This window comes from Lygodium microphyllum, chromosome 8 (genome assembly GCF_053477565.2).
Source record: "Lygodium microphyllum isolate KBCC chromosome 8, Lygodium_microphyllum_v1.1.10, whole genome shotgun sequence".
Classification (NCBI taxonomy): Eukaryota; Viridiplantae; Streptophyta; class Polypodiopsida; order Schizaeales; family Lygodiaceae; genus Lygodium; species Lygodium microphyllum.
In genome coordinates, this window is record NC_141142.1 from 39,230,805 (window position 1) to 39,302,893 (window position 72,089).

Genomic DNA, 72,089 nt, shown 5'->3' on the forward strand with positions numbered 1-72,089 from the left:
CCCAATTAATAATCTAGGACTCTAGGAGACCCTAGAGTATTTGACAGGCAGATTGGAGGATAATCCTTCCACTAATCTCTTGCCTCTCAGAGACCTCCTAGGTGAGCACAAGTGGAAGTGGACTAAAGTTCACGACTTAAACTTGCTATACAATTGGGCTCTAGTCTCACCGACGAGAAAGAGGCTAGAAAGGACAACCTAGGAGACGACAAGCAGTCAAGGAGTGATGGTTCTGACAATGAATATGAGGATTATTCCTCCATCAGAGAAGAGCGAGGAGGAAATGGATATCGTGGAGTACGATACTGATGGAAGGGTGATAGAGCATATAAGAGCAGACTCTAGGCCCCCTGAGAAAGGAATGCATATGAGATCAATAGAGGAGTTATGAGATTGGATTGCAATCGCTCTTGATTGGAATGCATAGGGGCAGTGGATTATGAGCAGGCTAGAATTGCCCAACCACCAGTGGTACCTGTGTTTAGGACAGACGCACCTACTGAATTACGACCACCCCAGGAGACTCCCTCCTCCAGTGAGGGCTGTGAGTTCAACTCAGAGTCTGAAGTCAATACAGAGAGCGACCCTAAAATACCCATGACATCCAAAACCAAAGGCACCAGAGGGGACTTGTCGGTCCACCTAAGGCACAATCGACTAAAGGAGGAAAGAAAGAAACAAACAAAAGAGTGAGGCACAGAACGACAGAAGAAACCATAGGACCTACCCAAATGCTTCACCAAGTTCAAGGAGGGTGACAGAGTGGTGGTCCTGCTAAGAGCAAAGAGGCAAGGCCAGACCAGTAAGCCTATTGAAGGACCCACCAAGGTCAAGGAAGTCAACCTGGCAGGGGAAGGTGAGAAGCCTTGACCTTTATTCATAGGAGACGACTTGACCCAGGATGAGGAGGCTAGCCTTGTTGCTCTCCTACGAGAGTACATGGACGTGTTTGCTTGGTCTCTGGATGAACTTAAGGGAGTCGACCCCAAGGTTGTGACCCAAAACATCCCTATGGTCCCTAATGCTGTCCCTGTAAAACAACGCCCTTACCCCATGAATCCAAAGCATGCCCATGCAGTAAAAGAGGAGATTGATAAACTAATGAGAGCAAGATTCATCATGAAATAGAGCACACAGACTGGGTATCACCAATAGTGATCATTATGAAGAAAAACGAAAAGATCCGAGTGTGCGTCAACTACAAGAAAGTCAATGCCACTATGAAGAGAGATAACTACCCATTGCCATACACCGAGCACATGCTTGAGAGGGTGGCAGGTAAAGAAGCCTACAGTTTTCTGGATGGCTTCTCAGGCTACAATCAAGTGCGAGTACAGCCTGACGATAGGCACAAGACTGCCTTCTCTTTAGAGTGGGGGGTATTCGCCTACATCGTTATGCCCTTTGGGCTAATGAACGCGCCCGCAACCTTCCAACGCCTAATGTGCACGATCTTCAAAGACATGCTCAGATGCGAGCTAGGGTGTTTGTGGATGATCTATGTGTACACTCTAGATGGGTGGAACACTTAGAGAAACTACGAGCAGTCTTTGAGCGGTGTCGACTTTATAATCTCTTGTTGAACTCCCTGAAGTGCCAATTATGGGTGAAACATGGATGCATCCTAGGGCATGTGGTGTCCAAGAACGGCATCACCACTGATTTCTCGAAGATCAGGGCTATTGTCAACTTGCCACCACCCAACAATTATAAGGGTGTTTAGTGCTTCTTAGGTCACACAAGGTACTATCGGTGCTTTGTATTGAATTATGCACTAATTGCAAGACCATTGTACAAGCTACTAATTGTATTCGTGTGGACCAAAGAATGCCAACATGCTTATGAAGAATTGAAAAAGGCTCTTACCATCGCATCCATCTTATGAGCCCCAAATTGGACCAGAACTTTCCATGTGCACATAGATGCATCTAAGTTTGCCATTAGAGCTGTTCTGTGCCAACCTGGTGAACACAACCTTGATTACCTAGTGAGCTTTGCTAATAGGCAGCTCACTGACATGGAGATGAACTATTCCACTACGGAAAGGGAGGGGCTGGCTATGGTGTTTGCCATTAAGAAATTTAGACATTGTCTTTTGGCCACACCCTTCACCTTTCTTGTTGACTATCAAGCATTGCTCTATCATAAAGATGAAAGGATGACCGAAGGAGTGAACTCATACCACAATTTGCAAAGCTAAACAATCATCAAGAGGCATAGGGTAGAAGGGCCAATAGATTGCCACCTACCAAGAGGTGGAGTGTGAGTTATTGCCACCCCCTCAATGTGAAAAAAAAAAAGAAATCGGCATTTGATGCACTCATGTGAGTTATTGACACAAAAAAGCCTTCCATTGCATGAGATTGAGGAGCATTGCAAAAAATACAACAAGGATCCTAAAGAGTGGCAAGATCGGAACTCATATAAGCCAATCAGAGGACTCCAACCTTGTCAAGCTAACCACACAAAGGTACGCTCTACTACCACGCTTTTGGCCCTCGAATGCTCCTTTAAATTGGCATTCTTTTGGGTTTTGACAATCTATAGGCCCCCGTACCCTAAAGAGAAGATAAGGAGGAGCAAGTTTAGTCTGGAAGGAGTACCCTACCCTTTTTAAGGACGAAGGTCACCCCTTGAGAATATGGGGCATTGAATTGGGATGGCATGACTAAATGAATCCATTTTTTGTAGCTTATGGATGTCATTGCTATCATTTCTTGTTATTGTTTGGATTTTTCGTGGACTAGGCAAGGGATGTAACACTCGCTAGTAGTAGATCATGTCAGAATGGACACATTAGAGTAGCCTGCATCAAAATGGACAGGGCTACTAAATTATGACTACTAAGGTAAGGCTTTAATTTCCCATTGATGTGGATGAGGCATAAATTCACAACTTTGAGGTCACCATTAATGGATGTATTTTGCTAATGAGACGTCCTTCAAAGAGTAAGGATTGGCCCAACTCCTTTTTTAAAAATTCATAACAAAGGCCCTCCAATCCTAAACTTTAAGCGCGTTACTATTGGAGGGAAAAAACAAGCTACCACTATTCAATCAATATAGAAGGATCAACCATTCAAAATCAACTTGGGAAAAGGATCTACAATGTTAAGAAAGACAAAAAAAAAAAGGAAGGAGGCATGAGCTATTTGAGCAAGGCTAAGCTTATACTAGATATCATGTAGATATACACACCTTCCAGCTTCTATTTTCCAACTTTGTGATTATTCATTTCTCTGTATGAATTTTAATGTGTACGTACACTTTAGGTTTTTAGTCCATCTTTGTGATTATTCATTTCTCTTTAGATTTGAAATTTGATCGTATCACACTTGATAGTTAATCATTGGTCAAGTGACATCTACGAATCAAGTCACTTGGTAGTTGATAGGTAGTAGTTAATAGTTTTATCCCACCATGTAGTCAAGACTAGGAAATACAACCAAGGGATTACCTAAGATTCGTTGACCATCTTGAGATGCAAAGGCACAACTATGAAACCAAAGGAGGATTAAGGATAGGGTAACTCTAGTCTAAGATAGTTTATTTGCGATGCCATGGTAAATCAAGTGGTAAACAAAGAGAGACATTGAAGAAGGAAAGAATCTCAAGAGGGAGAAGCTAGAAATAATAAGAACTAGTAGGATGTTGAGGTTTAGAGGGCTAGAATGGGAGTAATGAAGAGCTACAAGAGAGGACTATCAAAAGTAATTCGAGGAGAAGCAATTGGAGACACTTTGAATGACTCTAGAGGAGTAGGCAAGAGGATCAAATATCATGTTGGGGGTAAAGGCGCCTCCACCTAGCCGCCCGTGTATTACTACACTGACAGTCACCAGTGTGCATTGGCGGGCGCCCCCGTCTCCGTCACTTTATTCTTTATTCTTTTAGTGACAGTTTGAATAAAGAAAGGCCCGGTCACACATTGTGACTGTTGGAGTTCCCATTTCTTGTCTCTCTCTTTCTTGTTCTTGCTCTCCCACCATAGCTCTTGCATGCAAGCTTTGATCCTTCTCACCTTTCAACTGGTATCAGAGCTTGGCTTCCCGACTCTTGAGCTTGGCTCGTGGCATTCTCATCTTCTCAACGACTCCCCACTCGCATTGGGTCTCCTTCCCAGCAGCCATAGCTCAATCTCTTGAGCTTTCGTCACTCCCCGGCTTCAAAAGCTTCTTCTCGGCCTATTGAGGCACCATCAGGGCATTGACATTGAGGTATTGCTTCATTATTTCATAGATTTATTTCAATCCACAGGTCTAGGTAAACAGGGTAGCCACCATTGAAGCTTCCAATCTTCACATCTCTTTGCCACTGATTGTGGGCTGCTAGAGGCTTGTTCCAAGGCCTCTTTGACCCATGTTTGAGCCCTCCAATCTCTCCAGACTTGCCACGTGGACCAACAGGAGCAGCAACATCATTGCACAAATCTACGCCTGATTCTGGACAGATCTCATTCAGCCACTTCAGCTCCAGCTTCAGCTTGTCATTAAGCAGTTGTTTGGGCTCCATTTCAGGCTTTTTGCACATGTATTGATGCTTGGCATTGATCCTTTGAGATTAGGCATTGGTTTGCTGGCTGAAAATAGTGTTTGAGGACTATTATAAACAGTCTACAGACATTTGATGCTAGTGCTACATTCACAGTTTATGCCTATGCTTGTTTGGGCATGACTACATAACCGGTTTGATGCCTATTGCATCCCGATTGATTGGGGGATTGAAGCTACATGTCATGCTATGATTTTGGCCTGATTGTGGGGCTAGAAATACACAGTTTATAACAGTAAATGCATACTGAATAGTCTTGGGCTGAAGCTATCTTTCATGCTTTGACATATGCCTATTGGTTCTAGGTGTATGTCTTGGGTTATGTTATGACGTATTGATCATCGAGGGACAACTTCGAGCTTGTCATTGGATCCGGATGCTTTTGGAAGCTTGAGCTTCTTTCAGCCCACACTTATTGACATCGGTCTATGCTTGACAGTGGTCAGTACTTTGACAGTTATATGCTCTTTCGGTACATGCTTACCCGACGCCTACGACTTGATGCATTTGTCTTGGCACAGTGTACCATGTACTTGTTGAGCTTTAGTGCTCTTTGAAGACTTGGCTTGGATTCTCATTTGCTATTCTAGAATTTTGTATTGGATGTTATTTTTTGGTTGTCAGAGATCTCTATTGGGATGTATGTCTTGCTCATGGATGCTACCTACAGTTGCTTTGTAGCCCTCATGCTCTTGGGATGCTATTGAGGCATTGTCTTGGTTACCTGTCTTTCGTACTTTGACTTGGTTTGGTTGAGCTGTTGAGATTTTTTATCCGCCTTTTGTGCCAGTGGGAGCATCTTGTATGCTTGACCGCCATTGAGCAAGAGCTTTATGCTATTTGAGCATTTTGCAGATACTTGAGACTTTGGGATCTCTTACACTTACATATTGCATGGTTCATGCACTGATATCTTGGAATTGCTTTTGACCTAAGCTTGGGCTTTGCACTCTTGTGAGCATACACCTACTGGTGTCAGGTCTTGTCAGTGTTATGTATACTTTGCCCTACTGTCCAGGGGGTATGCCTACTCACTGACGGATGCTTTGGTGACATGTTTGGGTGTTTGCTCAGGGTCTTGATGACTGTTTGGTGCTGATTTATGCCTGTTTATGGCTGGTCATGTCTTGGCTATCATTTATTGAATTGGTGCAGTGATTTGGTCAGCAATTGACTCTCACAGTATCCTGCTACAGCAAGCATATAACTCCAGACTGACATGGATTTTCCATGCTAAAATATTCTGAAATGATGGACTTTCACTAGTACTTGGTGGCCAACAGCTTTGATTACACTTTTCTCGCCATTTTCTCTCGATTTTGGTGATTTTTTTGTCATTTTCTGCAGTAAATAGCAAGCAGTTTTGAACTGTCTACAGTCTTCCAACCTGCATTATGGCGAGTTCGTCCACTGATCATGCTATTTTCAACATCACTAAGCTTGATGGTACGAATTACTCTTATTGAAAGAGCCAAATTTGGCAGGTGTTGGTGCAGAAATCGCAGATCAAACCATTGAGGTTGAGCAGGCAACCGCCTGCAACTATGCCAGATGAGGAATGGTTTGAGCTTGATGAGTTATGCAAGTCCACTATTGTATTATCTCTCATAGAACAGGTTCATTACAATGTATTTGAGGAAGAACAGAGTGCATGGAAGTTGTGGGATAAAATCAAGAATCTCTATGACAAGAAAAGTCGAGCGAGTCAGATGTATTGGGCTGAAGTAGCTTATGGATCTGCGTGCATGAAGGAGAATGTGACTGTGTCTGCTCACTTGAGCCAGTTCCATGCTATACTCAAGAACTTGACTTCGCAGGACATCACTTTTGCAGAGGATGTCACTCCTCTTTTCTTGCTTGGTACTCTTAATGAGTCATGGGATGTATTCCGCACTGCATTATGTGCCTCTACTGCTACCTTGAAATTATCTGATGTTGAGAGTGCTCTTTTGCTGGAAGAGGTTAACCATAAGAATTTGGATGCCTCTCGTCTGTCGCATGCTATGATAGTTAGAAGTAGCAATGATGGATATGGAAAGCATACCAATGGCAGTGGCTGTGGACGAGATTCTAAAAAATCTTGGTCCAAGTCTCATGGGAAGTCACATAGCAAATCCCGTGGCAGGAATGCAGATGTTACTTATCACCATTTTGGGAAAAAGGGCCATATTAGGCCACAATGCCATGAATTGCGCAATGAAAGGTGCAAAGATAAGGGAAAAGACAAAGTGCGGGATAAGTTTTTTGATCGTAGCATAGTGCCTGCAAAGTCCAGTGTTAAAATTGAAGAGATCAATGTTATGCAGCCTGATGATGTTGATGATGATTATATCCTTGCAGCTTCTTCTAGTGCTTCGCAAATGCCAGAGATACACTCTATGTATGCATAGTGTTGGCTCTTAGACTCAGGTGTGTCCTTTCACGTGACACCTTGCCGAGAGTGATTTCATTCATACCGTACTGTTTCGGGTTTTGTGCGCTTGGGTCATGACAGCTCTCCTGATATTGTGGGCATTGGTGATGTTAGGCTACAGTTTCCTTCTGGTAGCAGTTTTGTTATGCAGGATGTACGTCATGTACCTGCTTTGACATGCAGTCTCATGTCAACTCGACAGCTTGATGACACAGGTTATCATGTATCTTTTGGAGACTCTGTATGGAAGATCACTCGTGGCAGACTTATGATTGCGAGAGCTGCCAAGGCTGACAACCTCTATTCCTTGATTGTATCCGCTTCTTCCCTTGATCATGTTTTGTCTATGGGTTCTATCCCACATGTATCTCTTTGGCATGCCCATTTGGGCCATATGTCTTTGAAGGGAATGAAAATGTTTTCTGGTTTGCAGTACTTACCACCCCTTGATTATGCATGTTTTGATTCATGTGAGCATTGTCTTTATGGCAGGCAGACTAGGTCTACACATAAGAAGTCTGGTAGGCCACGCATGAGTGAGCCCTTGGCATTGGTACATTCGGATGTCTATGGGCCCATGCCTTGTCAGTCTATGGGTGGTGCAAAGTATTTTGTTACTTTCATAGATGATTTTTCACGAAAAGTTTGGGCTTATCCCATTAAGCTGAAATCCGATTTCTTGGCTATGTTTCAGAGATGGCTTGCATTGGTTGAGAACCAGTCTCGGTATAGGCTAAAATGCCTAAGGACAGATAATGGGGGTGAGTATGTCTCACGTGCTTTTGAGCAATTATGTGATGAGAGGGGTATTAAGCGTCAGTTCACCGCCCCCTACATCCCCCCCAAGAATGGTTTGGCTAAGCGGATGAATAGAACCATCTAGGAGCGTGTACGCAGTATGCTTAGCCATGCAGGCCTACCACAGAGCTTTTGGGCTGAGGCAATTAGTACAGCTGTGCATATCATAAACATATCACCTTCTAGTGGTTTGGATTTCTAGGTTGGAGAGGAGGTATGGACTGGAAAACCTCCCTCTTATGCGCATCTCCATGTCTTTGGATGTGAGGCATTTTGCCATGTGCCCAGGGACAAGAGAAGTAAGTTGGATCCTAAGAGTGTCAAATGCATTTTCCTTGGTTATGGGGATGCAAGCGAGATGGGTTATCATCTCTGGGATCCACAGGCATGGAAAGTCATCTGCAGTCATGATGTAGCCTTCCATGAAGACAAGATGCACAGGCAGCCTGAGAGAGTTGTTGAGATCCGCAATGCCATATTTCAGGAGGAGCCGAGAGCTCCCGCACAGCCAGTTGGACAGCCTACAGCTACAACAGATGCTCATGGTCAGGGTGTTGGACAGGCAGCTGGACAGACAGCAGAGCCTATCATGAGATGGTCTGCTAGAGACAGACGTCCACCTGATAGATTTCAGCCCTCGATGCATTATGTCTTGGTTACAGATGTAGGAGAGCCTTTCACTTATGATGAGACTATGCGCAGGGGTGACAGTCACTCTTGGGAGAGGGCTATGCAGTCTGAGATAGACTCCTTGCATAAGAATGAGACTTGGGATTTGGTTTCCTTGCCTAAGGGCAAGAATGCTTTGCCATGCAAGTGGGTGTACAAGTTGAAAAGTACCCCTGGACACCCCAAGCCGGCTTACAAGACTAGATTGGTAGCAAAGGGTTTTAAGCAGGAGCATGGTGTGGACTTTGATGAGGTCTTTTCTCATGTGGTTAAGATGACCACCCTGCGCTTAGTCTTGGCTTTGGTTGCTCATGGATTTATACCAGATGGATGTCAAGATGACTTTCTTACATGGGGACTTGCATGATGAGATTTATATGGAGTAGTCTAAGGGCTTTGCAGAACCTGGCAGGGAGCACCTATTGTGCAAATTGAAGAAAAATCTTTATGGCTTGAAGCAGGCACCTAGGGAGTGGTATCATAAGTTTGATGCCTTTATGCAGTCATAGGGCTACAGCAGAAGTGCTATGGATCCGTGTCTTTACACGAAGAAAGCCCGTGATGGTTCTTTATTGATTTTGGTACTCTATGTGGATGATATGCTAATAGCAGGGGAAAGCTCATGATGAGCTAGATGCTCTTAAGGCTCAACTCAAGAAGAGCTTTGAGATGAAAGATCTGGAACAACCCTCTTCTTGACGAGTTGCTCTAGCAACCCCCTTCTCGATCGAAAAAACGTTAAAGCAAATCACATAATCTCTCTCTCTCTCTCTCTCTCTCTCTCTCTCTCTCTCTCTCTCTCTCTCTCTCTCTCTCTCTCTCTCTCTCTCTCTCTCTCTCTCTCTCTCTCTCTCTCTCTCTCTCTCTCTCTCTCTCGTCTCGCTTTCTCCTTCTCTCATTCGTCTCTCTCTCCCCCTATTTTATATTTATATTTAGTAATTAATTAAAAATAATTAGTCATTAAATTATTAACTAAATAATAAATTAAGTAGTGTACATGTGTATGCGTCACTTTGTGTGTATATGTATGTATTTGTGCATTTCCCTTATCTTCATTTCTCATTGTGTGTGTGTGTGTGTGTGTGTGTGTGTCTCTCTCTCTCTCTCTCTCTCTCGTCATTAGAGAGAGAGAGAGATACATATCTAAATAAATTTTTGATGAGAGAGAAGACGAGAGGAAAGTTTTAAAATAATATTTAAGAGAGAGAAGAGATAGAAAATAATTACTAGTTAGGAAGATCAAATTATGTGTATATTTATGATATGTTTTAATATGAGACATAGTAGGTTGAGATTTTTTGAATGAATTATATTGAAATATTTGGACCTTATGAACAAAAAACAATTCTCTCTTTTGGCCATGGGACTTTTTTTCTCCTAACATAGAAAACTAATAATTAACATAAAATATAATGGCTATTGTCTTTTACATTGTGAATGTAGAAAAATAAAGACTTATCTAAGATTTTAAAAAGTTTTATACTATTGAAACTATAATCAAAATGTGACTTTTTAATCTAATTGTACTTAGGCCAAAAACTTTTAAATAGAGAAAGTTGATCTCAAGTTGGAGAGAGAGAGAGAGAGAGAGAGAGAGAGAGAGAGAGAATGTGTGTATGTTTTATATTTTGATAAAGGTCCAAAGTTATTAATGTAAGAGAAGTCCAAAGGTAGTATTGTAGTATTATAGGAGAGAGTTGCTATAATTGTTTTAAGCCTGTGTATAGTGGATGTACCTTTCTCTCGAGGCCTGGCTCTCTAGAGCACGTCGCGGCATGGGGCCGTAGTGCGTGTCACTTGGGCATGGTTAGGTGGATCGCGGCTTCCACCCGGAATAGGTAAGCGGGGATGGTGAGTGCATTTAGTGAGAGTGAGAGGGATTGGGTAGTCTTTTTGTGGGGTGAGAGGTGAGTGGGGTGTTGACCCATACGAAGGGTTTCAAGGGTGCACCCTTGTGTAAGCACAAAAAAATTTCAAGTGCCTTGGGAAACTCCTTGCCCGATGGGGGGAGATGATATGGTGGACTGTTGAGACGCATCGATGCCATGATGTGTCACGATACCATGCTCTGTTGACCTCTGTGTCATGCTAGGGTGCCGTGTCGACCTCCGTGTCATATTGAGGTGTCGTGTCGAGTTAGAGAGACCGTGTCATGTTGTGTCATGTCGTGTTGAGATGACATGTTGAGATTGTCCATGGTGCGATGCACGTGACTGGGTCCGAGGGGGATCCATAACACTTGGCGCCATAGAGAGAGAGAGAGAGAGAGAGAGAGAGAGAGAGAGAGAGAGAGAGAGAGAGAGAGAGAGAGAGAGTGTGTGTGTGTGTGTGTGTGTGTGTGTGTGTGTGTGTGTGTGTGTGTGTGTGATAAAGATCCAAAGCTATTAATGTGTAGGAAATGCCCAAATATAGTATTGAAAGAGAAATTTAAAATAATTTTTTAAATCCATACACACACAAATACACAGAGAGAGAGAGAGAGAGAGAGAGAGAGAACATGTATGTGTGTGTATGTGTATTGATAAAGGTCCAAAGCTATTAATATAGGAGAAGTCCAAAGGCAGTATTGTGGTATTATAGGAGAGAGTTGCTAGAATTTCTTAAAGCCACAAAGAGAGAGAGAGAGAGAGAGAGAGAGAGAGAGAGAGAGAGAGATTGTGTGTATGTGTGTGTGTGTATTGATAAAAATTGAAAGCTACTAATGTGTAAGAAAGGCCCAAAGTAAATATTGTAGGCTTCAAAATTTTCTAGTATCAGAGCCTTGTTCTTGTGTTTAAGCCAACGATATGTTGTAAGTGACAAGAGGTTGCATACTCATTAACCATGTTGCCGTGTTGCCATGAGTGAGGCTTTGAAGTGTGAGGTTGTTCTATGAGTGCATTAAATCCTCAAACTAGTCCAGTAAATCCCATGGCTTCACAAGGAGATTTCTCTGCTACTTTCAAGTCTTTGGTGGATCACTATAAGTCCCTCGAAAACTCAATAGTTGTCATGGACAAAGCAAATCCAAGTGCTAAGTGGATCTTGCCGTAGATTGGTGCTGCAAACATATACTGTGAAAATAGCATTTTCAAGTTCAAGGCTTCAAGGCTTTACGTTGAAGATCAATGTATCTTAACTGTGGGTGATACTCTTGCCCAATATCAACATGTTAATTTGCTTTCCTTAATTATGCAAAAACTACAAAAACAAAAACAAAATCAGAAATACCCCTATCTTCAACTTGGATACATAGCTATAGGTATCATTCCCCCTATTCCGCAAAGGTTTGCTTGTAAGTTGCATGGTTGCAGTACTGGATACTAGGCATTATGAACCGATGGACATGATAGTTGGAGCTACAGTATCTTCATTGTCCAATGGACCAATCTTCTTTGAACAGTGTCCTAATTATGTCATCTTAGTTGATGATCCTTATCTTCCGTACTTCTGGTTTGAACATGAATGCTTCTTCGGCCCATCTTGCTATACATTACAGAATGGTTTTCAAAGCTATGCCTTTAGCCATACCTAGAGTTTTAGAACGTGTGAATTAGTGATAAGGATAAGGGCCAAACTATTATAATGAAAGTTGATGAAACAATCCAAAGGTTTTTGCCAGAATGTATTAATTGGTTTCTGTAAGAAACATCAAGGGTAAAACTTTGATACTCCTTGTTGGAGATGTTGAACCTATCAAAGAATATAACATTGTTGCTGCTTCCTCGGCCTAGCCTACTCTAAGGGTTTCCCCTTCACAACAAGCTAACTCCTTAAAGTTCTTGACACAACAATGTTCGCATTCTCAAATCACAAATGGTGTGTGTGCTCATTGTAAAAAGTTGATTGAAAAGGCTATTGTGCATATAGTAAATGATGTCACTGAATTCGACTATGAAGGACATGTCTATAAAGCTCCTTCTTATCTCTGTCCCTAAGATTATGTAAATTGGTCTATAGAGCTACAGACTACCAACTGGACACATCTTGCATTAAGTGGCTTAATGGAAAGAATTGATAAGCTTGTGTTAATCTGTGAAATGTTGCAAGATATATTACAAAAAGTTCAAAGGAAATTGGATTCTATACATCCCTCTCCTATTCCTACTACTCCTGCTACTACTTCAACTACCCTGTCAGCTATTAGTGTTACTTCTTTCATGACTCCTCCTGATATTACTTGGGATGCGTTCTCCAAAAAATGTCTCAACAAAAAAGGATGGACTCCTCTCTTCAGTTCCCCACAATCTGGTTCTTTGAAAGTGCATATTGTACTAGACAAAGGTAAAGCACCTATGCAAGAAAATGATGATGCAGATGTACAGACTCTATTGTCACAGATCTAGCACATCTATGTACCTCTCTTGGCTTCTGACTAAGATCAAGTTGTCCTCACCTATTCTACTAAAGTTGGTCCTTCAACTTCTCGAAGGCATGTGCATTTTGACTGTATTGGATATGCTTTTGGGGCACCTCTCTTTGATTGGTTTACAAAAATTGGTTGACCAGGCATTGCATGAATTTTTAGATCAAATTTATTCTACTGATTGGTATGATGATGAAGCTAAAGCAAAGTTGTAGGAATTCCTTCTTCAAGCTCAACAATAGAAGGAAGATGCTCTTCTTAAAGCAACGCCCCTTAAGGTGGATCCTGAAAGAGCTGAGATGGATGATGTTAGCCACTGTATTAACAACAAAATGGATTCCAAAATTATGGGTGAGTCCATGGAATTCACAGTAGAAAGCTTGCTTGCATGGTACTATATAGATGCCAATGCATACAATCATTGCATCTACACTATCTCCTCCTCAAATGAAGATGGTGATAGTATCATTGATGATGATGTGGTGGATGATTCCTTCCAACAATCCCCATCGAGGAAATCATAATGAAGCACTTAATGCTCATACTTCCTCCTCCAAATCTTCCAAAGACTCAGATAAAAATCCTGAGAAACTCGGTGTTCCAAAGAAAGTTGGAAACTTTCCTATTTGGTCAATAGATGGTAAGACACTTGAGGAAATTAAGTTTTTGATCTACATGATGTATGCATATGTAGGACCAAAATTATTGGATAAGCCCAATGCTAATTGTGTGGATGTGCTCAACGCCATGATACATGGATTTGTTGGTGGTTTAAGATAGTGGTGGATGTCTATACATCCCTAGATAAAACTGACCATTGCTCAACAACCGAATCTAGTTAGTTTATTTTTTGAGTTATTACTTGGTGAACTTGTTGGCAATGAGTTAGATGAAGTTGTAGAAGCTCGTGAGGCTTTCTTCAAAGCAAAATTATGTGACCCAAGGCAATATAAGGGTGTCTTATTTACATGTGTGATTTATTGTATGAAGGCATGGGTGCACATGATGCCTCTATGAAATAACATCTTGTGTGTTCTTTCTTGGAGCCTATCCCTTTCTTTCTACAAACAAAATATGCAATAGGAGAAAAGAGACTTCAACGATAGTGTGGGTCAAATCATCCAGACCATTGAGCAAACTGTCAAAGAAGTGTACCACCAACAGATACTCGTTACTCTTCAACAAAAATTCCCCTCAGAGGTATGCAAACATAGTAAGAAATTCTATAAAGATATTGGTTGTGATAAAAGCAGTCTTTCCCCATGGAACAACTCTTCTTGGAAATCCTCTTCAAGAGCTCCCTACAGATCTCATCACAGATCTTCTAGATCACATCGACATCACCGTCGAAATAGATATTGTAATCAGTCCAATTTGATTCAAATGATCAAGACAAGTACAACAAGTATAAAAGCTCTCAGTCTCACAAAAGCAAAAAGGTTTTGAAATGCTATATATGTGGAAGCACAAATCACTTGGCCAACAACCGCAAAAGGACAAAGACAATACCAAAGCAACCAAGAAGGATGATAAACCCAAAGTGGCCAATTTGCACCATTATTTGTCAGACTCTTCCACTTCTTCCAGTTCTTCCTCAAGCTACTCTAAGGATTCCTATGATTCTATTACTGATAATGAATCCTCTTGTGATGACACTGAATCTACCCTATCGAATTATTATAGTAGTGCTTCATGCCATGAATGCTATACCTCTATTTCTTCTTATGATGATTTGACTTCAAATGATGAACAAGAAACTACTCCAACAAGCCCTAGTCATTCTAATGAATCTATCTCACAGATGTAGACAATTAATGCTCATCATATGCCATCCTTTTCCTCCAAAGGAAAACAAAAATTATGTTCTGCTCCTTCTACATCTAAATCCCATAAATCTAAAAGACATGAGCACTGCAAAGATTCTTTGTTTGATGAAGATAAAACACATAGTGCTTCTTCCTCTTCAAAAACAAAAAACTTCTTCTTCGAAAATCAAGAAGAAACAAAAGAAAAAATTAAAAGTTGAATTATTCTCCAATCCACATGACTTCTCAAGACATGGGACTCTCAGCACGGATACTCTCAAGAAGGCTAATCTATTCATTCCTCACAAATTGGAAAAGATACATAACCCCAATACTATGCAAGAATTTGTTGAACTTACAAAGACCATTACTTCTACTCTTGATGAAATCACTGAAATGGTGAATGCATTTCAAGCAATGCAGGTACAACTCCAATCTTTGTGTAAAAGTTTGAAAAGGTTAGTCAGAGCACATAAACATATTGCTCAAGCCACAACTGAGGTATTGAGAGAACTCACACCTTCTTCTCCTTCAAAAGTTAATCCCATCAACCTTATCCGGGTGACTTCTTTTAAACATTTTGTGCATGCTCATATTCTGAACCAACTTAAAGGTGATGGACCTATCCCTACTGTAAGTGTTAAACTCCGCTCATCTAGTAAATTCCAAATTTATCTTGATGCCCTCATTGATACTGGTTCAAGCTTGACTCTCACTCCCTATGAATCGTTTGATTCATCTCTCATCCAAGAGAGTAGCCCTATCACTGTGGAACTATCAAACAACAAGCGGTTGACTCTGACTAAAATAGTCAAAGCGTTTCTCTATTTAGGTGAAATTAAGCTCCCTATTGAGATTTAGCTCATGTGCCATATGTGCTATGATCTTTTAATTGGGACTTACATTCTTCAACATCTCACTCCCTATACCTTCTGGAGAGATCATATTTTGTTTTCCTGCAAGGATCAAACCTCTCAGGTTCTCCTTTTGGCAAAAATTGGTCGTAATGCTCTAGAACAAAAAAAACAGTAGACTGAAGCTTGGCTTCAATAGGAGATGATGAAATATCAAAAAGAGATTCAAGAGATAACAGCTAAGCTACTCCAATTTATGCATGATGACCCTTTAGTGTTTCAAGAGGAACGACAAGGCTATGCTATTGGACTCCCACTTAAAGAGAATGTTGTTCCCTCTAAAGCTGTTCATAAAGGTATGAAGGAGGACGATTTGGCTCTTTGCAAAACTGAGATTGAAGACCTCCTCCAAAAGAAATTGATTGAACCAACCACTTCAGAATGGGCATGCCAAGCATTTTATGTAAACAAACATTCTGAACAAAAAAGAGGTAAAAAAAGGCTAGTAATTAACTACAAGCCTTTGAACAAATATCTCATCGGACATGGTCATCCGATTCCTCCCAAAGACCTCTTAGTTAAGAGGATTAAAAAATCCAAAGTGTTTAGTAAGTTTGATCTAAATTTTGGCTTTTGGCAACTACCTATCAAGCCTGCTGATGGGTACAAAACTGCCTTCTATGTACCACGTGGTCATTACCAATGGATTGCTCTTCCCTTTGGTATTAAGACCACTCCCACCTATTTCCAAGGTTGGATAGATATGGTCTTTTCAAAGTTTCCATTTTACTTAGCGTAAATAGATGATATTTTAGTGTTTTTTGAAACAATAAAGGAACACTTAGATCATGATCTCACTCAGTTCATGCGTTCAGACATCTCTTATCAATGATTTTTAAAAAGACATCTCTTTCTTGTCTCTCATCAATAATTGTTTTTATCTCCTCTCTCTCTCTCTCTCTCATCCAAAAGTTATTTTTATCTCTCTCTCCTCCCTCTCTTCTCCATTGAATCCTAATACCCTTCCAACTGACATTTCTTACATTCAAAGTATCTAGAATATATTTTTGATTTTAAAGACTAGGCAAACCTTGATGAATTACTTAGTCAAGGTAGATTAGAGTTTGTATGAGCAATAATCTTTAAAGCTATGCCTTTAGTTCTATAATACACACTAGACAAACCTACCTTGATATGTTTCTCTATATGTATGTGCATGTGCATGCATGCACGTGCGTGTGTGTCTCATTAAGAACTTGTTTCTATATCTCTCTCTTATTCAAAAACTATTGTCACTAAAAAACTCTTTCTCTCCCTCTCTCTCATTAATATATATGCATATGTATGTGTGCATGTATTTATGTGTGTATATTGGAAGTCCTAACATGTGCACACACATGTACACACATATGATTAGTTCAAAGAAGTATAACTATACATGCATATGTATGTGTGCATGTATTTATGTGTGTATTTGGAAGTCCTAACACTCACACATACACATGTACACACATATGAATAGTTCAAATAAGTATAACTATATTTTATAGCCTAGGAATATTAACATTACAACAACATGATGTCAAGTTAGCAAAGACATGCACAATGAGAAATCAAGATGATGGTGTGTGTGTGTGTGTGTGTTTAAAATTAAGCATATTGATTGAGTATCGAATTCATATTTATTTTCACCAATCAATATCCCTTCTTGCCACCACAACAAATAATCCACACATGTGTAAGCTTTAATAATGAGTTTTTATTTTTTAATCAAATTTTAATGAGGTTGCTAGAGCCATGTATAAAGAAAGATGTTTAATGAGTATATTGGAATGGATGCAAATGTAAACATCTTTATACACCAACCCATGCTTACTGTAGAGAACTTATATCTCATATTTGGAAAGAGAAGGAATTTTCCAACATCGGCAATAGTGTGACTAGCAAAGTAAAGACTTTGCTAATTCTTAGAGAAAATGCATTTTATTTTGTTAAGAAAATGCATACATACCTCGCTTGGTTAGGTATGATCAAATTTATGATAATCTTTTATTATCATTGTCTATCAGTTTGTGGAATAATAGTACACTTGCTAAAGGTCAATGTAGTACAAATCTAGATCCGGATTGATTGCCTAAACAAGAGAGAGAGAGAGAGAGAGAGAGAGAGAGAGAGAGAGAGAGAGAGAGAGAGAGAATTATTTACAAGTAAAGAGCGAACTATATGTTGCGACATGTATTATAATCTAATGTAAAATAAATTATGTCAAACCTAGAGTACTCGCACAAATACTTTTGTGTTGCAAATGAGATATATATATATATATATATATATATATACATATATATATATATATATATATATATATATATATATATACATATATAAAACTATGTATTAGTAAATAGCGAATTGTTCATTGCAACACATATCACAATCCAATGTAATACAAGTTCTATCGATTTTTTGGAGTGCTTGTCAAATGTTTCCATATTGCCAACTTGAGAGAGAGAGAGAGAGAGAGAGAGAGAGAGAGAGAGAGAGAGAGAGAGAGAGAGAGAGAGAGAGAGAGAGAGAGAGAGAGAGAGAGAGAGAGAGATTATGCATTGTGTGAGAGGAGAGAAAGAGAGGGAGAGACAAAGAGAATGAGCTACTTACATGTAGAGAGAGAGAGAGAGAGAGAGAGAAGGTGGTGGTGAAGGCAATGATGGCGGTGGTGGTGGAAGGGGAAGTAGAGGTGGGTACATCTAAAGATGAAATAAGCGAACTATGTGGAATAAGAATAGAGGGGTTGCCAAAAAAACTCGCTCAAAAAACTTGCTTCTTCCCCTATGTCCATTGATTGATAAGCTTAAGGAGTTGTGGGAGGGAATTACAGTGAATGACATGAACAAGCATGCTAGGGGTGGTCTACTAATATAAGAGCCATTCTCATGTGGACTATACATGACTTTTTGCAGTACAAAAAGTGCTCAAGATAAATATACCTTTGTTTTATGTGCTTTCTCAAACATATACTTTCATGATTAATATGGTTACACACAATGATTATTGTAGTGCTATTCACTACAGGTTATCATGCATATCCTATGTGCAGATCAAGATTGGACTCGCATAGGTCAAGCATGATGAAGAAGGTAGTTTATCAAGAGGGCCATGAGATGAGAGAAAGCTTCCTTTCGTGAACTCCTATATGGGTGAATGTATGAAGTTGATATAGGTGGAAGATGGTCCATGAAGAGTCATTCCCAAGTGGAGGATGAGGAGGGCTTGTAACAAGTGGAGAAGATAGCTTAGGAAATTTTGTGCAACAAGTTGAGGAGATGGGTGTATAGGAATTCTTTGAGAATGAAGTGGACAACTCCGCTTTTTGTGGAGACCTCTACATAGACCTTCTAGTGTATGCCAAGCTATGCCAAAATAAATTTATGGAGCTCTAGATGAGAATGCATGAGAGCTTGCCATTATAGTCAATGTTTATCACTCATGTTGGTACTTCATTCCATGTTTTTATATTTTGTGCAAGTCTACATACATGCTTCTCATTGTCTCTCTTTCCCTCCCATATATTGGATTGATTGATATTTATTTTGTTTGTGTAGGTCATCACACTTGATTGTGAGGGCATCATGAGCTAACAATATACAGATGAGGAGATTCTTTGACATATCTCCCAATCAAATGGTCTATTTCAAAGGCAAAGCTGATGCTTCTTTGTCCCATTCGAGGTCATCATGTTCTACCTTGGTATGTTCAAACAAGTCAATCTCTAATAGATACAACCAATGCTCTAGATTGGCATAGAGGGTGCCTCAAGCACTCCTTGCTTGGCTAGAGGGATTATAGAGGGTGGCTCTCTTATGCCTCACTTTGGGAATGGAGGGGGTGGCTCCAATGGGTGTTGGGGAGACATGGATGCTATGAGCCGTCATCATACTAGTACTCCTTGCTCTGGTACAAGTGGCTATGGGGCTGTTGTGGTAACATATATGCTACGACCCCTCAGCCTATTGGTACTTCTTTCTCTGGCTTTATAGGTGTTGTGGTGACATAGATGCTACGACACCTCAGCTAATTGGTATTCCTTTCTTTAATTGTGAAGTTGGGGAGGGTGGCTTTGTTGTAGGTGGCTTTGGCCAATGCTGTGGGGACATAGATGCTATGACTCCTTCTTGTTGATCAAGTATACTAGAGTTGCCCACATTAGCCATGCCCATAGATTTTACATCCCCCAAGATGCCTAGATTTGTTCATCCATCTATAAACTTATTACTACAAATTATTTAAGTTAGTTATCCGATACTTAGGTATTATTAGTTTAGTTTATTTACTAGTAATCATTAACTTTTATCTATAATCAAGATTGTTACCTTATTTAGTTTATTATTATGAACATAAGCTCGACTTTAGTTAAAAATAACTATACTCTCTACAAAGGTTTGAAACTATTTTTAAATCTTTTTTTATACTAGAAACCTATCTTTGCAATATTGAACTATAAAGAAAAGAAAAATAATCATTCTCGAAAGCATAGAGGGGAATGCCAGCTTCCCCCATAATTATGTAGCAATAAAGAGACTTATGCCAACTCTTCGACATGATACTTGTATAGGATGTTCATGTGTTTTTGTATTACTACAATGCTTTTACGAAGTTATAAATTAATTCTTGCGTGAAAAAATAGTGAAATGTCAAGGCCAATGCATTTCAGACTTTGGCCAAGTCACTCACCTTGTTTTTGTTTTATGTTTTGCAAGATACTCTTCATCAAAGGAACATCTCAAGTTGTAGAATAGGTTTCTAGGCAAGACTTATTAGCTTTAGAAATCCGTGAGTGTTGTTTATCTCGTGCATAATTCAAAAGACATACATTCAATTTCTCTAGATATGGTTAAAGATGCATCTAATTCAACAAGATTAATACAATTCATAATGTAAATAGTTACATTTATTATATTGAGTTACTAAATGATGATATCACTATTGTAGTCGAAGTACATACATTAACTAAACCTAACTACATTTGTCTCACTACTTTTGCACATTTTTGCTGTTTGTGTAAACACCCATGTTAGATCTCCTCTAGAGTGCTAAAACTTCTACCACCGTAGTGTGAACCTGGCCTTATTCATACACACCAAACTGTTTGGCAGCTACTAATTTTTTCGAGATTTATCATGGATAGATATTTACAACACCCTTGGCGGACCAAAGCAGAGTATCAATCTGATACTTCTTCTTCACTGACGACATGGCTATGGCGAGGCCTCCCACCGGCGCTCCCCAGCTTCCGTCCGATAGCGCGTCGTGGACTGGCCCTCGCTCTTGTCTTCTCGCTCCCTCGCAGCACGCCCGCGAGCTTTCGCTGTGCAGATCCTTGAACACATTTCCGTCCTTGGTCATGCCGTCCTCTGGCTCGAGTTGCTCTCGGCGCGCACATATCTGGGTACTTGGTGTTCCTCTCTCTCTCTCTCTCTCTCACACACACACACACACAATCAAATTCATTACACGTGCAAAAGCTGGATCTTCTGACCATGCATTCCATGCACTGCTGTTGCATTCCAAAAGCATTGGACATTAAAGGATAAATCTTGAGCTCGCAAAATGTTTGTTTATTTGTATAAGCCTGGCTGGATCCAATGGGGGCATTTGTAAACCTAGGAAGAGCATGCTCAAAACAGGAATCCATAAGCTGCAGTAATGCTGCTGTCCCTAACAAGAACAAGTGCCATTAAAGAAAATGGCAGAAGAAGACCTGCCAAAGGTGCAGCATTTTCCTTAGTGGCATAATAAATGCTTTTAGGCCTGCTGCATTGATATTCCTAAACTCTCTGCAGACGTGCATATGATATAGTAAGGGGGATGATCTCGGACATTCAAGAGGATGTGCTGTTCAGATGGAGGAGCTTGCATGCTGGTGAGACAGCCTAGCATTGTGTCATGTTGCAGCAATGATGCAATCAATACTGGGTTCAGTCAGCAATCAAGACTGCTGCAGTGATTCCTTTGGTTATTTGAGATTTAGCAATAATCTTACCACTTGCCTCAACTAATAGTGTGGGGAACTAAGCAGCACTTCAGCTTGTGCATCTGTTTATGCAGGGTCTAATTTGTTGGTGAACATAGTCTTGTAACAGCTTCTCATCTTTTAGGCAGTGCACGGGCATATATAGGATACTCAAACCCTTGCAAATGTTATTTCATGAGAAACTAGGTTCTTTGCACAATCATCTGCACATATCCTGTTAGTGTGGCTTGTTTTCCTTCCCAAGAAGCCAGAATTTTCTAGGAAGGGCTCATTCGATGTAAGTGACTTGCTAGATCAGCACAATTTTTTATGAAGGATATGAGAACATGATTGCGCCTACCAATTTTCTTTGTCCTTGGGATAAGACACACATTTGAATGCCCACAAGGGGAGGTATCTCCCGTCCAAATATTAGCCAAAAGGGAGAATAAGAACTACGTTGGCATCATTTTAATGCATTAGCCATCATATCAAAAGAAGATGAAGTCCTATGCACATGCAAATGTTCCTCAATTCTGCTCCAATCAATATTAACAAGCCAAGCAATTTTCTTAAGGAGAAAATCAATGCTCATGAAAGAAGGGAAGCATTTTAAATGTGGACAAACATGCCACATAGTAAAACAATGCCCAAACAGAAGGGAAAAGTAAGGTCTTTGGTAACAAGTCTAAGTTACTGAGGACAATCAATGCCATCAACGATGTGGTGGCAAATACACATCACACTCTGGAGACGCAGAAACAATGAAAGACTGTGAAACTATTGCAAGATAAGCAAGCACTGTTGTTGATAGACCTTGGGGCGAATGTAAATTTCAATCCCTTGTAGTTGAATGAAGAGCTTGGCTTTAAGAACGAAGACATGGAGATTGCAACAAAAGTAAGCTTTGAATGTAGATGATAGTGACATAATGAAGACTCTAGTACCTTACATTGGTAAGCTTAACTCCAAATCCAAGGCTAAAACAATCAAGTTAACTTTTGTATTGCAAGTCTTGAGAATCCAATACATGTCATAGGCAGGTTGACAGGGTAGTAAGATTTGGCCCCATTGAAATGACTTTTATTACTAAATGCTTCTTGGTTGATGCAAATGTGCAGATGGTTATGTGAGGAGTTGGATAAGTGCATAGCATGAAATGAACTTATGGGTGCCTAGGAGCTACATTACATGTGGCATTGAAGTGTCCAACATGGTGACTCTAGGTGTGTATTCTAAAGGAGGTGATTGACCATCGTGTGGTGCATGTGTCGAAAAAGTGTAAGATGGCACACTCGGCATTGACATGGCGGCAAAGTGTGTGGTCTCCTATGAAATGGGAGGGATGTGAGGTGCTTGATAATGGGATATCCTTGTGTATACGTCCCTATTAGCGCTTAGTCTAGGAGTGAAACTCCCACCACCATTGCATGGGCACCACCCAGCTAAGGCATAGGAATGCGACTTGTGGAATACGTGTCTAATAGTGTGGTATCCCCTAGTTTGGTGAAGTTAGGAATGGGTGAGTTGGAAAATATAATGGAAGCAAAAGGATTTTGTGAAATAGGTGGGAAAAGAAATTATGAAGACTTAGTTTAATTGAATGGAGATGAAGCTTCAAAAGTAGAACTCATTGGAATAAACATATGATGCAAAGTTTGGCATCTATAATTGTCTCCTCTTGTGTTCACAAATTGGCATCAGTTTGGATTTTGATGGTAACTTTCACCCATTACCTACGTTTCAGGAGGAGGAATGAAAGGAGAAATTGCAAATGTTGTATCATACATATGTTGCATCATGTTTGGTGAAATGGTTGACATTTTTGACATTCAATTTGTGATATATTTGATGGAGGAGGTAGCTCTATTTAGGCATGCATTTCCTTTTCAACCGGATTTAAGTGTGTGCACACTAGTTGGACACTTTCCAGCTCAGTGCATTTCCTTTTTGGCGGGTTTGGACTTTGTTCACATTGACCATGATTGGGCGACCAACATTCACGTTTTCATTGATGATGTGTAGTTGGCCAACATTTATGGCTCCTTTAGGCAGCAATTGATCAGTTTTTGGCATTTTCAGCTATTAATAGCTGTCCCCCACTCTTGGCTGATCATTTACAGATTCAGGTTTGCAAGTTTCAGTACACTTTGACATTTAGGATTCTCCTCCGTTTTCTATTGTTGCCTTTTGTCGTCAGCTTGATTGGGTGCCCTCATTGATGCCTTGGTTTGCATGTAGGGATTGATGAGTCCTCTTTGTATTCAATATTCTTTTGGAGTTGAGTGTATTGATCAATCCTCTTTATATTTAGGATTCTTTTGGAGTTGAGTGCAGATTTTTTTTCTTTCATTCTTTTTTTTCTTCGTAATCAAGTGTCTACTCTAATGGTAAGACACTTGTTTTTATCAACCCACTAACTTGGGTTACATTCTCCGTTTTGTAATACCTATACTAAATGATTGTGTGGGATGTAGGAGTTGAACTGAAGACCTTTTGGTCACCACCTTGTTCAACTTAACCAATTGAGCTACACCCGTTTGGTCTCTTCTTCCATTCTCTTCTTTCATTATAGTCCTTCTCTTCCCTTCTCTACGTATTTGTGTTTGTCTTCAATTGTGCACTTTCACATGGTCTTAGCGCCGAAGTGAGAATGTTCTATGAAGAGAAGACTACACTCAACTTGAACGTAGATTTTTTGCCTTGTTCAGGCCTTCTACAAAGTGTGTGAGCAATTATTATGACTTTCTTTTAAAAGTGTAGTCGATTTTCCCTTTGTTTGGCCAACCCAACCCCAAAACATAGGAGTTTTTTGTGTGTTTTTAGGTCAATTTGAAAAACTATGAAGTATTGGTTTGATAACTTAAATGAGGAGACCATTCAATCTTTCTTCGATAGGCAGTCACATTGGCTCGACCGCCATGAAAAGCAATGCGAGGATCGACATTCAGAGCCTTGTTCTCGCTCTGATAGATTGGGAAGATTTGAGTATGCTTCTTTCCCCTTGCTTCTCCACATGTTTCTTATAGGGCCCATACTATAGGTCCTTGCATAGCCATGATGGCACCTTGTATTCAGGTGCCAGTGCTTCCTTCTCTTCCCAAAGAAGATCAACTTAATGGTGTGAACTACTCTCTTTGGTCCCGCAAAGTGGAGTGTATACTTGACACCTCCGGCTTATGGGACTTTTTTAGCACCCCAATCCCTTGTGTAGTGGTGGATCCTCGAATTGGTTCTATGATGGACCAAGTAGCCCTTTGGGATTAACTCAATTCTAGAGCATGATCTTTTCTCTTCATGAGTTTGTAGAATTTTGTCCTCGTGTATGTGTGTAGACTTTGGATCATAGATGTGTGGATGAATCTCTCTCTACCATTAGAAGTTCTTTGCCCATTGCATCACCCTAGTGAAGAAACTCTAGATGCTTTTTGTTGATGATTTCCTTATATGTAGGATTGCATCAACAAGATGGAGGATATGTGGGATTAGCTTGCATTCCTTGGCAAGATGGTTTCATGAGAGGACATGGCAAGACTCTTCTATGTGAAGGGCTAGCTCTGCTTGTTTTGGATCATGAAGAGCGACCCAACGTGATTGGTACTAGTGGATCTAGCCTTATTGAGGCTTTTATTGCAGGTCCATGAGGGGCAACAAGAAGGACCAAAAGACCAAGAACAAGAAGAAGTAGGTTAAACACTTAAGAGTCTTCCTTGGGCTTTAACATAGATTCGGAGAAGCCTACACACCCACACTGTGGGAAGGGCACTCATACCGAGGAGAAGTGATGGAAGAAATACCCTTACCTTTGTATGGGAGCAAAGGATGGAGCTAAAACTTTCGAGCCCTCCTATACTTCTACACTAACTATTACACGAGTCCGTGTTTCTTCACGTCCATGAGATGGAGGAGCCTTCTTCAGTGGCTATCTTGTCTATAGAGGGGCCTTGGCTTATTGACAATGGTGCTTCATGTCATAAGACTCCTCAAGGAGTTTAGTTGTAAGATCTTCGTCCATCAAAGGGTACAATCATTGTTGGTGACATTGGTGCCTATTAGTAGTTTTGGCACTTTGCCGTTATTGCTTGATCAGTTGTTGTGCTTCGTTTCGGAAGTCCTTTATGTTTTGGACTTAAGCTTCCCACTCCTCTCAGTTCATGGCCTTATTAGACTGGATACCTAGGTTATTCTCATTGAGTAGGCCGTTTTTATTGAGGATTCTTTTTCAGGAGCCATTTCAGTGTGACAAATAGGCTTTATAGGCCCTATTTCCCTTCTATTGTGCAAGATCCTTTGAGGAAAATCCAACCTAGTTTGAATTTTTTCAGCCTCGTACCACCAAAACCAAACCACTTGCATTGGTTGAATAAAACATGCCAAAATCAGGGGTTCCCTCGAGGAACCATAGTATCTATAAGAGAGCTTGCTAATGAATCTTCTTAGATTTACTCATAAAACTTGCTAGCAAATCAACTAGAAAGCACAAATCAATGCAAATATTCAGAAGCCAAATCAATGATCCACTCAGCTATCTATAGTGGGAAGCATTTGCCAATGGTGGATGTGTATAAGTCATAGCCTTCCAATGTGGATCCATGGGAGTAGAAATAGTCTAATACTTCTGTATCTCAAAGGTGGTCAAGAGATCTCGCACATCATGTTGTTGTTGGGAGAGAGAGATTCCCCTCTCAATCTACCATATCTCATGACCTAGAAATAAATGAAGAAACCCTATATCTATCATCTCAAACTTCTCATGGAGTGCCTCCTTACTTTACTTGATCATCTAGGCATGGTCACTTGTAAAGATGAGATCATTCACATAAAGTACAAACATAGCTTGCGCTCTAGTTGACATTTGGATGTACAAATTTGGATACCCTAATGTGTATGGAAGGAATGAGTATCTTCTTTCCAAGCACAAGGAGCTCGTTTAAGGCCATAAAGAGCCTTCTTTAACTTGCATATCTTATCTCTAAGGAAGAAAAGCCAAGGGACTCTCAACATAGACATGTCTAGTATTTCCATCAAGAACTTGAAAGGAGTCCCTATCAAACTCAACCGTAAGGTCAAGTCCACAAATCTTGCTCACAGAAGTAGATGATAGCCCAAACTTGGAACATAAAGAATCTTTGATGTGTGGGCACTGCTATGCTCATTTGAAATCAGCTACATATTACTTGTGCCTTGTATTGGAATTGAAGAATCGTCTCCAATCAAAATGTGCCCATGCATCAGATGCATATGGATAATGCTAGTTGGAGAAGGGGTCATGTGGTGGGAGGCGCCATTGTCCACAATCCACTCTCGAGACTGTGGGGCCATCAATGCTGCATTAGATGGATCCTATGTAGAAGGCTCAATCAATTCTAGATGTAGAAAGGCCTTTGATGAAGAAGCAACCATCGCTTTGAAGTCCTTTGTAGTCTTCTTCTTCTCCTTGGTGTCCTTTTTAGCCTTATCTAGGCAATCTTTCTTCTAGTGACCTATCGTACCACAAATGTGGCAAGTGGACTCCTTGTCCTTGTCATTCTTTTTTTGCCTTTTTCTTTGCTTTTCCTTCTTTTGGAAACCTTGACCTGTAAGAGCCTCAAAAATTTGAGAACTGGTACCCTTTAATTGCTCCTCTTGGTCCAAGAACATAGGAACCAACTCCTCTTACTTAAGGGTCTATGTCTGGCTTGAAGCAATTAAGGTGGAACAGAATGCACTAAATCTAGGGGATAACTACGATAACATGGTAATCACCATATTCTCAGAGGTAATTGCCTTGCCTACATTTTGAACTTGCATCTGTATAACTATTGAAGCTTGCTCATAGGCTTACACATGGAAGTGGACTTGCTGTTAGAGATTAGTCATCCCCTCAACTAGCATTTCTCAGGTTACCATTGGTGTAGTCGGTTCTCTTGGAGGTACCCTTAGATGGCATTATTCATTATTCATAATAGTTTGTGGGCATTTCCAGCAACTGTAGTGTATGGGCAGTTTATTAGGCAGGCGGTGATGCCGCGTGGCAGTTGGAGGACTAATCGCTGATTATTGTATTCACTTGTGCAGTAGTCTGCAGGTTTTGACCAGGTTGGCCAGTTTTATTAGCCAACTGCATTATTTTATTGCATTATGTCCTCCTATTTAGGGCCAGTGGGCAGCCTGCCCTCCTCACTTGCTTTTTAGGTGTTGGTAGGGGAGAGAGAGAGCTTGAGGAGATACGTCTACAGCCCCTGTATATCTGCCCTCTTCATTTAAGCATTCATTGATTGTAGAGTTCTGTGTTCTTCTTTCTTTTGTCTCTCTCTTTCTTTTGCGTTCATTTTTCTTTTAGTCTTGTCCATACACTTTGCATTTGCTGCACTCTGACATGGTATTAGAGCAGTGTAGAAGGGTTGATTGATTGTGGGCAGACCTGATTGGGAGGATTTTTTGTGACGAAAGGTTGAGTTTTCAGCCTTTGGAGGCTATGGTGAACAGGTTGTGCGTGGAGGAGTGAAGTTGTTTTTTGCAGGCCCTTGCTGTTCGTGAAGGAGGGAAGGCTGCATTTTCAGCCTTTTGCTATATATTTTGGGTTTTCATTGCGTTCGGCATGTGAAACTCTTTGAGGATGAGTGGAGAAACGCCTAGCAGGCATTGGGACCATACATGGAGTCGGGGGGAACTATAAGGTCCTCGTGTTACTAACTCCTCCTTTAGATCAAAAGCTTGATGGGGAGAATTACTGCATATGGTGCGTAATGATGGTCGCCATCTTGGAGTCTTATGATTTGGCAGAGCTCGTGACAGAGGCTATAGATCGTCCTACAACTCATGATGCCTCCAAGCTTTCTTCAGATGAGAAAGCCAATTGATAAAGGTCCACAGGCGCATTGGGATAAATGGAATGCTGCATCTGTTTTCACTCCAACCATCATTGCTCATATCTAATACTTGATCGTGGCTCAAGACATATGGCTAGAGTTTGATGAGATGTATAATTGGATGATTGTGGTGAAGCGGATGTCTCAAGAGGTTCAAATGAGGACTTTTGAGTCCTAACAAGTCTTCTTCTATTTGGGAGAATGTCAATAAGCTTGGGCAATTGCAAATGCAGATCTAGAACGTAGGGAAGGCGATTACCTCGGAGGACATGGCGATAACTCTTCTTTCTTAGTTACTGTCCCGATTCAGTGCCTTTTACTTCGCCTTGATTACTTCAGGGTGGTTAGAGACCCTTCATTGGGAAGAGTTGGTTCCTATGGTTTTGGACCAAGAGGAGCTATTAAAAGGACATAATGTTTCCAAATTGGAGGCATTGAGGGGTTAGTTCTCTCAGAAGGGGAAGGACCAAAAGAAGGAGGACAAATCGAAGGACAAAGAGAAGGATTTCACTTGTCACATCTGTGGCAAGACAGGTGATTGGAAGAAGGATTGCCCAACAAGGAGAATAAGGAAAATCTTCAAAGGATTCGGGAGTGGTGGTTGCTCCCTCATCGACTGCCTTTCTCCATTTGGAGGTGATTGAGGCATCGATCCTTAGGGCTTTTGATGTTGCATTGTTGGTCCCACACCCTTGTGAGTGGATTGTTGACAGTGGTGCCTCTCGACGCATGACTCCTTCTGCAATAGGTGTTGCACATTTGCGGCCTTCTCATGCACAGATTCTTATCGGCGATAGCTCTTTTGTCTCTATTTGGGGGAGGGGTAATATGCAGCTTATTCCCAATGGGCAGGGTGGTGCTCATACTTTGGAGGTGCTTTATGTACCAAGCTTGGGTTACCATTTGCTTTCAGGACACAAGATTTGTGCCCTGAGCCTCTTGGTTGGGTTTGATGATTCCTTTTGAATTCTTGATTGTGGATCGAGATATGTGCTTACTTCCGATTATGAGGAGAATAGAGTTTACAAGTTGCGGCCTCCTTTTGCCTTGATCTATCTTCTTTTTATCTCTTCGACACAATACGAGCTTTGGTATGCTTGGTTTGACCACCTAAATCACCATTACCTTCGGAAGGGGTCTAAGGGACAGCTTGTTCACATTGTGGTGAGCTAGCAGTCGTGTGTATCTTGCATTTGTAGGAAACAACATCGTGATGCCATTTCTAGCAAGGCTTTGAGGCAGCCTTCAGCACCCTTGAAGCTTGTTTCTATAGATCTATGTGATCTTATGAGGACGGAGTCCCTTAAGAAGAGCTTGTATTTCATGTTGATTGTGGACGATTTTAGTAGGATGACATGAGCTTATTTTTTGCAGCTGAAGTTGGAGGTTTTCTTCCACTTCTAAGATTGGTTTCTCTTTGAGGATAACTGATTAGGCTAGAAATTGAAGACATTATGATCAAATAAGGGATGAGAATTTGCTTATAATGAGCTTACTAGATTTGTGCAGATCGCGGTATCCACCAAGAGCTTGTAAACACAAACACATTTCAAGGAAATGGCACATTGGAGTGGAAGAACAGAAGTGTGATTGAGATGGCTTGCACCGTGATGGAGCATAGACAGACACCTTAGTGTCTTTGGGCCAAGGTTGTAGATATTGCAGTCCACATCCTTAATCGATCCCCCGCTTTGGCCGTTGTTGGTATGACACTCTATGAGACGTATTTTGGGTCTAAGCGTGATGTTTCTTATTTTAGGGTTTTTGGGTGTGACGCCCATGTTGACATCTCGAAGATACATGGGATAAATTTGAAGTAGCAACTCGAAGACAGGCCTTTGTGGGCTGTAGCTTGCAGTCCCAAGGTTATCGATTACATGATTTTGTTAAGTAGGATGTCTACATGAGTCGAGATGTTCGGTTTGTGGAGGTTCTAGCCTCAAAGGCGGGTGAGGAGCACCCGGTGCTTGGAGATTGAGGAGGTAGTTGGGTGTTAGCGATTGTACCTTTGGAGCCAATGTCTCACGGAGATGCTTCCTCTTCGGATGAGGATACTGCTTCCTTGCCAGCTTGCCTGACTGAACTTGCATCGGTTGATATTCCGCAGATTTGCAATCCAAAGGTTATCGATTATACGATCTTTTTAAGCAGGATGTCTACATGAGTCGAGATGTTCAATTTGTGGAGGTTTCCGCCTCAAAGGCAAGTGAGGAGCACCCCGTGCTTGGAGATCCAAGAGATAGTTGGGTGCTAGCAACTGTATCCTCGGAGCTCGTGTCCCATGGAGATGCTTCCTCTTCGGATGAGGATGCTACTTCCCCTCCAGCTTACTTGGCTGTACCCGCGCTGGTTGATGCTCCAGAGACTTTAGCAGATGGTGTACACTAAGGAGGCTTCCTTCTCTTTGGGTACGATGTGCCATATAATATAGGGAGCCCATCTCTATGAAGGAGGCTTTGCAGTAACAACATTGGGAGAAGGCTATGGCGCAAGAGTTGGATGCTATGGAGTAGAATGACATTTGGGATCTTGTGCCTCAGCCCGTTCATAGAAAGGTGATTCATGTGAAATGGATCTTCAAGACCAAATATCACAGTGATGGTACTTTGGATAAGCACAAGGTGTGGCTCATTGTAAAAGGCTTCACACAGCGGCTAGGGGTGGATTTGCATGACACCTTTGTACCTACAACTCGAATGGCTATCATTAGAGCCATTCTTGCCTTGGCTAGCCATAGGAGATGGCCAGTTTATTAGCTTGATGTGAAGTCTACCTTCCTCAATGGTGATTTGAAGGTGGAGATCTATGTTGAGTAGCCTCTTGGCTTTTTCTCATTAGATGGATAGGTGTATAGGTTGAAGAAGGCCCTTTACAGCCTTAAACAGGCTCCATGTGCTTGGAACAAGAAGATAGAATCGTTCCTCCAAGGGAAGTTGGGGTATTGCCGTTCCTCTTCCAATCCCCAGTTGTATGTACACACCTTAGTTGGAGGGCACATATTGTTCGTGCTTTATGTGGATGACCTTATTTTGATAGGTGACTATGCCCAGAAGGCCAAGGAAATTAAGGCGGCACTACATGAGATTTACTTGACTTTGAGGGGGATTTTTGTCTTCGAGTAGTATTATGTGTAGGAACTTTTGGCTATGTTTGAGATGGAGGGATGTAAGGCCATTTCTACTCTTATGGATCTGAATTGGAAGGCTACGGCCCATGCAACTTCTTCGGCGGTGGATGCTACTTGGTACAGGTAGTTGATTGGGTCCTTGATTTGGCTTCTTAATACTTGGTTGATTTGTGCTTTTTTGTAGGTCTACTGGCTGGGTTCATGAGTGAACCCAAGATGGTACATTGGCGGGCTGCTATTGTGGACTCAGCTTGGGCAGGAGATGTTGACCAATGGAGGTCAATGATAGGATATTGTTTTGCATCGGGTGCAAGTGTTATCTTGTGAGTAGCAAGAAGCAGTCCACCGTTGCCCTTTCTCTTCTACCACACGTGAGACGGTATGTCTTTGGAGGATACTAGGAGAACTTGGCCGTCCTTAGATAGGTCGTATGACACTTCATTGTGACAATGAGAGTTGCATTGCTTCGGCATAGAGCCCAGTGTTTCATGCCAGGTTGAAGCGCATTGAGATTTAGTACCATTTCATTCGGGAGAAGATCTTGGATGAGACCATTGATGTGATTTATTACAAGGAGGATAATCTCGCAGATTTGTTTATGAAGGCGCTTCCTCAGCTTCTTCTCCATGAGCACTCTAGATCCTCGAGTATTATATTGCGTCTAGGATTTGAGAAGAGGTGTTAGAGATTAGTCATCCCTTGGACCAGCATTTCTCAGGTTACCATTGGTGCGATTAGTTCTCTTGGAGGTACTCTCGAAGGGCATTATTCATTATTCCTGTTAGTTTGTGGGCATTTCTTGTAGTCATAGTGTATAGGCAGTTTATCAGGAAGGTGATGATGCCACGTGGCAGTTGGAGGACCGATCACTAATTATTTTATTCATTTGTGCAGCAATTGGCAAGTTTTTGACCAGGTTGACTAGTTTTGCTGGCCGATCGCATTATTTTATTGCATTATTTCCTCCTATTTAGGGCTGGTTGGCAGCGTGCCCTCCTCACTTGCTTTTCAGTTGCTGGTGGGCGAGATACGACTCGAGGAGATACGTCTACAGCTCCTATATATTTGCCCTCTTAATTTCAGCATTCATTGACTGCTGATTTCTATGTTCTTCTCTCTTTTCTCCCTCCCTTTCTCTCGTGTTCACCTTTCTTTCAGTCTTGTCCATATGCTTCTGCATTTGTTGCACTCTGACACTCTTGCCATATCTCTCGAGCCACTGTTAAGTGCTTGATGTGAGCAATAACAGTTGGAGTGCAAGAGAGAAAGAGAAAAGAGTGGATGTGGGCATTGAGTTTATCCCAGTGTGCTTGCACCTTGAGCAACTCAACTTTATCATTAGTAGAAAATCTTGGAGGCATCATGGGCTATAGGATGGTCAATGGCCTTGATCGCGAGCTTTGCCAAATCATATGACTCTAGGATGGCAAGCATCATTACCCGCCAAATGCGATCATTCTCCCCATCGAGCTTTTGATCTGAAGGAAGAGTTGGTAACATGGGGACCTTATGGTCCATAATAGCTTGACTTTGCGCCCATCTTGGCAGACATTGTCACTTAAATAACTTGCACAAAAACAAGGGCAGCCCCCTCTAACTCTACAAGCAAATGGTGCTTGATGGGGCTTCCTTTACTTGTTCCTAGCGTGTTTCAATCGTTAGAGGCGATGAAAATTCAAAATCTGCTCCAAAAGGCTGGAAACACAGCCTTTTCTCCTTCAAGAACAGAAAAAACCTGCAAAGAATAGCAATCTCGCTCCTTTCCTACAATTCAAATGTTAGCCTCAGCCTCCGAATGCTGAAAATGCAAACTTTTGTCGTGCTGAAATCTCCCGTTTAGGTCTGCCCATGATCAATCAGCCCTTCAATGTTGCCCTGATACCATGTTAGAGTGCAGAAAATGCAGAAGTGTATGGACGAGACTAAAAGACAATGAACATGAGAGAAGGAGAGAGAAAAGGGACAGTAACATATAGAATTCTGCAGTAAATGAATGCTGAAATGAAGACGGCAATTGTATAAATGGGCTATCAAAGTATCTCCACGAGCCACTCTCTCGCTCCACCCAAAACGGACAAGTGAATGTGGGCTGGCTGGAGGCTGAATGCAAATAGCTAAAAATAGGCCACTAAAATGACCAGGTCAGCCAGCTAAATCTGGCCGATGAGCTGCTGAAAATAGCGGACTGCACATCAAAATGCAGAACATCTGTGATCTGCCCTAGATGCGCCACTTGGCACTGAAATGAAGAAGCAAATTTGCAAACGGGCTATCGAAGCATCTCCACGAGCCGATCTCTCTCTCCACCCGAAACAGACACATGAATGTGGGCTGGCTGGAGGCTGAATATAAATAGCTAAAAATAGGCCACTAAAATGACCAGGTTGGCCAGCTATATCTGGCCGACTAGCTGCTGAAAATGGCGGACTGCACATAAAAAATGCAGAAAATCTGCAATCTGCCCCAGATGTGGCACATGACACACGACTTGCCCATTGCATGTTGACTTGCCTGGAATAAGGTGCTTGCTTCTGGTGATTGGGATAATGCCCAAACTGACAGGAAATGCGTAATTGTGTCCAAGAGAACCAAGTGTACAAATGTAGCCTGACAATGCTAGTCCAAGGGATGACTAAATCTTTAATATCCTCCAATTCTTCCTTGTTCTAGAGGTATTTCATCTACCTCGAGGCTCCTTGTTTCATAACAAAATTTAAGGTGGTCAATTTCAGCTTCTGGTATGGCTGATGTTGCTGTACTTACTTACCCTTGAATTCCAGGTCTAGGCTTTTTGAGCAGACTCAATATGAGTGGGTGGATGCTAACTATCATAGGTGGTTGCATAGTATTCTAGGATGAGGATGGGGGCGAGGAAATGGTCGGGGACAATTGATGGCCAAGAGTAGGGGATGGGGAGTGGGGGAGGGGATGGCATATGTCACGAGGACATGTATTTTTGAAACCTCACTTAACATGTGGATTAATTTTTAATCATATGATTAAGTAAATGTTGCACATGTGAGGTGTAATTGGGGTTAAAGTAAATTTACGAGCTTGGTTTCGAAGAAATCACGGGATATCAAAGGCAAAAGTTGCTATAAGTTATGCCACACAGGTACTTGAGTCTTGGTGGTATCTGGTGCTAGTTGTTGGCCTAGGTCATCCATTTGGCCATAAATGTCAGTTGGCGACACTAGAGAAGTGCCGTTTAATGGTACTTAATGCCAATCTGATGATCAAAGATGGCGCAGACACTCGGGAATCGAAGTTGCGTAGATAATTTAATTATTGGCCAGCCATTATTTTTTAGGGTATTGAAATAATTATTTGATTAATTTTCAGTATTTAAAGGCTGAAAATTGATATTTAATTATGAAAAATATTGGATAAACCATTTGGGAAGGCTATCAGTTGTCAAAAATGCCCATGCAAGACTGAAAACGTCTTTAGAGGTTGGAGAGAGCCTGCAAGAGAGAGGGAGAAGAGGCTGTTGGTCTGATTTGCAGCCATTGGAGGATCTTCTGAGGTTGCCAAGGGCATGAGAAGACCAATCAATAGCAGGAGACATAATCTATAGGCTATTGAGACAGGGCAGCAGCAGTAAATGACTGATTTTCTTCAGTTCTTTGCATCTACAAGGTGTTGTGGTAGGGCAACAGCTGCATTTGATTGATTTTCAGTCATTCTTCGCTACAAAACTCTAAATTTTCTCTCTCTACAGCTTTCCCTCTCATCTCCCAGCCATTTCATAGCCTTGTTTCGAAGATCTCAACATTTAGATCCCTAGAGGCTGAGAAATTTCAGATTTCTCTGTTGTAAATCCTAATTTGTAGCAGAAATTAGGGTTTAGTAGCCTCAGGAAGCGTGCCAGAAATTGGAAGCTCCAAGACTCGGAGTCAATGGGGTTGAAGCTGTTTTTAGCCTATTGAAGTGGAGGGACTAGCAAATAATTGAATTTGTGGCATTTTCTATCTCCATCAAAAGGCCGATTGATTGCTTGAATCAAGGGGCAAATCGGATTAAAGACTTGCTGGTGATTCATCACAACAAGGGGAGTTGGAATACCGAAAGGGATTGGGAGAATCCCATTGTAAATCAACTTCTTCTTCAATAAAGCTAAAGAAATACCGAAAGGGGTGCCAATTTTGGGGCCAATTGGGTGTGCATTGTCCAAGATCAGTAGGTAAATTTGTATTTTCAGATTTGCACTAATTGTTTGCTGCTGTAATTCAGTTGTAATCAGGGATTTACCACCCATCCCTGGAAGGAAGGCTGGTTTCAGCATATATAAATAATATTTTTAATTTCATAGTTACCAAACATATGCATGTGATGTGGTGGGTGGAGGTGTGGACAAATGCATGTGCAATGCATATGTGTATTTTCCATTGTAGCAAAATTGTGTTTAATGTGGGCTGATTTGAGATGATTCCATACAAGATTATACTAATTTTGTGCATGTGTATGTGTGACAAAAGGGGAAGAAATAAAAATAATTAACATAATTAACTCCTTGGAAGAAGGCTGAAACTTAAAAAAAAGAAAAAGAACATCCCTTATCAAGAATGGCCCCTGCCAGCCATCCTTGACAAGAAGACAGGGTATGGGATGGCTAGGATGGGGGGGGGGATGGTGTTAAGGATGGAATAGGGGATGTCCTTGGTTCATTTTGACATTCCCTTAGGTATATCATTCCAGAACGGTGTCCTGGGGCCTGGGACAGCCATGCAGATTTTAATGCATTTTTGGATATTTGCAAAGCGTCATACTTATCAATGCAAGGTCATTGCTTTGACAAGTTGGCCCAAACCAGATTGAGGAAGTAATGTTGACACCTGCAAATCCATTTCAGGTTCTTACTCCACTCTTGAATTAGGTGTGATTCCTGCAGTAGTACTTGTGCTTGCTTACAAACCGATGCAACTGACTGTTCCTCTTTTCTTAAGCACGGCACAGGAAATAGTCTCTTCTGTGCTGCCCAGGAATTAGATAGAGCCGGATGATAGGCCAGGTCAGACTACAGAAGCAGGCAAATGGGACTGCCAGCAAGCAACTGACTGTTCCTCTTTTCTTAAGCAAGGCACAGGAAATAGTTTCTTCTGTAGTTGCCCAGGAAGTAGGTAGAGCTGGATGCTAGGCCAGGTCAGACTGCAGAAGCAGGCAAATGGGAGTGCCAGCAAGCAACTGCTTTCTCATGGCCAGCTTAGAAGGCACAAACCAAGAGCTTTCCTCCCAAGAATTGTCACTTCATATCTGCACCACCTACTTCTCCAATCTTTCTCCTCTTTCAGCTTCAGGCCTCTTTCCACCAAGGAGAAGCATCTTTGGTGACAACTGCATTTTCACCTTGTATCACATCTTTATTAACCACTTGAAGGTGCACCAAAAATGCCATCCATCGTGTGCGGCTGCAGGGAACTGAAGAGCAGCTGCACTCGAACACGCTTGCAAGACACTAATGCCCTGTCAAAACCATTGAACATTCCTTATTTGGATAGAAGACTCTGCATGAAGAGCACAAGGATGAGGCAAACTAAAACATCATACATGTGACTTTATTTGAATGTTTTTAATAAGGTGGTGCTTGTGTGTTTTTTTGACCTGAGGAAAAGTATGAGGGACTGATAAGTATTGCTAACTAAGTGATAAGGATCAGTCACATCTGCTCTGCCTAATTCATCATATTGATTAGACATAAGAGACATGGTAGTTTGTAGAAGGTTTACTGTCTGCCATGCATGGAGTTTGAATTAGTAGCCCTTGAAAAGCAATGCCTGTACTGTAAATTCATAGGAAGAGGTTGGTTATTTTTCAAGAGGTTCTTTTATTTTGAGTTTATATACAGAAATGACCGCTTGCTGGAGTAATGATGGTGTTTTTGTCACAGAGTGATTCAACCTTGATTCAAGCTGCCTGGACAAGGCGTTCAAGGAATCAGCCGCCGACTAGGCCGAATAAGCGATCGTGGGGCCAACGAGTGGATAAATACATGAGACCATTTAAACTAGACATTATGATCTCCAGAAGGTATGTAGGTGCGAAAGTAGTGCATAGAGTTACAAGCAAAGTTGTCTCTGTTGTTACCACCAATGCCAAGGATCTTCGGTTTTCATTACCCTCTTTGACTGATGCGAATGCATGTAGAACTATTGGTAAACTCCTGGCTGAACGAACAAAGGATGCAGATGTATATGCTGTGACATATGAGCCTCGTAAAAATGAGAAAGTAGAGGGACAATTAGCTGTAATACTCGAGACTATAACACAGAATGATATTGCCCTCATTTAATATATAGCCAGTTGTGCTTCAAGTTTTTGTGTAATACTCTCTGAGAGCAGCAACATGGCTAACTGCCCAATGTTCATTCAAGAGTATGTAGTTCTCCTTTGACTATTATTGTGTTCTCTTGAACTTCTTTTGTATCCTAAAGTCAGGTTGATCATGCTCGTAAGACGGAGCAATGCCGAGTGTGCATGTCTGTTTGAAGTTGCAATTTGCATGGGCGTTTGGCATAAGTGCATGTGCATGTTGCTCCTTGCAGAAGGCCTGCCTAATGCAAATGCACATCAAAATATCAAAGATGTGGAAGGCTAAGTCAATTGCTGTTTTTATTGGGCGATGCTACTTGTAAAGCACTCATTCTTATGAAACTGTTTTCTTCAACTGTTAGACTCCATATGTATTCCATACCTGTATACAAAATGAGGTCGAAAATTCCACAAGCATGGTCTTACAAATCAATTTTCTTTGTTTGTTCAAAAAAAAGTTCCACGTTTTTTCTCCTATATGTGCCCGCTCGCTTCTAACATGTGCACTTGTGCATGTGCATGTGCATGCATCACACACACACACACACACACACACACACACACACACACACGCAAGCACACTTCTATTGCAGGATTTTCTTTTTGTATTTGGCTTTAATTATTGTCTCATGGCAAAGGTACCCATGGAGGCTGATGCCTAGGAAGGGCTCTAGGGCAATGAGCTTGACCTGTATGTATATATAATGCTCTTTAGTTTTGGATAATATTCAAAATCTCCAGCCTAATCAAAAAGGGGTGATTAGGCTCGCAAAGTCCTACCTTTCATCTGTTCTAGAACCCAACGCACGTGCTTCTCAACCACTGTATTTTGAAAGGTGTTGCTGAGTGGAATGAAAAGTGAACTGAAGGCATGTGCCTCTCAATCACTGCATTTTAAAAGGTGTTGGTGAGTGGGATGGAAAGTGGATAATTACTAATAACAAGAACATACTGATGTGCATGAGTATTCACCCTTTGGGTAGGGGCTATTGTTATCAACTTGCTTGTTTGGTTGCTTGATAGCTGAGCATGATTGCCCTGAGGGAAGGGCATATTTTTTGTGGCATTGCTTGCTTGATTGCTTGTTGCTTGAACTTGATTGCTACTTGATATATAGTTTGAGATGTGTGTTTGCTTGTTTTCTATTACTTTTTCATCTTGTTTGGTAGCTCTTTTTTACTTCACAAGAGGAGCTTTAGATAAAAACTTGCTCCAGCTTGTAATTTCCTAATTGATGGGCATGTAGGAGGCCCATGTGGAGTCCCAAACAATTTTCGTAAGTCCAAAGCATCCTACGAACCCTAGTAGATGTCAGTCTAAGATAAGAAGACATGAGTCAGGTCTAATCAATGTATCACTTGTAAACTTTTATCATTTGACTTGGGCTTGTGAAATAAGAAATCTATCTAGACACCTTCATGAGTCAAAGTCTTAGCCATTAAAACATATCTTGTGGTGCACATGTTTTGCAAGTTTGATGCCCAAAGCTTTCCAATGTTTTGAGATTTGTGCAAGATAATGCAAGAAAGATATAGACTACATGTGTGTGTGACCTAGTGGCTACCCTAGTGGTAAGCCAATTATTTTATTGATCAATTGACTTAGGTTCAAATCTACCTTTTTTCAACACCCATACTAAATGACCATGTTGAATGTAGGAGTCGAACACAAGACTTTTTGGTCACCACACATTGGACTTAACAATTGGCACACACCCATTTGTGTGTGTGCGTGCGCGCGCGCGCGCACACACACACACACACACACACATATACACACGTGCATGTGTGCATGCATGTTTGCACACATGCACACTCTCCCCAACCCTCCCCAAAAAAGCACACATTTTGTGTCATGACATTAGAGTTGGTGTTTGGAGATGCTGATGATGGAGCATGGAGCTTGCATGTGGGCATGTATATCTAGAGCATTGGGAGATGTGCAATTCAAACCATGTGTTGACGTGTTTGTTTACGCTTTCCTTGTATTCATTTAGTAGGTGATTTGGGGGTTGCCATGGCCCAATCTGAAAGGATTGAGGGTAGCCATTGAGGGATCAAATGGGCCTATTGATTCAACCATTGATTGGCTTGGAAAGAGCTTGTGATTTCGCATGTTGGATAACAAGCACAAGACTTGCTTAGTAGTTAGAGACTTTAGCATAGGGCAACCTGACTTAAAGCAATTGGGCTCCTTGTGTGAATACAGAGAAGAAAATAAAGCAAGTTCTTGCATATTTGTAGTAATGGAGATTTAAGTTGATTGATAGTTGCGAGGTGATATTCTTGAATAATTTGACTTTAGTGAGTCTACATTGCGTGGGATGGAAATTAGTTGACAATATTGAAATGATGATGCTTTTTGATTGATGAGATAAAGCTTAAATGCCTTCATATGATTCATATGACGTCTACTATATCCCTAATTACACAATATTGCACCTTTGGACTTGTTGAATTTAAACTAGTTCAATAAGCCTTCAATTCACACTTATAAGCTTTGAACCAGTTCAACATTTGCAATCTTTGCATTGCATATATTTGATTTGGATATTTTGAAGAGCTAGTTCAAGGGGTAGCCTGTGCACATTGGATGTTGTGGAATGGCTATTCTAGAACTAAGTAGCCAACATCATTTTGAACATTGCAAGTTGGCCATTGTACATTAAGAAAAGTAGTTTGTTTTTGGGGCTTTTTTGACATTCATTTGGCATGAAAACTACATATATTATGGTAGGATTTGAAGTGTTTTGGTTAACTATGAGTATGAATTATTGGACATTTTGATCTTGGATTACTCATTAGCCCCACAAAAGCTTGATTTGTAATACACATAATCGACCTATTTTGCCAAGATTATCCTCCTGTAAAACAAATATCAACTCATCGAATGACAAAGCATTTATATTTCCTTTCATCATCAAATGAAAAGTAGATGCAAAAGTCTAATAAGAATTATGAAGACAATAGTTTATATAAGTGAAATATCTAGCAAAATTGCATATGTAGTAATCAACTACTCCTTAAGATCTTTTATCTTTGTCAAAAAAGTGTCTATGGAGCCCCCTTCATCCATATATTCATTCTCTAATTGGTTACATACGTAAGCAACACAATCCCCATTTATTTCTTGATATGAATGTGTAAGTACATTCCAAGTATCTTTAGCCAATCCAAGCATAAGCCTTTACATCTCTATCATCCCAATGAATCTGCTTAAGAGTAGGTAGTGGTGCTACTCTAGTATTAATTGGAATATGCAATATCCTCTACAACACTTGTTTTTATTATTTTTATTGCACTTGCATATTCAAGACACCAGTAGGATGCTTTTCAAATGTGTGCATAATGTTCCAAAGCGTATAGTGGATGGTTGGTTCCATTCAACTTGTCCTCAGCAACCATCATATGAAATACATCATTTGTTGCCAACCATGGCTATTGATTGTACTTGATTCAAAAGTTGCATATATGGAGGAAATATGCACAAAACCAACCTTTGCTATGTAGCACAATACAAAGGAGACTCTAAGGGATCTTACTTACATAATTGGCTGCTATTTTTTTTTTTGCACAGAAGAACAAAATAGCTAGTGTAGTAGTAGTGCAAACAAAAGTCAAAACGAACCCAAATAGAACATCTAATGACACTGCTCTTATGGGGTCACCTATAGTATTTGTCAACTTGTGAATGCTTGTCCCAATCTAAGGAAATCAAGCAAAGGGTGTTGATGACTTTGCCCAAGAGATAGAAGAAGCTTGAGAGAGTATAGCTCAAAGTGTATTGAGAGGTATCAATAGAGAAGATTTACAAGACTTAGTATGTCCTAAAGTGAATACGAATATATACAAGACCGAGGGATAAAACCTCCTAAAGAGGAAAAAAGGTTGAAATTATCTAGTTTCAATGAGGGGAAATCTGGCAATATAGGAACTATCTCCATTATGATGGAAAGGCGAGCCAAGTTGTTGGAACTAGTTAGGTGGCTAGTAGTATTTTAGATTATGGTTTTCAAGGTAGTTGGTTTGACTCTCAATACTTTGTATTTGCTTATAAAAGAGACCCATCTCATGAGTACTTAATCATTCTTGCGCTCTAACTTTCGCTCCCACGATTTCTCATTGCATTTGTCAAATGTGTCCTCATTTGTTTACAGATTGAGCTTTGCTCTCATTTCGAACACGGTATTGGAGCTAGAGGAGCATTCTTAACATTCATTTGCATGCATTAGCATTAGTATTAGCATATCATTAGCTTTTCATCTTTCCTCATAATTCATATTTAAATTTCTATATTGTCTCACCTAATTCCAGCACCTGTCCACAACCAATGGAGGGCCTACATATGAAGTTTGGCTTAATATGTTTAGATACTCTCTTATTTGAGGGCGCAACATATTGGCACTTTAGATCATGAAGTTGCTTCACTATAGCTCCAACATTGCCCATTTTACAGAGACATGTGTAATTTCCTCATAGATAAATTTGTATAACTCCTCTCTTCCTAATGCATCATTTCCCAAGCTACTTGAGGGCTTTTGTAGCTCATATGATGGCCTAACTTGGGCTAAAAGATCTCTTCCAAATTCCTCTTCTATAATTCTTTAGACCTGATTCACATAGACATACTTTAAGCTACCATAGCTGGGGCTTCAAGGTAGTTTCAATTTTTGAGCTCCTATATTTCTTCTATTCCAAATCCTTTGCTCTATCATCATTATTCCAAGCTAGTAAAATTATGATGAGCCATCAAATCTATGGAAGTTTTAAGAAGAAGATAAATAAAGACAAGAAGGCTTCCAACATCATGGAGTTTATTATGATAATCTATTACATGATATAATCATCATCTTCTTCTAATCACCAATCTCTTCACTAATAGTCAATTTCTCCACTTATTCTACCAAAGTGAAATCTTTTTACTAAAAGAGTGGTTTTATCCACCAAGAAGAACCTTGTTTCAACTTTGATAAAGTTTCACATGGAGTCAAAGAAAGATTATCTCATGAAATTTAATGGATTCAATTACCACAATTGGTCTAAAAAAACAAAGTGTTTTCTCATCAAGAAGGGGTGGTGGAATATTGTCAATGGGAAGGAAAAATGCCCTAAATAATTTAATGGATTCAATTACCACAATTGGTCTAAAAAAACAAAGTGTTTTCTCATCAAGAAGGGGTGGTGGAATATTGTCAATGGGAAGGAAAAATGCCCTAAAGATTTAGAAGAACTATGGACCACCAAGGATGAATTGGCACTAGCCACATTGGTGCATAGTATGGAGGACAATTATGTTCACCACATTGATGACTGTGACACCTCTAAAGAAGCATGAGACATTCTTGAAAAAACATTAGGTGCCAAAGGAAAGGGTACACTTGTGCATTTTCATATTGAGTTCTTTCATCTTAGCATGGATCTTGGAATGCCATTTTCAACCTTTTCAAACCGCATGAAGAGTCTCACTTCTCAGATCATTGGCCAAGGGAGACTATCTTTGAAGAAGTCACCATTGTGGTTCTATTGAAGAGTCTCCCACCAAACTATGGTAAACCATGTTATCACCCTAAAGAATATACAAGAGGGAATAAGACTTGCAAATTGTGACAAATTACATGGGTGCAACTATGTATGTAAAGAATGGATCTACTGCAAGATCCAAGGGCAAGACTTCTTGCAACCATTGTGGTATGATTGGACATTTGGAGGACTATGGCTTGAAAATAAAGTGCTCCATGTGTATCAAGATTTGGCATTCATCTCATTATTGCTTGAATAAGAAACAGAAAACAAATTTAGTTGAAGAAAGTGAAGACAATGAAGAGGCCAATGCTATCACAATTATTGGTCATGATAACCACGAGTATGATTAGGATTTTTGGACCTTTTTATTGTAAAAATCTCTCTACTTTTGAAATAATTTTTTGGCCAAAGCATCCTTCTAATAGTAGCTTAGGAGCCAAGATGATAGACTCAGTGCTTTCTTGGAATAATAGCCAAGTTGTAAGACCAAGCAAGCATAATTGTAATAGTATTGAAGTTGTAAAACTAAGTAGGCATACATGGAGTAGTAGTTTGGTAGTACTAGATCATTTTTCTTTTAGATAGTTGGGGCATCAACCTATTGGTCAAATGGGTCTAATCTAAGGGGGAGTATTGAAATTATCCTAGTTCCATTTAATAGAAATCTAGTAGCATAGGAACCATTTCCATTATTATGGAAAGAGGAGCCAAGGTTTTTGGAACTAGTAAGGTGGTTAGTGGCATGCTAGATGATGGTTTTGTAGGTAGTTGGTTTGGACATGAACACTTTGTACTTTCCTATAAAAAATGCCTCAAATAATGAGTAATTAATCATTCTTACACTCTACTTTTTGCTTCAATGGTCTCTCATTGCACTTGTCAAATGTGTCCTTATTAGTTCATAAATTGAGCTCTACTCTTATTTCCACAAAATAACTACCCCACCATTGGTCCTACGTGTGTTCACACACATCACTACTAAAATATGGTAACACTATCATCATATATAGTGTTATGGTGTATATTAGATTTGGTACATCTTTGTTAACCTTGAATGGCATTGAGGCTATGAGATTCAAGAAACATTGAGATGTCTTTGAGTGTGTGATTGGGATGGTGATATGTTGAGAGATGATTAGTAGACCCTCTTGCCTTGGTGAGAGCATATAGCTTCCCCCCCTCCAAAGTAGGCAAGCCTAGTTATTATGCCTATATTTTATTATAACCCTATTCTATTCATTTCTTGGAAAAATTCTCATTCAAAAAATACCAGAGAGGGAGAAAACTTACTTGATTGATTTGGAGTATGTTGTTGAGGTGCTGATATGGGGAGATAGGTTGGAGGAGGAGATTGCAAACTAGAAAGATAGGTGGAAGTGAAAGTTAGAAATGAAGGTAAAATCAGAGTTTTTGGGTTGAAAATCCAATTTAGCATGATGTTAGGGTAAATTTTCAATTTACTTTGACACCATAAAATTCTTGCTTTTCCTTGATATTAATATTAAACTAAAGATCCTAGCTTTGTTTTCTCAAAGTTAGCCGGCTGTATACAAGCTAATCAAATTGGTGTGTGATTTTTTGGCATTTCACAATTTTATATATGTACAAGGCTATTGCAAACTAAAAATTTTCATATATATTCATGAGAGTTCACCTATGCTCAAGCAAAATACCATTCGTAAAACACAAGTTTGTGTTGAAGCTTTATACGAATATCCAAGTCACTCATATTAGGGAGTTGGGAAGGTAGAAATGTTGAGAATATCAAATGATGCTTGTTCATAAGTGGCTTTGTGTGAGAGAGATGACAAAGATGTATGCTCTAGAAGCTCTAGGAAGAGATGTCCAAAATCCCATAAGCACAGATAATAAAAGTGGTACTATCCAAAAAGCTATAAAGGCATGTACTTGACACTCATTTCAATGTAATGGTACAATCAATTTGAGTCACTCAAGATTGTATTTATGAGTCCAAGGTAATCTATCTTGGAACCTAATTCACTTGAGTTAGAATTCCTCATTTTGATAATGTATCGTGTATTTGACTTGCGTCCACCATAGTAGATCTAGTTCTAGGTCCATGATTCTCAACATGGTAGCAGAGCCATGGTTGAGCTAGATAGCTAGTGGATGCATCTTACTTCTTCCCTGCATACTTTAAATCCTTTCTATTTCGATTTTTCTCCTTGTACATGCCATCAAAATCCTATTTTCATCTTAATTTCTTCAAGCCATCCACACATTCATTGTCTTGTACAAGGTGAAGGAGCTCAATGAAGGAGGTGTTGCTCAAGAAACTTGGTTCAAGGTTCGCATTGGAGGTGTTGTACCAACATCCCTCTCGAGTCTCTCCACTTTGCTATAGGGCCAGGGCATTGGCTCCTTCTTCTCCCCCATGCCTTCATGCAAGGCTCTCTCTCTCTCTCTCTCTCTCTCTCTCTCTCTCTCTCTCTCTCTCTCTCTCTCTCTCTCTCTCTCTCTCTCTCTCTCTCTCTCTCTCTGTGGGTGGATGCTTTCATTCCAAAAGTTGACGAGGGCTGTTGAGTTCCTGTTAACCCTCAAATGAACGAAGGTGGAAAATTTGAAAAAGCTAAAGCAAAAGACAAAGGCCAAGGCAAAGTGGAACGGAGGACAAAGACGCACAAGGAGAAAAGTCCTAAATAAGGGAGAAAGGCACGCAAGGAAAAGCACAAGTCAATACTTTCGTAAAAAAGCGCAAGCGCATCATGGTTTAATTCAAGGAGTGCCAGGCTCTCACCCGTGCAATTTGTAAATGTAGACGGGTGGTGGAAAGGAAGCTAGGAAGATAGAAGGACAATGGGGAAAAGGGCCTAGGCCATGTAAAAAAGGGGATAAGGGGATGACCGCCCAAAAATGGATTTAAGATTTTGTATATAAAGGTGAAAAGTGAATGAGAAGCTCATTCTTGTGTGTGGCCAAAAGTGGCTCTCCTCTTCTTCTTCTTCTTCTTGTTCTTGCTTGCTTGAGCTTGTGCTTGAGAGAGGGAGTGTGAGAGTGTGAGGGAGTGAGTGTGTGAGGGTGAGGGACCGGAGAGGAGAAGCTCTCCATCTTCTCCTCTCTTCTTCTCTTCTCTTGTCTTGCTTGTGGCAATGGAGCTTGGAGCATGGGGCTTGAGGATGGAGCTTGCTTGAAGCTTGCACTTGGATCGTGGAGCTACCGGAGTGCGCGAGAGAGGAGGTAACTCGATCGGCATGGAGGTAAGCTCACTACACCCGTAGATATGGATGGTGCGTCGGCTATGTGAGAGGTAGCCATTAGTGCTCGGCTTGGAACGCTTGAAACAATAAGCGGTTTGAGGGTCTTGGCAGTTGAGCGAAAGCTCCCACATTTTGATTCCGTTGCCGGGACCAATGGATTCAAGCCTTGAGTGCTTGCACGCTTCAAATTGAGCATTGGAGTAGGGTTTTCCCCGAACCGGTGCTTGAGGTAGATAAGTAGGAAGCGATGGAGTTTAAAGACCCTTAGCAAGTAGGTTTTTGATTTGTTGTTGAATATTAGAATATGACCATTCATCTCCATCTCTGGTTTTGATTTTTGTTGCATTAGAGTAAGGTTAGGATAGGAAAAAAGAAGGAAAACAATAGCATTTTTTGTTGCTGTATAACAGGCTGAAATAGGGAAATAGGGGCACAGATTCAGATTTCTGGTTGGAAGAGTATGAGGGACTAACCTCTGAGGTCACAGCAGGCTGGAATGGGAAAATAAGAGGCCCAGGGAACCATGAAAGGCCACATTTGACATTCTACCCTCTGAGAAGAGAGTAAGCTTGAGAGCCAGGGGAGAGAGAGAGAGAGAGAGAGAGAGAGAGAGAGAGAGAGAGAGAGAGAGAGAGACATGCGGGGAGATCGTCAGTGTGCTGATCGATTCAAGCGCCACACCATTTTTAGGTACGCCAGGCATTTCCCTCTGTGGCTTTGCATCTAATTAGGCGGCACGGCACGATTCGGTGAAGTAGACGTCAGCCTAGAGGTATCGCGTGCAACTCGTGGGCCGTCGGCCGCGCAGTCGGACCAGTTCGTCTGAGTCCCAGAATAGGATTGCTCTATCTTTGGAGTCGGACCGTCCGACTCCGAAAATCGGACCTCCCCAAAAAACTGACCGACTCGGAAAATTGGACTACCCTCTCGATCCGATTCCCAGAATCAGACCAGTCTAGAATCGGACCAGTCCAGAATTGAACCAATCTAGAATCGGGACCAGTCCAGAATTGGACCATCCTTGTCCGAATGATTGGACACTCGCTTGTCCGATTTTGAAAATCGGACACTTGGATCCTGAAAATCGGACATCTACAGACTATCAAAATGTGAACGAGAGGAAGTAGCCAAGCAAATCAAAGAGCTTCTTGAAATGGGATTCATTGAACCAAGTTCTTCACCCTATGCATCCCCAATCTTGTTAGTCAAAAAGAAAGACGGATCTTTCAGAATGTGCATTGACTACAGGGATATCAATAAGATAACATTGAAGAACATGTATCCTATACCCAGGATTGATGATTTGCTTGATGAGCTTAAGGGGGCTCGATTCTTCACGAAGATTGATTTGAGATCAGGGTATCATCAGATTCGCATGAGAGAGGGTGATGAAGTCAAGACTGCTTTTAGGACTGATCATGGGCTCTACCATTTCTTGGTGATGCCATTCGGGCTTACAAACGCTCCAGCTACCTTTCAAAGCCTAATGAATAAGATTTTGCAACCTCTCCTCTTTCAGTTTGTCCTGGTGTTCTTTGACGACATTTTGATCTATAGCAAGACTTTACAGGATCATTTGTCACATATGAGCAAGGTTTTTGCTGTGTTGAGACATCATAGGCTTTTTACTAAGGAGAAGAAGTGTTCTTTTATGCATACTGAAGTGGAATACTTGGGACATATAGTTAGTGAAAAAGGAATACAGGCTGATCCCAAGAAGGTGTAATGCATAAGAGATTGGCCAACGCCTACTACTACTACCTCTCTTAGAGGATTTCTTGGTCTATCTTCATTCTATCGCCAATTTATTAAGCATTATGCGGCAATTGCAGCTCCTTTGACTGACAGGTTGAAGAAAGAGGCTTTCTTTTGGGATGCTCTTGCAGATAGCAGCTTCAACCAATTAAAGGAATTACTTACTTCTGCTCCTATCCTTGTATGCCCGGATTTCTCCAAAGAGTTTACTATACAGTGTGATGCTAGTGGCCGTGGCATTGGGGCTGTTTTGCTTCAGGAGCATGGAGTAATTGCATTTGAAAGCCGTAAGTTTACAGATAAGGAGATGGCCATGAATGTTTATGACCAGGAAATGTTGGCTATCTTGCATGCAATCAAGAAATGTCACCATTACTTATATGGTAGCCGATTCAGAGTACATAGTGATCATTGGGTACTCAAGTATTTCCTTACTCAGTCAAATCTCACTCCAAAGCAACGACGATGGATAGCAACATTACAAAATTATGACTTTGACATCACTCATACAAGGGGCAAAGATAACATAGTGGCTGATTCTCTTTCTCGTATGTGGGCCTGCAAAGTGTCAGCCGTGACAGAACTACTTAGTGATTGGATTGAAGAACTACAAGAGGCCTATCTCTTAGATGAGGAATTCAGCCAAATCTTTCAGAAATTACAGCAAGGTCTTATGGAAGAAAACTCGCATTACCAGCTTAAAAATTGTCTTATTTGGTGGAAGGGCAAGATTGTTATTCCCTCTACTTCTTCTTTCAAGCGGAAAATTATGGAGGAGTTAAATTCTTCGCCTTTAGCTGGACATTTGGGAGTTTTCAAGACTTATGACAGGATCAGCAAGAGCTTTTATTGGAAAGGACTGTGGAAAGATGTCAAGGACTTCGTTATGAAGTGTATGCCTTGTCAGCAAAATAAGGATAGCACCCATAAGCCAGGAGGTTTGTTGCAGCCATTGCCTATTCCTACGGGTAAATGGACTCATATTACTATGGACTTTATCACTGGCTTACCTACTACTAAGAAGGGGTGGAATAGTATTTATGTGGTGGTTGACAGACTCACCAAAGCAGCTCATTTTATCCCAACAAAAATTCAGTTTACTGCTTCTCAAGTGGCCAACCAGTTTATGGAGCATATTTTCAGATTACATGGATTACCACAGGTGATTGTCCATGATAGGGACTCAAAGTTTATGAGTAACTTTTGGCAAGCGATATTTACATCTATGGGTACTAAGTTGGCTCCATCTACGGCTTATCATCCCCAAACTGATGGACAGAGAGAGAGAGTTAATAAATGGTTGGAGACTTATCTTCGCCATTTTTGCTATGATGTCCAAACCTCATGGGATTCTTGGTTACACCTGGCTGAGTTTTCTTATAACAATTCCACTCATGCGAGTATAGGAGTTTCACCCTTTGAGGCTTTGTATGGTTATAAGGTGCCCTTACCCACAGTCATCTTTAATGAAAAGATCAACCCTCATGGGAAGGAAGAGTTGGAAAGAATACAAACCCTTCTTCAGCAATGCAAGGTGAATCTAAGGAAGGCTCAAGATAAGATGAAGATGTATGCTGATGAGAAGAGGAGGCCTTTAGAGTTTCAAGAAGGAGAGCTGGTTTTGTTGAAGGTGCCCAAATCCAAGTACTCTACATTGAAAGATGGATCCAGTAATAGGCTTGCCCACAGATTTTATGGCCCTTACAGGATCCTTAAGCGGATTGGAGATTTGGCATACAGACTAGAGCTTTCCTCTTCTACAAAGATTCATAACGTCTTCCATGTTAGTCAGCTCAAGCCCTATTATGGTGATCCAGTGGATATAGTTGATGAGTTGCCACCTATTGATGAAGATGGTCTTGTTCAGTACATCCCAGAGGCTGTTATAGATCAGCGCGAAAAGAAGCTTCGATCACGTTCTATTGTGGAATATTTGATTAAATGGAGAGGTTTACCCTTTGAAGAGGCTTCTTGGAGACCTGATTCAATATTGGATGAGTATCCATACTTGAGGGATACATTGGTGGCTGAAGCCTATTGTTTATGGAGCTAGTATTGATGCAGACTGGTTCAGGACAGCACGTTGTTTTAGAATAGTTTTTATCGTACCTCATTTTCAGAATTAAGCTATCTACATGAGCTTAAAGTACTCTTCAAGATCTTCGTTTTGATATGTGGTACATCTTATTTGGACACTTCTATCAAAAGTTATGGCAGATTTGGTCCAGCAGGGATTGTTTATTCAGCAAGCTGTCTACTTTTTTCTGGAACTATTTGTTGAAGACTCTATGGCTCCATTTGCTTCTGAAGTACTTAAAGTCATGTATATAGTTGGGTCCTCTTTCCGTTCTTCAAATTCAGCCCTTGTAATGATCATTTTTCATTCATTTCCCATTTGTAAAGCTGTAAAACAGAGTAGTACTCTGTTCTATCCATCTTTTCTTTAGCTCTTTCTAGGTTTGTTTTTGAGGACAAAAACTTTTGGAAAGGGATGGATTGTAAGAAGTTGGGAATAGTTAGAATGTTGATGATATGCCATGTCACACAGACATTGGTATATAAGGAGAGAAGTTGTAATTTTTCATATCTTTTTGACATATCAATACAATTACAATCTTTCTCTCCCTTCTTGTTCACAGCTTCTATGGCTTCCTCATCTTTCCTATCTTTCTCTCTCCAAATCTATTCTTTCTCTCTCCTCGTCACTCTTATTCTCTCTCTCCTCTGCAGTCTTTCTCTCTCCTCTTTCTCTCTCCCTTGGTTCTCTCTCTGACATACCAACAAAGGACACCTAATCCTTAGATTGCTTGTGCCTAGATGTTATATGGTCAAGGCTATGGATGTCTATCTCCATCCATTGATTGAGAGCTAGAGTTGTCAGAGAGAATTATAGTGAATGAGCAACTGTAGCGGGAGTTGATTCAAAATGTAAGGGCCATTCTTATGTGGACTATGCATGACTTTTTGGATTGAGTGCTTAGGTAAACGAGTATTCATTTTAAGAGCTTTCTCCAATATATGCTTTCATGATCATGTTGATTATATAAAATCATTAATGTAGGGCTACATAAAATATGTGAGGTATGTGCAAGCCAAGATAGCCACTGAATTGATTAAGCGCTTATATTTTCTACTTTGTATCGATATATGATGGATAACACATTGTCACATGAGTAGTGATCAAAGAAAATCCTAGTCACATCCCAAAGATAGGAGAAGAAAGGAGCATTAGACTAGGTTTGTGGCTTAATGCTTGGCTCGTACAACTATAAATTCTATCCTCAAATTTTCTTCTAGCATCCTTTAACAATGCAAAAGACAATTTAACCTTATAGCTCTACCTCAAAACCACCACACCCAACCACCCAAACAAATCATTACAATTTTCTATCCACAAGGTAACACTTATAACATGTCTTCCAAAAATAGACAAGCATTATATAAACAATGAGCCATGCAAGGTACAATATACATCTCCATAATCAACCGATTGTGAGGTAAAGTGATGCCAAGTTGAATCCCAAGGATTGATGAAGATGAGAGAAGCACCTCTTCTTGTGATATTAAAAGCTAGATGCACAAGCTAAGTAGGTTTCGATATTAGCAGGTCATTCCAAACTTCTAGGGCTGTAGATAGTAAATCGCCTTTCAACAACCTACATTTCAACAGGGCTATTTCCTTAATCCCGAGTAGATACTTGACAACTTGCTTCTGTTGTAGAAGATGACTTAGGATGGTCTAGGCTTTTTACTTCATTGATGCTGAATCCCTAAAAGCTAGCCTTCTCTCAAATAGCACCACTCTTTTTTAATAATTTCACTTCTCCAATAGAGGACACCATCTCTCTTCTAAAAGATAGTGAGTCCATAGTTGACCGATAAAAGAATTAGCTCATGATGATATCAATGACAAGCTCTTCTATGACAATGATGCAACTTTGGATTGACTTCACGATACCTCCTTATCCATTACGGCCACCAAATATGTTATTGTAGCAATCACCTTAAAAAGAAGCTCAACACCAATGCACTTGGTACCACCTCTCATCTTTTGTGTGTTGCTACTTCAACATGTCAAGACGACCACCCAATAGCACACCCCTCAATTCCAACACATAGAACACGGCCCTCAATCACATCTTTAGCATGCATGAAAATTGTGTCAATCATGTTGTGTAGCCTTCCCATGGAGGTCTCTAAGGCCTCCAAGTCATTTGAAAGTTTCTCAAACTTGGTCTTCTTCAAGACGAATCCAACCATTTCTACCTCAATCATATGAAGATCAAGTTGAATCTTGTGGAATTGAGCTGCAAGCTATCATTTTCCAAGTGTTAAAGTGGTGGATATAGAAGTTCTAATGCTGATAGTTTCATCTTGAATTGTGCTATCAACAATCAAGTAAACAAGATTTGTTGCTTCTCTTGCATAGGAGTCCTGAATCAAAGCATCACTCTCGCTCACTCCAACACTAGTAGAATAGCAGCCAATTATCATTTCTTTGCTATCCACCCATTGATGCAGTTCAAATATACACCGATGATACTCTATATCCATAACTACTTGTTGAGATGATTCATTTGTGAGGCACTACATATGAATTGCAGATATTGATGGTGCCATCAAAAGATATTGAGCCCAATAAAGTGCCAATGATGCGATCGGTCTTATCATTATGCTCGATGTATGAGTCAAAAATATTGAAAAGGACAGTAGAATGGAGTTTGGCCACCTCCTGTCAATCATGTGGCTCCCTAATCCTTAGAATACATAGATAGCATTGCTCTCCACACATCAATTGTAGCCATGTCGTAGTATTCCTTAGGATAACAAGCAGGCTCTCATAGTAGCCCTTTCGAGTCCATCTTGATTTGACACAATGCCTAGCCTAGCAAGACGCGGCTATTGTTGAATCTCATCCCGCATGGTCATGCAACCAATTCCATTTGGTGAAAATAAATACCTCCCCTTTTTGTCCAAAAGAAATTTTGTAGTGCAAACCCACCGAGGATCGAACTTGCATCCCTTTGCTTGAGATCCTTGCACTCTACCAACCAGCTTATGGATGTGTTGATGGAAACATACTACATAATAATGATGATATAAAATAATATAAAACGGCCCCTAAGAAGCACTGGGTCATCGACACATGGCCTGCTTGTCTATGAGTTATCACCCATAGCAGGCCAATATATAACGTGAGCCCAAGACAATCACCACCCAGAAAACCATATTGCAGTAGATGGAGGGGGGCTCCTAGTCAGCCACATTCGATACATAGCCTCTCACCAACTAACATAACCTACTCTACATTTTCTAAATATTTTTTTTAAAAAAAATATTTCTTCAAAACTACACAATGATTTTCATGCTTTTTTGCATGTATTCTCAATTTTTTTTCTAAAATTCAATAATAATAACAATATCATTTTTACTTTTTTCAATCGAATCTACAAGTCATGGGTATGCTTTTGTGCCCAACAGTCTTTAAGGCATTTGAGTATGTCTTCATCTAGGGTACCTAGTCAGAATCTACATGATGTTCAACATCCAATGTCATTTGAGTAGTGTCGACCATGTTCCAGAATCAATCTTGTGGCTATTAGAGCTTTCAAGCCATGACAATGTAAACTAATACCATTTACTAAGGGTAGTTTCCACACTCTATTAGTATAAACAAAATTTGTCAAAATCCACATGACAATATCTAAATTATAATGATTCATAATTATTGATCATGATTGTGTTAGATATGATCAATGCCCCACCCTCATTAGGTGCCACCAATGATCCATGGTGCTCAAAATTGTAAGGCCCCCATTATGAGGAGAAGCCAAATGTGAGCCTGGACATTGGTTGAGTCTTGACTTGTATATCAGATGAGGTCTATGCGACCGGATGGCAAAAGGTGACCGTTGTGGGTCTAATCTTTGGGTTAGATGGAGTGGTTAAGCCGGTAGCAACTCGAGGCGCATTGCATCGAGTTGCGGGGTAAGGGAGTTAAAAGAGGCCCCTATTTTGGGGTCCGGGAGCCACGAAAGCGGCCCCTGGCTGGGGGGTCCCAGGGGGGCCAGTGCCCCCCCTCACGGGGGTCTACGGGCAGTGCCCCCAGCCCGATGGTAAAGGGAATATTCCCTGGCCGACTAGTGGAGGCTCATATGGTAGGTTGGTCAGGCCAACCTAACGGCCTTCGCAGGCTATAAAAGCTAAACCTCTTCACAGCCATCCATTATTCATCTTTCACCCAGTCAGAGTTGTTGTTCCAGCTAGCCTTAAGCTCTTCACCTATCTTCTATCTAGATCGCCATCTAAGCTTCACACAGTGGAAGTGCACGGGTGGACAGAGCCATCTTTGTATCAGTTGTTTGAAGCTAAAGAATTTATTGATTCTCCTCTTATCTGTTGTGTACTCTCTATCTCTTTCTCAGATTCTGTTCGCTGTGCCGTGTAATTTTTACATGGTATCAGAGTCCAAGGGGCTCTAGAGATCGGAGAGTGTGCAAGAGGCAAAGGCTTCAACAGCAAAGAGAGACTATGTCGACTTCTGGAAGTGGTTTTGGTGCATCAGGAAGCGGTGCAGGAGGTGGTGCCGCTGTATCGGCTATTTAAACACTGAGAATTCGTCCACCAACCTTTAGCGAAGGCAAGTTAAATGGTACAAACTACACCTTGTGGAAGTTCAAAATTACAACTATCCTTGATTCTTATGAGCTTCTGGAGATTGTGTTGGGGACTGACGCAGAACCACAGTCTACCCCCCACCCATCAAATTCTGGTGTGATGATTCCTTCGAATGCAGATCTTCTATGAGCTTGGAAAAGAAGGAATGCGGATACATTGTGTGCCTTAGTTACAAGCTATTCTGACAGTGTTCTGACTTTGATTCAGCATACAACCAAAGCGTTAGAGGCTTGGAATGTACTAAGGAGTCAGTATGAAACACAAAACCAAATAAGGATTCAAAACTTGGAGAATCAACTAGCAACGGAGAAGTTTGCTGAAGGAGAGACGGTTGAAGCATTCATCACTCGAATTAAGAATTTGCGCGACCAGATGGCTAGCGCTGGGATACAAAAGACTAGCGAAGAGCTATCTCGGAGGTGTCTTCGGATTTGTCCACAAAAGTTTGATGAACTAGTAATAACTGCCCTTAATACTCAGGTGAGACCTCAAGCTTTGACTTTTGAGGAGTTTTGTGCATTATTGATGGAGGAGGAGTTGAATTTGAAAGCCCGAGAAGGAAGCAACAATGGAGATGCTGCATTCTCTGCCAATGCAAAAGGCAAAGGTGGTTCCTCCACCAAAAATGATGGTGACAAAAAGAAGAAGGGCGGCAAGTAGAAGTATCACGGAGAGTGCTTCTACTGCAAGAAGAAAGGACATGCAATTGCAGATTGTCGTGTCAAGAAGGCAGATAAAAAGAATGGTACCCTTAAAAGTAAAGGGAAAGAGATAGCCAATACGGTTGAAGCAGAGTTGAAATTATTCATGGCGACCATTAAGGAAGTGTGCTCCTCGGCGCAAGAAGAATCTACCACTGACTCATGGGTGTTGGATAGTGGGGCCTCCCATCACATGACCAATAAGAAAGGTCTATACAGTTCTATGCAGCCTCTACAAGAATCCATCACTGTGATGGTTGGAAATGATGCTAAATGCCCTGCTGCAGGCACATGTACTATTTCTTTTATTGATGTAAATGGCGAAGTCAAAAAGCTTTCAAATGTGTTGTATGTTCCCGAAATCAGGAGAAATCTGTTATCAGTTGCTACCATAACTGATCTTGGTCATGAAGTGAGTTCAAGAAGACTGGTGCAGAAATTCTTGATAGTGCTGGCACAATTGTTGGCAAATGAGAAAGAAGGAACAACCTGTATGAGCTAAGTGCTCTTAAAGCCACCGCTGGAGTGGGCACAAGTAAGCTTTGGCATGAAAGGTTTAGACACATCGGATTTGCAGTGTTGAAGGAGATGCAAAAGCAAGGTATGGTTGCTCACCTACCTACAAGAACTGAATTGAAGGAAACATGTGAAGCTTGTATGATGGGCAAGCAACAGAGAAAGGCATTTCCACAAGAAAGCAATAATAGAGCACATGCTCCTCTAGAGTTGGTGCATGTTGACTTGTGTGGTAAGATGCCTACATAGGCCTTGGGGGGATCTTCTTATTTTATGTTGATTTGGACGACTACAGTAGGAAGATGTGGGTGTACTTCCTTCGTGATAAGGCTCAAGGTTTTGATAAGTTTAAAGAATGGCTAAAACTTGTTGAGAATGAAACATGGAAAAGTGTGAAGAAATTTAGAACAGATGGTGGTGGTGAGTTCAACTCAAAGGAGTTTGAAGACTTTTGCAAGAGCAAAGGGATCAAGCATCAATTGATGACGGCTTACACACCTCAGTAAAACGATGTTGTGGAACACAGGAATTGCACCATTGTGGAGATGGCAAGATGCATGCTAAAGGGCAAAGGATTGCCTAACGATTTTTGGGCTGAAGCTGTTAATACTGCAGTCTACATTCTAAATCGAAGCTATACAAAGGCTCTCAAGGGAAAAACACATCATGCGGCTTACACTGGTAAGAAACCATCTATCTCACATTTGAGAATTTTTGGATGTGAATGTTATGCACATGTTCCGGATGAGAAGAGAAACAAGTTAAAACCAAAAAGCAGAAAATGTATCTTCTTGGGTTATAATGATGAGTAGAAGGCTTACAAATTATATGACCAAGAGGCAAAGAAGATCATCGCGAGCCGTGATGTGGTCTTCAAGGAGGAGCTGCATACAGTGGAGGAGGAGAAGGCAAGTTCTTCCACTTTATCATCAAGCGAAGAAGTAGTCCACTATGAACCTGTCCCGAGAGCTGTCCGTACCCTTAAGGAGGAGGAATCATCGTCTTCAGATGATGAGGAAAAAGTTCACCAGCCTGACATCACCCCACCGGAAAAGCCATTACTGCGTTGGGTGAAGCAGCTCTATGACCACAATAATCCTATGCCTGCATTTGTTGAGAAGAAGGCAGACGGGGACCAAGGAGGTCTCAGAGAATAGAGGAGCAAAGGAAGGCTTCTGCTCACATAGTCAATATGGCCTTAATGGTTGAGATTATGAGAGAAGTAAAGGAGCCAACTAACTTAGAAGAAGCACTTGCAAATCCATCATGGAAGGCTACTATGCAAGCGAAGTATGACAGCATAATGAAGAATGACACCTGGGAGCTAGTGGATCGACCAGCAAAGCGGCAGGTTATTGCCACCAAGTGGATTTGGAAGATAAAGTACAAGGTTGATGGTACCTTAGAAAAGTACAAAGCTAGACTGGTTGCCCAAGGATTTTCACAAGTTGAAGGGTTTGATTTTCAAGAGTCATTTGCCTCAACTGCCAGAATGACCACTATTCGTGCGGTACTTGTAGTGGCTGCCCACAAGAAGTAGCTAGTGTACCAAATGGATGCTAAGTCAACGTTCTTAAATGGTGACCTCAAGGAGGAGGTGTACGTGGCTCAGCCACTAGGGTTTGAGGTCCCCCATTCTGAGAACAAAGTGTGTAAGCTGAAGAAGGCATTGTATGGGCTGAAACAAGCCCCCAGAGCATGGTACCAGCGGACAGATAAGTTCTTTTTAAACCTAAACTTCAAAAGATGTGCCTTAGATGCTAACTTGTATGTTTACAGGGATGGTAAAAGTCTGTAGTGATTGTCCTATATGTGGACGACCTTCTTATTACAGGTAACTATGAAGATATGATCAACCAAACTCGAAAGGCTTTGAGTTCTAAGTTTGAAATAACAGACTTGGGCTTGCTGCAATATTGTTTAGGGATTGATATTCATATCTCAGAAGGAGTATGCATGGGAGATCTTGAAGGCATTTGGCATGACCGAGTGCAAGGAGATAGCTACACCTATGGAGGTGAATGCAAAGTTATCCGTCGAGGATACATCAGCACTAGCAGACATTGGGATGTATAGGAGGTTGGTAGTCTGATCTACTTGTGTAACACCAGACCGGATATCAGTTTTGCTGTTGGTGGTTTGAGCAGGTTCTCAAACAAAGCTCATGAGAGTCATTGGAAGACTAGGATGCGGGTGCTCAAATACTTGAAGGAAACTTTTGACTATGGTATCACATACAGTTTCGGAACTTCTCTTGTGGGGAAGTGTGACTCAGATTGGGCAGGAGACAGTCATTCCAGGTTGTCAGTTTCTGGTTATTGTTTCTCTTTGGGTTCAAGAATTTTCTCTCAGATTAGTAAGAAGCAGCCAACAGTGGCATTGTCTTCTACCGAAGCAAAGTACAAGGCAGCTTGTTTTGCTGCATGTGAAGCAGCATGGTTAAGAAGGATTCTATGGCATATGGGAGTGCAGGATGAAGAACCAACAGTGTTGAGATGTGACAATCAGAGTTGCATTGCCATTGCCAAAAATCTAGTGTTTCATGCATGCACCAAACATATAGAGATCCAGTATCACTATGTGCGTGATTTGATGGAGGATGGGATAGTGGAACTGGTCTACTGTCCAACAGAGGAGAATAGAGCAGATATCTTCACCAAAGCACTTACGAAGGATTTGCTTCAAGTTCATCTTCAAAGACTTGGCATTGGGCCGAGGAGATAGTTCACCTATGGGTGGACATTGAGGGAGGGTATATGATCAATGCCCCACTCTCATTAGGTACCACCAATGATCCATGGTGCTCAAAGTTGTAAGGCCCCCATTATGAGGAGAAGCCAAATGTGAGCCCAGACATTGGTTGAGTCCTGACTTGTATATTAGATGAGGTCTATGTGATCGGATGGCAAAAAGGTGACCGTTGTGGGTCTAATCTTTGGATTAGATGGAGTGGTTAAGCTGGTAACAACTCGAGGCACATTGCATCGAGTTGCGGGGTAAGCAGCGCCCCCATCTCGATGGTAAAGGGAATATTCCCTGGCCGACTAGTGGAGGCTCATATGGTAGGTCGGTCAGGCCGACCTAACGGCCTTCACGGGCTGTAAAAGCTAAACCCCTTCACATCCATCCATCATTCATCTTTTACCCAGTCAGAGTTGTTGTTCCAGCTAGCCTTAAGCTCTTCACCTATCTTCTGTCTAGATCGCCATCTAAGCTTCACACAGTGGAAGCGCACGGGTGGACAGAGCCATCTTTGTATCAGTTGTTTGGAGCTAAAGAATTTACTGATTCTCCTCTTATTTGTTGTGTACTCTCTATCTCTCTCTCAGATTCTGTTCGCTGCACCGTGTAATTTTTAAAGATTGTAGATTCCCTCACTCCATAGATAGGTTTAGCCATCTATTAGTTTTTGGAGTTGACTCGAAACTAGAGGTTGTAGCACCAATGTGTAGGCAATGGATGTTCATTTTAGAGTGGCTCATGGAGACCTTAAATAAATTTATGTGACAACGGGCTCTTCTAGAGGATAGCATGGATGAAGCATTTAGAGTTGCTTATACTCATTTCTAAGTAGCTCATGATGGTGAATATGGACAACAAATTGCTATGGACTCTCAAGGACTACCAACTAAGTCAGGATGTGGGAGTTGGAAATGGAATAGAGAAGAGGATGGATGGAAGCATGCAAAAAAAGGTAAATTGTCTTTATATGTTATATCATGCATCCATGGAGAAGTGATGTATTCAATACTCCGAGGGTGCAATCATCAATTGCAGATAAGAAGACCAAGGAGATAAGTAGGCCACAAAGAGTGGGGAATTAGACTAGGAAGGAGAGATACCCACAAATGTAGCAAGTGAAGGCATGTTTTGAACACCTAACGCAACCAAAGTATTGAAGAAAGAAAAAAAAGACTCCTAAAAATGAAGTCTCTCCTCCAGGTATAAGCCCCTACAAAAAGAAATAACTTTTCTATATTGTCTTCTTTGACCTCGTGTATATAAATCATGAAGAAAGAAAATAGCGATTTGCTGCAATATCTATGCTTATATTTATATTGATAGTAAAGATATGCTTTCTTCAATATCCTTGTAATTTATATTCTTCTCCCTCCTCTTTGATATCTATAAAAAAAGTTAGCATAAATGTTCATTATTGAAGAAGTGGAATCAAATATACACCTAAGTATATATAATTTAATATAGAAACTTACTTGTTTGTGATCTTGGTGCACAGATCGGTCACCGTATGCGTGCGTAGTGAGCGTCAGAAGGTCCCCAAGAACAAAAGACTCTACTTTTTACACAAAACCCAATGAAGAAAGCTTGCACGACATGAACAAGAGACCAATTGGGTGCAATCTCCCCCCATGCCTTGTGTGAGCGCTCCACAAAGCATGTATTTTATATATTATTCATCTTCAAGCCCAAATAATAGCCCAATTTACAAAATAGCACGCTTTAGCTTTTGAGTTTACTTTTGTGCCACTAAAGAATTAAAGCTAATGGATACCCAAGAAATCAAGCGATACCCAATATACAATGTCCAATACAAATATTTAAATCGTGCGCCCATGCGTATATAAAAATAATCAATAAATATCAAGCGCTTTAATAAATAACCGCGACAAAATATAGGCGCCATGCCTAAGATATGCACCCATAAAAAATTGATGATAATTTGAATACACGCTATCCTCCAATGCTTCCCACTGCCACCGCTGCTTGCTCTACACATTAACTAAAGCATTCACAATTGTTAGAAAAATTAAACCGACAAAAGTGAATACCTAGCAGTCTTCAACTACATAAATAAATTGGTTAGAAATCAATCCTAACCTTAATTTATTACGAGTGCACACTCTAAACTCATAAACGTTTATTAATTTAAATATGTATTTTGCGGAATCACCCGCTATGGAATCACCCACTTACACATTAAATTAACAAGACGCCCGAAAAGGATAGGCGTCCCCATCAACTTTTTGCACAAGGAATCCACCTTGTGTATGAGACCCGATAATACTAAAATTTTACGGAGTCCACCGCAAAACCTCACGGAATCCACCGTGGAATATGCCTCCTGGCATCATACCCCCGGGGTGGGATAGCAATTGTCCTCAATTGCTATTAGCTCAATGTGGAGCTAACAGTGTGGGGAAAGCATTTAGATCTCTAGCGTGCATCCATTGGGCCTCTTCAACAGGATGGTTTTTGAACTTGACCAAATATCTAGAATATCTACGGCCAGGTCTAGTTGTCATAAAGTTAGTATCTATAATAGTTTCAAGCTCAAGGATTTCAGTTTCATCATCTAGTAAAGGAGGGTTTTCATAGACAGGGTGTACAGGTAGTTGGCCTCTAAAAGGTCGTAATAAACTGATATGGAAGATGCTGTGGGTTTTCCAATGTTGTGGTAATTCTAGTTTAAATGCATTGTCATTGATTTTGTGTATGATCTTGAATGGTCCATAAAATCTAGGTGCTAATTTGACAACGGGTGTTTATTTACACTTTGCAATCGGCGTTTTTCAATTCGTAACTAAACATAATCATCAACTTTAAAATTCATAGCCTGTCTTTTCTTGTTTGCTTGTTTTGTGTATGATTGTTGGGCTCTGGCAATCATATCTTTAACTTCATAAAAAATAGTAGCATGCATGTTAGTAATATCATCAGCAGTTTGAATTTTGTTTGATAATGATACAACAGGTGTAGGTAATCGATATCCATAAATAACTTCAAATGGTGCTTTCTTTGTAGCTGTATGTGGTGTGTTATTGTATGCAAACTGAAGTAAATGTAGATGTGTATCCCATGTGTATGGTTTTGAAATGGTGTAAGCACGCAAAAGATCTAAAATAATACTATTAGTAGCTTCTGTTTGACCATTTGTTTCAGGATGAAATGCAGATAAAAAATCAATCTTTGTTCCTAATTTAGCAAACAAAGTAATCCAAAAATTATTGCAGAATCTAGAATTACGATCAGAAATAATAACTTTTGGTAAACCGTGGTTAGTGAAAACAGTTTTCAAAAACAATTGAGCAGCTTGAGACGCAGTTAAAGTTTTCTTGCATGGAATGAAATATGCTTGTTTGCTGAACCTATCTACAACAGTCCAAATCATATCATGGTTAGCTTTAGTGTTAGGTAGACCCGTGATAAAATCCATTGAAATCTATTCCCATGGTCGTGATGGAATAGATAATGGCATTAGTAAACCATATTGTTTACCATGGTGTCTTTTAACTCGTTGACAAACTAAGCATTCAGATACAAAGTTAGATACATCAGTGTCCATATGTGGCCAATAAAAATCTTCAATCAATGTATGCAAAGTAGATATAATTCCTCTATGACCTTGATATGGAGGACAATGAATTTCATGCAAAACAAATGATCGAAATAGAACAGTCACACATAATCTTTTTTCATAAAACATGAATCCATTAGTGTAAGACAATGAATCAATAGGAATCCAATTATTTGCGACTAATTTATTCCACAATCAGCTTGAAAAGTAGGATCCTGATGATAAGTATCTTTCACAGGGATAAGGGAATCAAATGATATCACATAAATATTTTGAATTATTGGTCTTCTACTCAAAGCATCAGCAACAACATTCTCTTTTCCAGGTTGATATTGTGTAAGGGGATGAAAACTTTGAATAAAAGCGGCCCATTTAATGTGTCAGTCAGATATTTGTGGTTGACTAAGGAGATGTCTAATGCTTTGTTGGTCAATTTTGATCATGAATTCACATCTCATTAAATAATGTTTCCATTGACGTAAGGCTTATACTACGGCTAACAATTCTTTGTCATAGGTAAAATATTTAAGTTTAGATGGTTTGAGTTTGCAACTAGAGTAGGCTATGTGGTGAGAATCTTGCATAAGGATTGCTCCTATTCCAAATCCACTAGCATCAGTAACTACCAAGAAGAATGGTCTATTGAAGTCAAGTAGTTGTAATATAGGAGCATGAGTTAAAGCATGTTTCAGCAAATCAAAGGATTTTTGTTGATTGTCAGACTAGTTATACACAATACCCTTCTTTAAAAGTTTTGTCAAAGGTAATGCAAGTAATGAGAAATTCCTCACAAATTTTTTGTAAAAGCTAGCAAGACCTAGAAAAGAACGTAATTCATGCACATTTTTGGGTATGGGACAATTTAAAATTGCTTCTATCTTTTTAGGGTCGACTTTAATATCTTCTGATAAAATAATATGTCCTAGATATTCAATTTCTGTTTGGAAGAATTCACTCTTTTCGGGATTAGCATATAATTGATTGTCTTTTAACAACTGAAAAACTAAAAACAAATGTTCATAATGCACATTCTCATTTTTACTAAAAACTAATATGTCATTAAAGAAAACAATGACACAATACTGATGTTTCAAGAATATGCAATTCATCATGCGACTGAATGTGGCTGGTGCACTAGTTAAACCGAAAGGCATAACTAGAAATTCATAGTGTCCAAATTGTGTTCTAAATGCAGTTTTGAATATATCAGATTTATCCAATCTTACTTGTTGATATCCAGATTTAAGATCTATCTTACTAAATATGGCAGATCCTTGTAGCTTATCCATAAGATCATCTACCCTAAGAATCGCATATCTATTCTTAACAGTAATTTTATTTAGGGCACGATAATCAATGCACATGCGATAAGTTTTATTTTTCTTCTTCACTAATAAGACAGGTGCACCAAATGGAGAACTACTAGGTCCAAATAATCCTCTGTTAAGTAATTCTTCTATTTGGTTTTGAATTTCTTTATGTTCAATTTGGTTATGTCTATATGGTGCTTTACATGGGGGTTGTATTCCAGGAATTAAATCTATCTTATGATCTTCAGGTCATGAAGGTGGTAAATCAGTAGCAAAACAATCTTGGAATTGGGCAAGAAATTGTGTATGCCTAGGATGCATTTGTTTTTCTTTAGCTTGAATTTCATTCATCCATATTAAATAGGATTTGCTACTTTTACATAATGCACATTTAGCCTGAGTATGAGTAAGCAGTGGGAAAATTATTGGAAGCATGCACATCATGCAGTGTGATTTGTTTTCCTTGAAAATAAATTTTAATTGAATGCATAGAATAATCTATATCAGGATTGTATTGATGACACCAAAGCATTCCTAAGATAATGTCACTACACTGCAAAGGTACAACTAAGAAATCTCTTCGTTCAGTATAATCACAAATTTTAATTTCTAAATTATGCACCTCTTGGGTTCCATTATATCTCGTACCTAAGAATGCAGCCTTGATGCGATGATGTGTAGAAACAGTTTGTAAATTCAATTCTTTGACTAATTTTGCAGAAATAAAGTCATGTGTGCTCCCATCATCATGTAAAATAGTTTTTTCTTTACCATGCACAAAACATTTCATTGTTAACAAAGAATGGGGAGTTGGCATACCTGGCAAAGTATCAGAAGTAGTACCAATGTCGTCATCATCTTCCGTAAAGTCTGGCATTTCCTCACGTTCTTCGTCTTCTATTGCTCCCAGATAATTGTTATGGACGGATGGCTTTTTGGATTGACAATTGGCTGCTAGATGTCCAGATTGATGGCATTTGTAACAAACTATGTGTTTTGCTTTGGATACATTATTGGTAATGGTAGGAAGTTTAGGAATGTTGGGATTTGATTGTGGGGATGGCTTAGGGTTTGGATTTGTGTTTGATGGCAAGGTAGGTGGTCATGTCCAAGATTTACAGAATGAAGATGGAAGAAAATGACTTTGATTGAATCTTCGAAAATTTGAATTGAATTGTTTAGAACCATAGTTACCATTAGTTGGAAATTGTTGTGGTCACTTGTCTTGTCCGCGAATTTTGTCTTAAGTGTCATGGGCCAAGGAAATTGCATCTTCATGGGTTGTTGGCTTGAACATATTGACTTCCGCATAGAAATGTCCAAGTAGGCCAGACATAAACTTGCGTTTATGAGTTGCTTTAGGTACATCTTCGAACATACGTAGTTGCAACAAGGCATTCCAGAAACGTTTAGTGTATTGGGAAATAGGTTCACGATCTGTTTGTTATAGAAGATCCCATTACTTGATGGCTTTTTTGTGGAATTGAGGAGGAAGGAAATTCTGTAAAAATTTCTTTTGGAAAGTCTCCCATGTAGTGGGACAATCAACGCTCTTGCAGACCACAGTCCACCATAAGGATGCTCGGTCAACTAAATGGTTAGTGACACATTTAATTTTGTCTTTCTCAGCATATGTTTCTTCAGGGAAGTAATCATCAAATTGACTGATAAAAGCAAGTACAGTCTTTCCATCGCGTGATCCATTGAAAGTACGAAATTTGAAGTTTCTTTTACTTATCTTTGTTTCTTTGCGAATGGATTGGGCTTCAAGTGTTGCATCGATGGTACGTCGTATAAGATCTTCGAGTTGTGATCCATCTTGGTCGGTGGTAAATCGTTGCAAATTGGCCAATTGAACTTGCAAAGCTTGTCGGGCTCTTCGTTCCTCTTGTAACTGCATCATAATCAAATCCAACCTTTGCTCCATTGTTGGTTTGGGTAGATCACCTTCAGCCATCATAAGATCATCCATGTTTTGATCGGTCATCCTGCAAAATTCCAAAAGACCTCACACACTCGAAACCTTGTTAGCGGGATGAGCGTAGCTCAAAGGCGGGTTTACAAGGCTTGTATATTTTTGTTTAGCTTTTGTAGTATCTCTCCTTTACGATTGCGGAATTCGTTGTCACAACCGTCTTCCAAGAAAATAATGTTGCGTAAAGACTGTGTATAAATTGCGTATAGTCTGCGTGTGAACTTCTGTTTTTGTTGAAATTGGTTCAGCAAGACTGCAAGTGTGAACACGGACTTCTTGAGAGTAGTACGGTGAATCGTATGTTGCTGAATATGAGCTGCCTCTAAGGTAGTTGTTGTAGAAGACTTTAGTGACCTTTGTGACTTGGGAAATTTGGAGGATTGGGAGTTTTAAGTCTTTATGAATTAACTTGAATTTAAAGGACGAGAGGACGTTGTCTGCCTATTTGACGACGGGCAGTTCGTCCTACCGCCGTTGGTGTTTAAAAAACGAATTTGGAAGCTTTAATTAAGCTTCCTGTAAAGCTTAATAAGATTTTTACTTAAGCTTTGAGAGATATGTAGGATTTCTTATCTGTATCACGACTTGATGAAGAAGCTTTGTCGCCGGTTCCTTGCCTACAGAGACTGGTCTCTCGCGATCAGAGGGTGTAAAAAGGGTTTCTTGACTACCAGGAATACGCTGATATTGAGACTGTTTGCCACGAGACAGATTGTAAAGCTCGATCATTCCAGGAGCTCCGTCTTTGCGCGACATGGTAAGCGATTGGAAACTCTCGATCTGATACCACTGGTGCACAGATCAGTCGCCATATGTGTGCGTAGTGAGCATAAGAAGGTCCCCAAGAACAAAAGAACTCTACTTTTTACACAAAACCCAAAGAAGAAAGCTTGTACGACATGAACAAGAGACCAATTGGGTGCAATCTCCCCCCATGCCTTGTGTGAGCGCTCCACAAAGCATGTATTTTATATATTATTCATCTTCAAGCTCAAATAATAGCCCAATTTACAAAATAGCACGCTTTAGCTTTTGAGTTTACTTTTGTGCCACTAAAGAATTAAAGCTAATGGGTGCCCAAGAAGTAACGCAGTACCTAATATACAATGTCCAATATAAATATTTAAATCGTGCGCCCATGTGCATACAAAAATAATCAATAAATATCAAGCGCTTTAATAAATAACCGCGACAAAATATAGGCACCATGTCTAAGATACGCGCCCATCAAAAATTGATGATAATTTGAATACACGCTATCCTCCAATTCTTCCCACTGCCACCGCTGCTTGCTCTACATATCAACTGAAGCATTCACAATTGTTAGAAAAATTAAACCGACAAAAGTGAATACCTAACAGTCTTCAACTACATAAATAAACTGGTTAGAAATCAATCCTAACCTTAATTTATTACGAGTGCGTACTCTAAACTCATAAATATTTATTAATTTAAATATGTATTTTACAGAATCACCCTCTATGGAATCACCCACTTACACATTAAATTAACAAGATTCCCAAAAAGGATAGGCATCCCCATCGACTTTTCGCACAAGGGATTCACCTTGTGTATGAGCCTCGGTAATACTAAAATTTTACGAAATCCACCGCAAAACCTCATGGAATCCACCGTGGAATATGCCTCCTGGCATCAGATCTATCTTAAAAATTATCTTGCCTTCTATCTTTGTCTACCATCCCTCATCAACAAATTGTAAGACATGATCATATGCCATTCTCTTAATTGATAGCATGGCCTTTGATCTTCTTATCTTAGCACTAGAAAATAAATCAACAAATACATTAATAGGCATAGAAAAGGTAATCATTTTGAGCCTCTTGAGAGATTAGGTTTTAAGACTCTTTATATCTCAAAAAACATTTTACATCTACAGCCCTTACTGGTGACCAGACTTGGCAAGGGCCACTTAATGCTTGTAAAATTAGGCAAAGGAAGGAGGGATATTGCTCCCTAGTAGCCATGTTGTGCATAGGGATAATATAAGAATGGTCAATAGAAATTATTCCATTCTATGTGAGTTGCATTTTCTCCTACTTTTATGCATTCCTTCTTCAATCAAACGATGTATAACATCAATAATATCAATAATAGACTCCATTGATTATCATTCCTCAAGTTAGAATGATAAACATCTATGAATAAAAACTAAATTTATCATAATAAATACTAATGCCAAGTTTAAGAAAAAGTATATATTGAAATCAAAAAATTATAATTTGGTCCATGTAATGGAAGATTTAAAGTTCTAGGTTCCAAATGTAGCTCATTGTGCATAAAGACATGTTGTACTAAAACCTCTTCTATGCTATTCTAGTTTACTTCAAGTATGAAATATTTAATTCCAACCTTCCAAAGCAAAGATAAAAGAGTTCTTACATCTTTTTTTCCCTACATTTTGGTTGCTAATCCAACTACCTTTGCTAATAATAGTAGGCTTTCATCTTCTATCTATTTGGAGTGAATTAAACACAAACAAAGATGTGATTTCAGAGCTTGGGCACTTGATTGAAGGTTGTGAGAATCCTAGCTATACTACCACTCAACTCACTAATTGTCCTAGCTATCCAAGTATTGGAGACATGATTTGCATATGTATTAGCCCAAGAAAATAATGTTTCAAGCATACACTTTCAGCACTCTAGGTGAGGGAGTATATAGTCTAGGTGGTTCCTTTGTGTCCATTTTCTTTTTAATGTAATACATTTGGATAAAGAGTAATATGTAAAGGTATGTTCATACACATATCATAAAGGAGTAGTTGTGTGTAGCAAAAAAATGTGAAGCCTCCATGTAGAATTAACATGAAGACAAGATAAAAAATATCCCCTTTTCATAAAGAGGTAAGAGGAATCCAAAAGAATCAATCCATTATCAAAATGTTAGAGTAGTTGGATCATCAAATCATAGTTTATCCCTCAATTTCAAGTACAAAATACATTGTGCACCTAAGAGATCTTCTGAGAAGGGCTCACTCTCATCTAGGCTATCTCATGTCTTCAAATAATCATGATCTTTAGATGTACTTATATTTGGAATTGAACTTTGTTCTCAATCATTCATTCCCATTGGGGATATTCATATTGAGAAAACATGCTTTGTTAGGTTAATCATTCCATGCTACACAAAACTATGAATGCATTGAGAAGAGGGTGCCTAGCCTACAGTACAATGTGGTGCCTAATGCTCTAATGCAAAATACAAAGTCTCCTTCATGATTCAAATCCTTTTTTCTCACATTTCACCTCTAATTGGGAAAAGGGATCTCCATAGTGAACCATCCCCCCCCTCCTACCTCACTAATATTCTTGATAAGACCATTGATAAATGAAAACCCTATCCTCAGGCAGCTCACCTTCCACCTTACTCTTTCACCTTAGGGTTCCTATTAGAGTGGGAGAACATACCCAAGTGCCAATGAATAGGCATGCATGCTTAATTAAAGGTGCTCACTCAAGTTTTCATCCAAAGTGGGATATAGTTGTAGCATGCCTCAGTAATAGTGTATTCTCCCAATCCCTTGACATGGGAATCATCTAAAATGGGATGTAGTTGTAGCATGGCTCAATATTGGTCAATGATGGCATGATAGCATATTCTCCCAATCCCTTGATATGGAAGTCACTAAAATCTAGGCAACGAACCCCCACATGTAGTGCATTAAAATAAGTGTGCTTGTGAAGTGCATAATATCCCAAACATTGTGTAGTGCAAGTTAAAGGCATATAAATTTGATGCTCAACTTTGATTATGTATCTTTGTTCTCTCCTACAAAGGCACTCCACAATCTTAACCAAAAAAACATGAAATGTATGATTGAAAAAAATCAAAACAAATCTAAATCCCAATCTTAGCTCAAGACTAAATTTCTTTCGATTTAAAAGGGCTCCAAGTCAGCAATCAAATAAGAAGCCAAAATCTAATTTCTACCCATTGTGTCCAAAATTAGGGGTTTCTTTGATATCATGATAAATCGTGACAACTAATCACTTAGACTCTACATCGACTAATAGAGGTTTAAACCAAGTTACCATTGAAAATAAGCACCCAACCTCCAAGATCGATGAATTTTTTTACTATCTTCAAGGTGCAAAGGTTTCTCCAAGATATATTTGAGGCTATAATATTATCAAATTATGATCAATGCAATATCTTGAAGACCATTTGCAACACTATGTATAGAAATTACGAATTCATAGTCATGTCTCTTGGTCTAACAAATGCTCTAGCCACCTTCAATGAACTCATGAATAGATATTAAGATCATACCTTGACGAATTCATGCTTGCATTCTTTGATGACATTGTGGTCTACTCAAAGATAGATGAAGAACACCTTAATCATCTCCAATTAGTCTCAGATATGCTAAGGATCAAAGAGATGCACACCAAAAAGAGTAAGTGTGACTTCTTTTAGAGAAAAATAAGCATTCATGTTACATAGTTTCAAAATAAGGAGAAGATATTGATCTAGCTAAGATCAAGGATATGCAAGATTGGCAATTGCCTTAAATAATAATAAAAAATTCAAGGATTTCTTGGTCTTACAAGGTGGTACTGTATTTTCATCAAGGAGTGTGCCTTGTTAGTCCCTCCTCACAAAGCTTCTAAAGAAGCAGGTCCAAATCAATTGGATCAACAAGGAGCAACTCAAAGACTACCATACCATTGTTCCCATATTAAAGCTAATGAAACTTCACTAAGGATTTTAAAGTCATTACTATCGATGCTAGCAGCCATAGATAGCAATCTTTGTTGTAAAAAATAATTTGTTATGACTCAAGAATCACATTCCAAATCCTATCCTCTTGTAAGCTAAAACCCGTGAACAATTATGCAACCAATGATTTAGAGCTATTGGCAATACTCCAACTTTGAAGCTATGGTGTCACTACTTTCTTGGTAGAAAAATTACTTTGGTGAGACAAAGCATAAGATTTTGAAATGGATATTCACTCAACACAACATCAACATGAGGCAAAGAAGGTGGATAGAAGTTTTATGCTCGTTTTATGAGAGTTTGATTTTGAAATCAAGTATTGTCCAAGAAAGGAGAATGTGATTGCATATGCCTTAAATAAGGAAACATTCTTAAAATTAGTAATTGCTATAGGACCTTCCATGTAGTAATGGTTGTAGGGCTAGATACCTCGAATATCCACCCATAGTTGTTGCATTCAAAAGTCTCACTCAAGACTCACAACCTTGTAATCATCAAGATCATATTCATCATCTTCAAAGATAATAAAAGGAAACTTGACCTCATTTTAGAGAGTGTCACAATAAACTTTCTCTCTCTCCATCCTAGAACTCCTATATACACCTTAATGCCTCTCTCTAACTAAAGGTATCACTTCTCATTCTTTGTCTATCCAATCGACTTATGAAGGCCATGTAAACTATTGCACACCCACTTTCTTTTTGCCTCATTGGTGAGCCATCCATTTTAACTTCAACTTCGCTAGTCATCCTACATTGAGATTAATAGCCATGATGAAAGGTTTCTAAACTATGCATAGGGTGGTGACCACGTATCCTCTCTCATAAAGGGAGAGGGGTGGCCACTCATACAACACACAAATGCTACAATAACACCTCGAATACCATCATACATCTATTATATCATCATGTCATCATTATCATTGATACTAAGGGAGACAGAGTGCATAAGTGAGAGAGGGCAAGATAATGTGACAGGGGATTGTGACCAAGAGGAGCATGTGTGCTTGTTGCCTTGATGTCTATTTGCCTTCATCCACAATCAATGGAACACCATCAAGTTCCCCAAACACCAAGGAAAATTAGTTGCTCATGAAAATGCACTATGAATTACTAATAAGTGCATGAATAATCAATTATCTTTAATTGACATTAACCCAAGCTCTATGCAAATATACTATGTTATGGAATGAAATTAGATTGGACCTAGGTAGATGAATGAAATTAAATTGGACCTAGGTAGATTGGACCTATGTTAAGATAAATTGAGGCAAACATGAGGGATTGATTATGTAACAACATAGCATGAACATAAGACATTAAACAAGTGAATTTGGGATTGAATAAACTACCAAAGAAAATGTGGGAAAACTATTATGAGTCTACAAGGAGGAAATTCTACATAATGACTTTGGCTTCTTCTAGATTGATCCTTGAATCCTATAGTTAACTTCATAAACTAGATTGCTATATCAAAACTAGGAAGTTAAACCAAGAATTTACTTTAGTGTAAACCATATAATACTTACATCTTAACATGCATTGAAAACTTTTCACCATCAAAGCTATAGAAAGCTAGAGGAACTAGGAAGCTATACAAAGCTTAACATACTTAGACTGGTATACTA

General features: G+C 40.0%; 1 protein-coding gene and 1 pseudogene across 2 annotated transcripts; one reads left to right on the top strand and one right to left on the bottom strand.

Annotated features, from left to right (window-relative positions):
* Positions 1–20,602: 20,602 nt before the first annotated feature.
* On the top strand, positions 20,603–37,745 carry LOC148032178 (uncharacterized). 2 transcript variants are annotated; one of them, XM_087682803.1, is made up of 3 exons: positions 20,603–20,880; positions 37,310–37,449; positions 37,567–37,745. In XM_087682803.1, the coding sequence occupies exons 1-3, from the start codon at positions 20,686–20,688 to the stop codon at positions 37,709–37,711; spliced, it is 480 nt and encodes a 159-aa protein (XP_087538929.1). In that variant the 5' UTR covers positions 20,603–20,685; the 3' UTR covers positions 37,712–37,745. The 2 variants fall into 2 exon arrangements, with proteins under 2 accessions (XP_087538929.1, XP_087538928.1); XM_087682802.1 differs by having other exon boundaries at positions 20,607–20,880; positions 37,310–37,745.
* Positions 37,746–52,300: 14,555 nt separating this feature from the next.
* Positions 52,301–66,478, bottom strand: LOC148032179 (eukaryotic translation initiation factor 3 subunit F pseudogene; annotated as a pseudogene).
* Between the last annotated feature and the right edge of the window lie 5,611 nt (positions 66,479–72,089).

What these genes read in the sequence shown, in the direction of transcription:
- LOC148032178 (XM_087682802.1), top strand. Translation starts at nt 20,686, where the DNA reads ATGGCTATGGCGAGGCCTCCCACCGGCGCTCCCCAGCTTCCGTCCGAT. An exon ending in CTCGGCGCGCACATATCTGG is followed by an intron (nt 20,881 to 37,309) that starts GTACTTGGTGTT and finishes TTTTTGTCACAG; the next exon opens with AGTGATTCAACCTTGATTCA.